The sequence below is a fragment of the Carcharodon carcharias genome, chromosome 30, assembly GCF_017639515.1.
Source record: "Carcharodon carcharias isolate sCarCar2 chromosome 30, sCarCar2.pri, whole genome shotgun sequence".
NCBI lineage: Eukaryota > Metazoa > Chordata > Chondrichthyes > Lamniformes > Lamnidae > Carcharodon > Carcharodon carcharias.
In genome coordinates, this window is record NC_054496.1 from 35,770,267 (window position 1) to 35,842,355 (window position 72,089).

The 72,089-nt window shown below is 47.2% G+C and overlaps 1 non-coding gene and 2 pseudogenes across 1 annotated transcript; 1 reads left to right on the forward strand and 2 right to left on the reverse strand.

Annotated features, from left to right (window-relative positions):
- Window positions 1–7,445: 7,445 nt before the first annotated feature.
- On the reverse strand, window positions 7,446–7,616 carry LOC121271442 (annotated as a pseudogene).
- An 18,075-nt stretch (window positions 7,617–25,691) lies between these two features.
- On the reverse strand, window positions 25,692–28,187 carry LOC121271252 (annotated as a pseudogene).
- A 17,498-nt stretch (window positions 28,188–45,685) lies between these two features.
- On the forward strand, window positions 45,686–45,768 carry trnal-uaa. The gene has a single exon. It is a non-coding gene; the product is annotated as a tRNA-Leu (tRNA).
- Window positions 45,769–72,089: the final 26,321 nt, after the last annotated feature.

Below are 72,089 nucleotides of genomic sequence, written 5' to 3' on the forward strand. Positions count from 1 at the left end.
ATCTGGGTGTCCTCGCGCATGAATCGCTGAAAGCTAGTATGCAGGTACAGCAGGTTACAAGGAAGGCAAATGGAATTGCTTCTCGCCCTTTTGGCTAAGATCAAGTGTAGTCGTGAAGCGATGGCTATAACCAGTCGAGCCCCATACGATGGGGTACGTAACACCGTTCGGGTGACGGTGAAAGACAGCGAAGGAAGAGCACCCATGGATCGGGCCTTCTTCATCAAGTGGATCCTGTTGAAGGCATGTGGATTTGAAGTGGAGGAGATCTACTCCCTGCAAGACTTCCCCAGCACTGGATGTTTCGACATGAATTTCAAGCGTGTGGCAGCTTGCGTCAAGTTCCTGAAGGTGTTTGAGGAGAAGAGACACCAACCGGAGATGAAGATCCTGAAGGTGGAGTCGCTCTTTGTTCTGCCATTGCAATGGGACCGTGTGGTGACGGTGGATCTCTACAACCCCTAACTTCCCTGTCGCCGACGTGTTCACCTTCCTCGTCAGGTACGTCGACAAGGTTGGGAGCTGCACCGAGGTTATAGACGCCTTCGGGGTTTGGGCGTGCAAACGCCAGGTTAAGGTCATGCTCAAGACCGACGGTAAGGGAGCCATCTTCCACCCTCCTTCCAGCTTCACTTTCGGGGGAAGCCGTGGCTACCTTGCGGCAAAAGGAGAGGGTGGATCCTGTGGGATGGTTCCCCGAGCAGACTGTCAAAAGTCATTTGGCAGAATGTCTCGTCGCCAGAACTTTCCAACAAGCACCAAGACGTAGCTTGGCTGGTGGTGAGAAATGCTCTCCCCGTATGATCCTTCCTGGAGTCTCACCCTCTCTGCACGTTGCCCTCGAGTGTCTGTGGTGGGGGCGAGACCGTTGTTCACCTCCTTGTGGAATGCACCTTTGCAAAGAAGGTCTGCAGAGAGTTGCTGTGGTTTTTGTCGCGGTTCATCCCAAGCAGAATGTGTCTGGGTGCAGTGTGACTATATTTGGTGTATGCGTGTGTGTGTGTGTGTGCTGTCCAGTCTCTTTGCATTTCAGTACTGGCCCCATCATGTATCCAGGATCTGCTCACAGGCATTCTCTCCCTCCCCAATAGGGAGTGAGGTGGAATGCTGCTGTTTTAAGATACCTCTAACCATATTACAGCTCATTTAAGAGTGAATCTCAGATGAGGAGCCTGGCAATACAGAGGAGGTGGAGGTGTAGTGAGATTTGGTAGAGAAGGTAGAGCAGGGTGATCTCAATCAATCAATATACATGTGGAAGCGACATGCACAGGGGTGGGAAGAGAAATGGCATGTACAGGAGTGGGAAAAGAAACTCCATGTACAGTGGAGAAGAGAAACCACATGTACAGGGGTGGGAAGAAAAACCGCATGTACGGGGGGGAAGAGAATCCGCATGTACAGGGGGGGAAGAGAATCCGCATGTACAAGGGGGGAAGAGAAACCGTATGTACAGGGGGGGAAGAGAATCCGCATGTACAAGGGGGGAAGAGAATCCGCATGTACAGGGGGGGAAGAGAATCCGCATGTACAGGGGGGGAAGAGAATCCGCATGTACAGGGGGGAAGAGAATCCGCATGTACAGGGGGGGAAGAGAATCCGCATGTACGGAGGGGTGCGGGGGAGCGGAGGGGGGAACGGAAATCATTTTTCTGGCTACGGTCAAATAGGTAAAACTGGGACCAAGTGGGGGAAATCTCACTGAGCTGGCCTCCTGAAGGGCAAGTACTGCAACCTGTATTTTTGACCAAAACAAGCCCTCAGTCAAGGAAAGCAATTTTGCCCGTGTACAATGGCAAACATCTCTCTCTCTCTCTCTCTCTCTCACAAACTTCAAGATGGTTTTTGTGCCTCGCCCACAGCAGGCAATCCTGAGGCTCCATAATTGAAATTCGCTTGCAGAAGTCAAGAAATGGGCCATTTTTCACAGGAAAGAGCTGCCCAGGCTTCAACATTTTTCTTGCAGAATAAAGAAACCTCTTAGATTGGACATTCTTTCTTCAGGACATTGCGTCAAAGTATTCTTAAAAATACCTGAATTTCCCTCGATTGCAGACGGACACCTCACTTTCATGGGACCCGACATGAGACATGAGACCAATGTTAAACAACGAGCTGACGCACAAGGCGACAACGTAAAAACAGAAATTTGGATGTTAATTGAAGAAACAGGCCCCTAAAGAATGAACTACTTTAAAACAAAACAACGTTAAGCAGGGCGACTTAAAGCATCTGCGATGCTGGACCTTTTTGTTAATAAAGGAACAGTTCAAAAGCAAGGAAATGATGCTAAAGATTCACTGGTTAGATTCCACCTGGAGGATTGTGTTCGATTATGGGCACCACATTTCAGAAAGGACGTACAGATGCCCATCTAGAGCTGCTTGAAGCAATGAATAAAAGACAAGGACTTTTTAAATAGCAATGCTCAAGAGGCCAGAACTGGAGGAGCACAGTAACCTCGGCGGGGAGTGAGATGACGGAGGTTGCACAGGTAGAGAGGAGTGACACCATGGAGGAATTCAAACACAAGGATGGGCATGTTAAAATCTTGGTGCTGCCCAAGTTAGGTCAGTGAGCGCAGGGGCGATGGGTGAAGTGGACTTGATGTGAGACATGGGCACCTGAGGTTCGGAGAAGTGACCCCCACGCTCGTACTTCTATATTTATTGGAGACCATGCCGTTGTTTATAAAGGTAAATGCCACGGTCCCTAGGAGACATTTGCTGTCACAAGGGACATAATTTTGATTTAAGGTGTGACTCAAACACCACACGAGAAAGCCTCATTGGAAGCATCATCCATGATGGAAGATGTGTTGACTAAAATGCCTTCGTCTGAGGCAAACTCTCCAGGTTTCTTGTACATTATAGAGTTGCTTCCATCATTCTCAGTTAGCCTTTTTCCAGTGAGTCCATTGACGAGCCTGGTTTCTTATGTGACTGTGTGATTATTAACTTCCCCACTTCACCCCTGGTCCTGCGTCCAGGTTTGCCTAACCCCATTAGAAAGGAGTGATTTGCATTTCTCTAAAGGACTTTCACAGGACCACAGGACATCCCCAATACATCCAAAATACTTTTAAAGCATAGTCACCTTTGTAAGGTTGGAAACACAGTAGCCAAATTGTGCACAGGAAGCTCCCATAATCAGCCAGATCACTGGGTAGATTGCCTGTTTTTGTGATGTTGGTTGAGGGATACATATTGACAGCGGATGCCCCCACTGCTCTTCTTCAAACACCCCGGGGTCTCTTGCGTTCAACCGAGAGGGCAAAGTGGAGTGGGGTCTTCAGTTGAAGGTCTCATCGGAAGATATTGAGAAATATTCATCTCCTGTCGGTGTCATGAAGCTTTCAGGGGTGCTCCTGCTTATATCATTAATGTGGGCAATGAACCTACTGCAAAGAGTGCGACAGATTGCAAAGTGATAGTTAAAGAAAGGAAGTTTGATTTATTCTGTAGGGAAATTGGCGAAAATATTTCAAACAAAGAGAATGAGGCCAGTCTTCATGTCTAAAACTTACAAAGTGTCTTTTTCAAAGAGATGAAATTCTGAAGGCTATTTCAAACAGAGATTAGACAAAACTTTACTTCCCGTGCAGAGTGCACACGCCTCGGGACAATTCTTTGCGGAAAACAGCCTGTAGCTCGAAGCAAAGCAGCAGATGTTTTGTTTCCTTTTAAGGGGAATATGCAAATAGCAATGGTAGATCTAGTATCAGTGCGGCATTTCCTGTGTAGGTAAAATGAAATAAAAATGATGAATTCAGCTGTTACAGTAAGACAAGGGGTAAAAATGTGCCCAATATCGCCCTCATACTGATGGCCACCTTTGTGTGCGGTTCCATCAAGCTGTGCGTAGATACTCGGTACACAAACACCAAGTGTCACTACGTGCTGAGGTTCTACCTGTCCCCAGTGTTACGAAGGATGGGTCTGGCCACGCTGCCGCGGAACGCTCCAAGTGGTTGGACTGTGCCGTACCACCTGTCCCTCGAGGGAAGATTTATGCAGAGAAACACCTTTGACCAAAGTCCATCAGGCATTGGTCGGCACGTAACGTCTTACAGTCCCTGAGGGAAAAGGAGAGGGTGGATCCTGTGGGATGGTTCCCTGAGCAGACTGACAAAGTCATTTGGCAGAATGCCTTATCGCTAGAACTTTCCAACAAGCACCAAGACGTAGCTTGGCTGGTGGTGAGAAAGCCCCTCCCTGTAAGATCCTTCCTACATGCCTGGAGTCTCAACCCCTCTGCAAGTTGCCCTCGAGGTGGCTGTGGTGGGGAAGAGACCGTTGTTCACCTCTTTGTAGATTGTGTCTTTGCGAAGAAGGTCTGGAGAGAGATGCAGTGGTTTCTGTCGAGGTTCATCCCGAGCAGTTCTGTGACAGGACTCTGTGCTCTACAGGCTGTTCCCAGGGACACACACCGAGACACACATAAACTGCAGCTGGAGGATCATCAACTCGGTGAAAGACGCTCTTTGGTCTGCCCGAAACGTGTTGGTTTTCCAGCCCAAAGAGCTGTCCCCGACCGAGTGTTGCAGACTGGCACATTCCAAGGTCCAGGACTACGTGCTGAGGGACACAGTTAAGTTTGGGACAGCCGCCGCAAATGCGCAATAGGGGAAGGTTGCTGTCTAAGACCTTTCTGCCACTGTGCACTGAGGGACTAGGAACTGTTTAGAGCCCATCAGGCTGTACAACTCAGAATGAATGTCTGCCAATGATTGTAATATTCATTGATTGTACACCTTGTGATTCATGTTGTAAAAGTTGAACCTGATTGTATTTTTGTAATGGTGATTTTGAAATGGTTCGAAATGTTTTTGAAGATTTATGAATAAAGTATATTTTTGCAAAAAAAAAGGTACTCCCAGGACTGCAGGGTTGCTGAAGACGTCGTGCAGCTTGCCATCCTTTACTGTTTCCATCAGGGATCTGGACGTAGCGTCCGATGTGCTGTCGGCCCTGCCGGATCGTCCAGCCGCATCGGTGATGCAGTTGAAGTCGCCGCCCAGGATGACCAGCCTGGAGGTCACCAGCAGCAATGGGAGCTGCTGAAAAACTGCCAGCCGCTCGGCCTTTTGTGCCGGGGCGTACACGTTAATTAACCGGAGTGGAGCATTCTTGTACATTACGTCTGCTACAAGGAGGCGCCCGCCCACCACCTCCTTAACCTCGGAGACGGTGAAGTTGCCTCCCCGCAGCGGAATACCCAGGCCGGAGGAACGAGAGCCCTTTCTTCCTGACCAGATCGATGGCCTGTGGGACCACCATCCTGACCATTGCCTGTAGGAGCTGAGGTGCGGAATCGCACACTCCTGCAGAAACAGCAGGTCAGCTTTGACAAGGTAGTTGAATGTCACAACACATCGCGTAGTAGATTTAATGCTACGCACATTTAAGGATACAATCTTTACACCCATTTTAAAGCATTTATTCTCTTACCAAACCTGTTGTCCCTGAGAGTCCCAGACCTTTGGTCTGCTCCTGCATACCCATAGCGTTCACAAATTGCCTCACTTTGGATGGGCTGAGGAAACTGTCCTGAACCTCCCCATTGGAGATGTTCTGCTCAGGTGGCATCTGGGGGTTTGTGCAGAGAACAGGATTTGAAATGTCCTCTGTTGGAGAAGCTTCTCCAATCCTCTCCCCCTCTGGGGCGTTGCTGCTCCCAGCTTCCCAGAACGGGGCTGCGCTGAGCGCCTCACTGCTCCCAGATTCCTGGGGCTGGGGTGCGCTGGCCTCTTCAGGTTGTGGGCAAAGTTGGGGTGCGCTGATCTCCTTATTGTCTCCAATGTTCTGGAGCTCGGGTGTCTCATCCTCCAACTCCCTAGAGCTTTGCCGCTTCTTCTGTAGGTGCCGCCCTGGCACATCTTGGTCCGAAAAGCAGTTGCCCTTGACATCCGTGTTGGATGTGAGACGCCTCTTGTCACGTGTCTGGGAAGTGGCTTGGTCCCTTCTTAGCCCCTTCTTCCTTTTGGCTCTCTTCACCAGCTGCCACTCTCCCTGCTGATTTTCCGCTGCTTCCTCATCCTCCATTGATTCTCTCTCCTGAGCAGTGGGAGGATCAGGGGGCAGTGCTGTTGATTGGCTGTCTGCTGCCTCAATCTTTTCCTCCACCTTGTTTCTCTCTGTGTCCTCCTTTGTCCCGTTGTTCTCACTGGGGGCCATGGTGGTTGGAGTGTTGCAAGTGTCCTTGGTAGTAGTGACACGAAGCACTTTTTCTGCTTCCCTCTCGTTAGCTTTGGCTGCCTGTGCATAAGTGAGGCAGCGTCTGGGTCAGGTCCTGTAGAGGTGAGCTGCCTCATTACACAAGTTGCAGCACTTAGTCTGTTTGCAGTCCTTTGTCTGGTGCCCTTCCTGTTTGCAGGTCTTGCAGAGGGCGGTGCTGCAGTTGGCCGCCACATGACCAGACTTGCCACATGAGCGACAAAGTTTGGGTTGCCCAGCGGAGACAAGGTAGGCACAGCTTCCTCCAAAAGCGAAGCTGGAAGGAGGGTGGAAAATGGCTCCCTTATCGTCGGTCTTGAGCGTGACCTTAACCTGGCGTTTGCTGTCCAAATCCTGAAGGCGCCTCTAACCTTGGTGCAGCTCCCAACCTTGTCAACGTACCTGGCGAGGAAGTTGAGCACGTCGGCGACAGGGACGTGGGGTTGTAGAGATGAACTGTCACCACACGGTCCTGTTGCAACGGCAGAGCAAAGAGCGGCTCCACCGTCAGGATCCTCATCTCCAGCTGGTGTCTCTTCTCCTCGAACACCTTCAGGAACTTGACGCAGGCAGCAACATTCCTGAAGGTCACTTCGAAATATCCAGTGCTGTGGAAGTCCTACAGGGAGTAGATCTCCTCCAATTCAAATCCACACGACTCCAAAAGGATCCACTTGATGAAGTAGGCACGATCCATGGGTGCTCCTCCTTCACTTTCCTTCACCATCACCCAAACGGTGTTACGGAACCCGTGATTTGGGGCTCCTTTGGTTTTAGCCATCACTTCACTACAACTGATCTAAGACAACAGGCCGAGAAGCGATAACCCAGAAACCCATGCGCCCGTCCTGTCTTCCTCGGCCTCTGGTTTCACTGTCCATTTTGCTGCGTGTGGCCGAACACGGGCTGAAGACCCGACAGCCAGTATTAAGCATCAGGACGTTTCTTGCTTGATGCTGCCTCCCTGACGCAGTGCCTGCAACAGCCTCCAAACCCAACAGGGGGCATCGTCCAGTCCCGGGCTCCACCCTGACATGCAGCACAAGTGTATACCAGCAGCAGCCCTGCAGTTGTGCCAAAATCCAACAGGGGGCATCACGCAGTCTAGCATCAATGAGCCTGTCCTGCCACTCAGCACAAGTTCACTTCAACCAGATCAATGATGGAAAGCAGGACAATGCTCCGAATGACTTTTTCTTCTTTTCAGTTTCCCTTTCACCCTGCAGAGGGCAAAACTGCACCATTCCTGAAGATGCTGCAATACCAGGTCGATGTGTGGAGTGGACGGAGCAAGATCCTGTTCCATCTGCCTGCCCCAAAAATCAATTTAATATATGGGCCCTCAGATATCGGACGTATCAGATATTAAACTGATAAGAACAGATTTTTTTTGAAAAATATACTTTATTCATAAAATATCTGAAAGAATATTACAAACATTTCAAAATCACCCTCACAAAAGTACAATCAGATTCAACTTGTACACATGGATCACAAGGTGCATCAATACAATCAATGAATATTACAATCATTTCCATCTGGTCATTACAGACAATCAGACAAAGGTATTGGATTTATCAACATACATCATGTTGCTCTCTGAGGTGCTTCAATACAATTATAATACAATGAGTATTCAAAGCAGACATTCATTTTGAGCTGTACACCCCGAAGGGTCTAAGCAGTTCCCAGCCCCTCAGTGCCCTATGGCAGAAACGTCTTACACAGTGACCTTTCCCCTTTGCGGCAGCTGCCCCAAGCTTTAGTGCGTCCCTCAGCACGTAGTCCTGGACCTTGGAATGTGCCAGTCTGCAACACTCAGTCAGGTACAACTCTTTGGGCTGGAAGTCCAACAAGTTTCGGGCAGACAAAAGAGCGTCTTTCACCGAGTTGATGATCCTCCAGCTGTAGTTGATGTGTGTCTCAATGTGTGTCCCTGGGAACAACCCATAGAGCACAGAGCCCTGTGTCACAGAACTGCTCGGGATGAACTTTGACAGAAACCACTGCATCTCTCTCCAGACCTTCTTTGCAAAGGCACAATCTACAAGGAGGTGAACAACGGTCTTGTCCCCACCACAGCCACCTCGAGGGCAACGTGCAGAGGGGGTGATACTTCTGGCGTATTGCAGATTCCCTCCCTAAATCCCATTTTGGAGAGCACATCCACCCTGTTTGTCCAGACTCTCCCATGTACTGTCATCAAAGCCCTTTGTAATGGAGGACAGGAAGGACTGGGAGGCCGTGCTGTCTGTGGGCTTCACATCATACAATCTGACATAAAAGGATTTGCTGATCCTCAAAATGTCGGACTGTGATGACTTTACTGAGCCGTCTTCTTCCTTCAGGCTACTGATCACAGAGCTCCCTCTGTGTAGCTTTTGGAAGAAGAAACGTGAGCACGTCTCATCCTGCTCCACGGAGCGGACTCTGGAATGGAAGATCATCTTGAGAGGCCTCCGAGGCAAAGTGCGAGGCTTGCTGTTTCTTCACCTCTTGGAGTTCCTCCTTGACATCGACCCCCATCGACTGCAGCCAGAGCAGGTTCTTCTGGATAAAAGCAAAAAACTGCGGATGCTGGAAATCCAAAACAAAAACAAAAATACCGTTGCAAACCTGAGCAGTTCTGGCAGCATCTGCAGAGAGGGGCACAGTTAATGTTTCAAGTCCGAATGACTCTTCAACAGAGAAGTTCTGTTGAAGGGTCATTCGGACTCGAAACGTTAACTGTGTCCCTCTCCACAGATGCTGCCAGACCTGCTGTGTTTTTCCAGGTATTTTTGTTTTTGTTCAGGTTTTTCTGGAGACGGGAAACTTCCCCCCGCCTCTCTCTCTCTCTCTCTTGCCTTCTAAATGCCTTTGAGGGTGAAAACCTCTTCATGTTACTCACAAAAACATATGAACATATGGATTAGCAACAGGAGTCAGCCCCTCAGCCCTTCAAGCCCACTTCACCACTCAATAAGCTCCCGGCTGATCTGATCGTAACCTCATTTCCACATTACCCCCTACCCTCGATAACCTTTCACCCACTTACTTATCAATAATTAAAAACATTCAATGATTCTGCTTCCATCGCTTGTTGAGGAAGAGAATTCCAAAGTCTCACGACCCTCTGAGAGAAAAGAATTTCCCCTCACCTCTGTCTTAGGTCGGTAGGCTTCTAATGGATATTGGTGGGCAGTTTATCACCAGAACTTGAGACAGAGAGGTCAAGGAAGGGAAGTGTCTGAGATGGACCATGTGAAAATGATGGAGGGGTGGGAATTGGAAGCAAAATTAATACATTTTTCCAGGTCCAGACAAGAGCATGAAGCAGCACGGAAGTAATCATCGATATACCAGAGAAAGAGTTGTGGAAGGGGGCCGGAGTAGGACTGGAACAAGGAATGTTCCTCATACCCCATTAAGAGACAGGCATAGCTGGGGCCCATGTGGGTACCCATAGCCAAACCTTTTATTTGGAGGAAGTGAGAGGAGTTAAAGGAGAATTTGTTCAGCCAGACGGAGGAGAATAATGGTGGATGGGGATTGTTCGGGCCTCTCCCCATCCACAACGACATCCGCCAACAATCGGAGGGACCGGGGCATGTGTTAGAAACTGGAAGGAGTGAGTGTCTATGGTGAAAAGAAAACTGGGCATGTGGGAGCGATGCTCCCTCTCCATTGCGGGCAAGAACCTGGTCATCAGGTGTGAGGCACTCTCGCTGTTGCTGTACATGGCGCAGGTCTGGGCAATTCCACACTGCTGTGTGGTGGCGATCACCCGAGCCATCTTCCGCTTTATCTGGAGGTCGAAAATGGATCGTGTCCGCAGGGACGCGATGTACAAGCCTCTAGATAAAGGGGGGAAAAACGTGCTCAACATCGCCCTCATACTAATGGCCACCTTTGTGTGTGGCTGCATCAAGCGGTGCGTAGTCCCTCAGTACGAAAACACCAAGTGTCACTACGTGCTGAGGTTCTACCTGTCCCCGGTGTTGTGGAGGATGGGTCTGGCCACGCTGCCGTGCAACGCTCCAAGTATTGGACCGTGCCATACCACCTGTCCCTCGTGGAAGAATTTATGCAGAGAAACACCTTTGACCACAAGTCCATCAGGCAGTGGTCGGCACATAACGTCTTAGAGGCACTGAGGGGAAAGGAGAGGGTGAAACTCCCTCTCCCAACACTGATCATGAGTAAACAAACCATTGCTGAGAATTTGGAGTGTTATTTAAAGGGAAATCACCTTTTACTGTTCAATTCCTGCTGGAGATTTGAAGAGGAATTTTGAAACACGTCGGGAGACTCAGAGAATTTGTCAAGATTTCATCAACACTCTCAGCATTTATTCTGGAAATTCTCGGAGGAGTTCACCTAGAAAGAGTAAGTGCAGTGTTCCTCCACCTTATTGGACACCTTATAGGAGTCACCAGGAGGAAGAGAATGATTGGTCATTGACATCTTGCTGTGTCTGCAAGAGGGATGGGAGGAGAACCTGGGCCCCCTCTCACTCAGTCCCGGAGTGATCCTGAAACATGTCACTGTGTGTCAGACAGCACACGCCACACCTTCAGTGGAAGTAGTTGTGTGGATCCCACATACACTGCTCCAGGAGAATTGCTTCAAACCAGTTCTGGAGTGTTCAAGCTGCAGGTGTCAGTTTTAGTCTCTCCCGGCAAGTTCAAACTCTGGGCATCAGAATGGTGAGTGAAAAGTGAAGTTTCAAACAGGCGGGTCTGATTAACACAGCATCCATTCAGCAAAATAACCAGCTGGACTTTGGTTGTGAAAACCAGCCACTTCTGGCTGCTTCTCTGGCAGCTGAAGTGGGACAGGTTCCCTCAGTAACTCTCCACACCAGAAGTGACCACCTGGATTTCCACCTTGATTTCCCTCCCCTGAACCCTCTGTAACTTGGAACATTTTGTGACTGTCAACCTCCCAGATTCTAATGAATGGGGCGGTGAGTGGATGGGGAGGTAAATGGTTCAATGTGAGCTCACAGGGGGTGATTCTGGAGCACAGATTTCCCACATGTTATGGCAATGATGATGAAACTGCAGTTTCTGAGCAGTCAAGGCTACTTTGTCAGAATGTCATGGATGGAAGCAGTAACTGTTCCCACTTCAGGAGTGACCAGAGCTCTTCTCACCTCCTCCTAATGTCTGACTAGCAGCTACATTGATCTCGTGGACTGTCAGTGCCCAGGGGCTTCATCACTTCATGTCCTGCCTCCCTCAGTGTGTTCTCCATGTGGGTTCTGGGCTCCTCCAATTGTCCCCTCATCAGCACCATGAGTGAAGAGACTGTCTCCACTGTCTGCATGTCAGACCAATGTTCATCAATCCTTGATCTTTACCAGCCGAGGCCTCGGAGATCTGGGTCTTGGAATCCTCAGCTGAGGCATCCTGCTTATGTCACCTCGGGGGAGAGGCAGATATCTCCTCAAAGTTGTCCTCAGTTCTTCCTGCTCATTGCTGCTCTGTGTCAGTACCACTGCCTCCCTGAATGGGTTTGAAGATTCACTGTGACTGTGTTATGTTCTTAGACGGGCACGACAGTACCTCAAGCGTTAAAACCTCCTGGTTCTGCTTATTCCCCAACAGGATAATGATTGTGTCCAACACCCCACAACACCCGACTACTCCCCACCCAACTCCCGGGAAGTGGGTCAAACCCCCAACAACCAACTACTACACCCCCCCACCCTCCCCCTCCCCCCACCAACCCGACCACTACACCCCCCACCCTCCCCCTCCCCCCACCGACCCGACTACTACACTCCCCACCCTCCCCCTCCCCCCACCGACCCGTCTACTACACCCCCCACCCTCCACCCACCGACCCGACTACTACACCCCCCACACTCCCCCTCCCCCCCACCGACCTGACTACTACAACCCACCACACACCCCCTCCCCCCACCGACCCGACTACTACAACCCACCACACACCCCCTCCCCCCACCGACCCGACTACTACAACCCACCACACACCCCCTCCCCCCACTGCCCCGACTACTACAACCCACCACACACCCCCTCCCCCCACCGACCCGACTACTACACCCCCAACACTCCCCCTCCCCCTCCCTCCACCCCCACCGACCCCACTACTAAACTTATCTAATAATGATTAACTCTTTACACCAATATCTCTGCCAAGCTGTTGTATTTAGCTGCGTCTGACCAGGTTTCATTGGTGACACCAACTGCTTGTCTGTCTCCAACAACAAACATTTGCTGGTCTCACCAATGAACCGTGTGTGGATCAAGGGGAAAAACAGCAACAATCCGATCGATTCCATTCTTCATTCATCAGATGAAAAGCCTTCGTTCATTAAGTAAGGTTATTGATAAGTCTTTAGTTAATTGATAAATGTATTGTTGTTTTATTTTGCTTTGTTCAATGAAACTTGTTATTATTTGCTAATTCAGTGTCTGAGTCTTTGCCTGATGGTTATATCTCTGCTGAACTAAATCAGTTTAAAGGAGTCATTTGGGATCCAGTAATTAGGCAGCATCCAACTAAATTCAATCAAGTCTAAATTTATTAAAGATCCTTTAAAAACTTAAACCCTCCTCCAGAGAAATTATTTGTTCAGCTGCACAGTGTACATTAACCAGCCAGTCTGACATTACAGGGCATGTTCAGCTGCACAGTGTACATTAACCAGCCAGTCTGACATTACAGGGAATGTACAGCTACACAGTGTACATTAACCAGCCAGTCCGACATTACAGGGAATGTACAGCTACACAGTGTACGTTAACCAGCTAGTCCGACATTACAGGGAATGTACAGCTGCACAGTGTACATTAACCAGCCAGTCTGACATTACAGGGAATGTACAGCTGCACAGTGTACATCAACCAGCCAGTCTGACATTACAGGGAACGTACAGCTGCACGGTGTACATTAACCAGCCAGTCTGACATTACAGGGAATGTACAGCTGCACAGTGTACATTAACCAGCCAGTCCGACATTACAGGGAACGTACAGCTGCACTGTGTACATTAACCAGCCAGTCTGACATTACAGGGAATGTACAGCTGCACAGTGTACATTAACCAGCTGGTCTGACATTACAGGGAATGTTCAGCTGCACAGTGTACAGTAACCAGCCAGTCTGACATTACAGGGAATGTTCAGCAACACTGTGTACATTAACCAGCCAGTCTGACATTACAGGGAATGTTCAGCTGCACTGTGTACATTAACCAGCCAGCCTGACATTACAGGGAATGAACAGCTGCACTGTGTACATTTACCAGCCAGTCTAACATTACAGGGAATGTTCAGCTGCACAGTGTACATTAACCAGCCAGTCTGACATTACAGGGAGTGTTCAGCTGCACCGTGTACATTAACCAGCCAGTCTGATGTTACAGGGAATATTCAGCTTGTTACAAAGAACATGCTCCAGTTCCACATAGTCAAAGACAAACTGTGCACTACATGATTGTGCTGTTGGGTTGGAGCAGTTTCAATGCTTTCTGAAGACTGCTAGCTATAAACACACTAACATTTATTTTCACATATTTACAGATTATGGAGAACATTCTTACAAGCTTCTGACCATACTTGCTTTCCTTTCACTTTAGATTGTCCCAGAGTCTCACATCACATGAGAAAGTCACTTCCTTCTCTGACATCACAGACTATTACAGTTAACCCTTTATGGGACTGAGTCTAACATACTCCATTGTACCACATACACTCCAAGGTGCAAAGACTGAGGACTCCTGAAGAGATGGACAAGACTCCTGAATAAAAGGAATAGGGGCAGAGTATAATATTAATACAAGCTCCCTGCTTACAGCAGCCATTTTGGATGATGATCCCTCAAATGAAACTACAACGAGGTTAAGAAGCACACAATGTCAAGCCAGTGGAAATCATTGGACATTGTTGCACTTTGGGTGGAATTAATACCTTTTCTTTCAAGTCAGCCACGTCCCCCTGCAAATCTCCCACCTTCTGAGACACCTCCTTCTTTGCCTGTAGTTCAGATGGAAAGAGCTGGGCAGCTCCATGTTCTTGTTGCTGTGTGAAAATCATTTAAACTAAAAGTCACGACATTGCTAACACCAGGATTTCTTTGTGCTTCTTGTCTTGAAATGTGTTCTCTGGAACATTTACTCCAGAACAATCTTATGAGAGTGAGATATTTGAAATTACAAAACAAATTCATTCACCAATGACACACTATAAACCTCATTACTCAGCGAACTCAAACAGAGGGGGCTCGGGCTGTGACTTGGTTGGAGTTCCCGAGTCTTGGTGAATATACAAATTAGAATTTCGAAACAAACTGGAGACAAAGTTAATGAGGCAGCTTTTAAACGAAGCTTCGTCCTGATCTGGTTCAGTTCTTCAGTCGTTATGGTGATCGCTGTCTTCAGCCTTCAGTTTTCCTCACTTAACTGATCCAGTCGTTCCTACAGATGGACACATTTCATTATTAAAAGTAACTGTGGATACACAACAGGAAACAGAGCTCTGCTTTAAGGAGGTGTGTAATTCCGAGCAGTCAGGCCCAGCAGGCAGAGAGGCTAATGAGTCAAAACCAGAAACACGAGTCCTGGCACAAGTCAAACAGACTGTCTTTAATTTAACTGAGGACGGTTTGGAGAAAGTTCTCACACATCCAGGTTCTGATGTCAGTAACTGTTGCTGTCACACTAGCTGTTCTCTGTGACTTTGATGAATGGGGTCCGGTGCTGTGAGAGACAGGGCGGGAGATAGATTAGAGGGTTTCAAATAAGGATCAGTGGAGGGGTGACAGCATAGCTGAGAGACAACAATATCTTCCAAGATTGGAGAAAAATCTAGAGATTGGGCAGTAGCTGCAGAGAGAGTGTGAACGGGTTAAGTGTGCATTTCTTAAGGAGTGAGTGTCAATGGCAGTCTGGACAATGATCAAATGGCAAATCCTGGTTATGATGACAAGTGGCTTGTTCTCAAGGTTTCTATGAATGCTGCTCCGGAACTAATACTTAGTGGAAGAGTTTGAGGAGAGAAAGAGAGTGGATGGTCTATACACTGGATCTTGACCTCCGATCCCACTGAGTGACCACCTTCTCCTGACACTGTGACCCTTGCCTCCTCAGTTCACCCTTCACCTCCCTCTCACCTTCTTCTTCTTTACAGCCGCCAGCTGGGTTCGTTTTTTGTGCCAACCTTGGTGTTCGGTCTAAGTTCCACTGATCTGGTAACTGGTTTCTTTTCTCTGTTACCGTCTCCAGCAGCTGAATCTTTCTGTTGTTTCTTAGCAACCGGAACTGGAGACAAGTCTTGGGTCTGGTTTGAGTGGGACGCCTCGGGATGTATGAAAGTGTCTTTGTCTCTGTGGTATAAAATTCCCCTGACTTCTTCCATTGTTCGTCCAATGAGGCAGGACATTGGGTACACCATACTGAGCCAGTAGTGTAGACATTGTTCATCTTCATCACTTACAACACTATTCCTGATGTTCATGTGCTGTCTAGCTTTCTTTTCCATTGCTGACTTATGAACATACGAAATAAGAGCAGATGTAGACCATTCAGCCCCTCGAGTCTGCTCTGCCGTTCAATAACATCAGGGCTGATCTGTTTGTGTTTTGACTTCCACGTTCCCACCTACCTCTGATAATCTTTGATTCTGTTGCCTGACAAGAATCTTTCTTAAAAATATTCAATCACCCCACTTCCACCACTTTCTGAGGCAGGGTTCCAAAGTTCCACAACTCTGCTCATCTCTGTCTGATAAGGGAGACCCCTCATTTTAAAACAGTGACCCCTAGTACTGGACTCAACCACAAGAGGAAACTTCCTTTCTAAGTCCATCTTGTCAAGACCATTCAGGGTCTTATAGACTTCAATGAGGTCACCCCTCACTCCTCTAAACTCCAGTGGAAACAAGCCCAGCCTGTCCAACCTATCCTCATAAGACAATCTGCTCATTTCAGGTAGCAATCTAGTAAACCTTTCAAAGCGCCAGATCGGAGATTAGACTCTGGGAGCTTTCTGATATGGTGGCCAAGTGTGTCTGTATGATGTCATCACCCGCTGCCTAATTTAAAGGCCCATGGCAACAGTTAGCAGCAGCAGATTAATAGTGAAATGTCTGTGAACTGATCGTCCATCTGTGCTAAATGGATGCATGGGTCCATATCCGAAGTTTAGTGTTTAATTTGAGACAATTTCAGAAGAATAAAAATGCAAAGTTTTGAAGCAAACAAGTTGAGAAGGAATGTGAGAGGGAACTTATTTTGCATAATGTCCATTGTGTGTCTGTTATGGAGTAAGAGAATTGTTTTTAATGAAGAGAGAAAATGTTGGAAATGCTCAGTGGGTGTGACAGCGGGTGTGTAGAGAGAAAGAGAGTTGCAGTTTCAGGTGGATAAGTTTTGATGAGGAGTGGGAAAAGTTTGAAATGTGATGGGCTTTAGGCGAGGGGAGGGTGATAAAATGAAGAAAAGGGAAGGTGTGTGATTGAGTGTAAGAGAGGTGAGATGAAATTCCCTGGTCAGGTTGCAGTGCCATGAAATGAGGAATGAGCAGGAGGGAGAATTCCAGCAGGCGGGGGTATATTTTCTCTAAAAGAATGGCACAAAAACACAGCAAAATGGTGGCTGAAATAGCTCAGTTGGGACAGTGTTAGATTGAAGATCTGAAGCTCCCTGGTTCAATCCTATATTTCAGCAGCTCTCATTCTGGGAGCTCTCTGCTGCTCTCACTCCACATATCCCCCGATTCCCTGAGATCCAAAATCTGTTCTTTCTCAGCATTGACTATATTCAATGATGGAGCATCCCCTCCCCCTCTGGGCTAGAGAATTCCACAGATTCACAACTCTCAGTGAAGAAATTTCTCCATATTTCAGTTCTAAATGATGGGCCCCTTATCCTGAGTCAGTGCCCCCATGTTTCAAGATTCCCCAGCCAGGGGGGACAACCGCTCAATATTTACCCTGTCAATCTTCCTCAGTATCTTATATGTTTCAATGAGATCAGTTCACATTCTTCAAAACTTCAATGTTTATACCCTCAATCTGCCCAAACTTTTCTTATAAACAATCCCCTTCACCCCAGGGGTCAACCTAGTGAACCTTCTCTGAATTGGCTCCAATGTAAATGTATTTGTCATTGAGTAAGGTGCCTAAATCTGTCTGCGATGCTGTCGGAGTGGTCTCACCAATGCCCTGTACAACTGTAACAAGACGACCCTACTTTTACACTCTGTCCCCCTTGTAATGAAGCCCAGCATTCAACTTGCCTTCCTTATTCCTGGCTGGACTTGCATGCTAACTTTTGGAGTTTCATGCATGAGGGACACCCAGTACCGTCTGTACTGCAGCATTCTGCAGTCTTTCTGCATTTCAATAATATTCTGCTATTCTCTTCTTCCTGCCTGGATGACGTCACATTTTCCCACATTTTACTCAATCTGTCAAATTTTAGTCCATTCACTTAACCCTATCGATGCCCCTTTGCAGACTGTGTCCTCAAATTGCTTTCCCACCAACCGTTACATTGGAAGCAAATGCTGCAATTTCTTTTATTTCTATTCAAGGATGTCACTGGCAGCGTTTATTGTCCATCCCGAATTGCCCTTGAGAAGGTGGTGGTGAGCTGCACTCGGTCCCTTCATCCAAGTCATTCATATGGATTGTAAGTAGTTGAGAATCAAGCACGGGTCCCTGTGACACTCCTCTAGTGACTGTTTGCCAACTTGAAAATGAGCTAATTCTTCTGACTCTGTTTCCTTTAGATACCCAAACCTCTATCCATGCAAATATATTACTGCCAACATCAGGAACTCTTGCCTTGTATAACAACCTTTTATATGGCATCTTATCAATGTCTTTTGGAAATCCAAATACACTACATCTACTGGTTCCCCTTTATCCACCCTGCTTGTTACTTCCTCACACAACTCACATAAACTTGTCAAACACAATTTCCTTTTCACAAATCTTGACTCTGCCTGTTTGTGTTCTGATTTTCTCAATTTTCTGCTGCAACTTCCTTAATAATGGGGGCTGCAGCATTTTCCCCAATGACAGAAGTTAGACTAACTGGCTGAAGGGTTCCTGATTTCTGTCTCTCTTTCTAGAACAGGAGTGCTACGTTTGCCGTTTTCCAATCCACTGGCACATCTCCAGAACCTGGAGAATTTTGTAAGATGACAGCCCATGCATAAACTCTCTCTGCAGCCACTCCTCATAGGCCCCTAGAATACAGGCCATCAGGTCCAGGGGACTTGTCAGCTTTAAGTCCCATTAGTATTTCCATTACTCTTTCTCTTGTGATAGTGGTTGTTTTACGATCCCTGTAGCCCCTTGACCTTCCACTATTATTGGGATGTTCGTGTCTTCTACCATGAAAACAGATACAAAATTATTTTGTTCATTCATGGGATTCGGGCTCAGTCAGCATTTATGGCCCATCCCTATTACCCCTTGAGAAGGTGGTGGTGAGCTGCCTTCTTGAACCGCTGCAGTCCATGTGGTGTAGGTACATCCATAGTGCTGTTAGGGAGGGAGTTCCAGGATTTTGACCCAGCGACAGTGAAGGAACGGCGATATATTTCTAAGTCAGGATAGTGAGTGGCTTGGAGGGGAACTTCCATTTGGTGTTGTTCCCATGTATCTGCTGCCCTTGTCCTTCTAAATGGTAGTGGTTGTGGGTTTGGAAGGTGCTGTTGAAGAAGCCTTGGTGAGTTCCTGCAGTGCATCTTGTCAGAGAGTCAGTGAGCAGGTTAGTACTTGTTCAAAGTGTCTGCAATTACCTTGTTTGCCAGTATTACTTCTCCTGTCTCATTCTTTAAGCAACCAACATTTACTTTAGCTTAATTCATCTCGGCAAGTGGAGAGTATTCTGACACTCCTGACCTGTGCCTTGTAGATGGTGAACAAGCTTTGGGGAGTCAGGAGGTGAGTTACTTGCCACAGAGTTGTGTGTCTTTGAATTACTCTTGTAGCTACAGTATTTATATGGCTAGTCCAGTTCAGTTCCTGGTCAATGCTAACCCCAGCATGTTGATAGTGGGGGATTCAGCGATGGTAATGCCATTGAATGCCATAGGGAGATAGTTAGATTCTCTTATATTGGAGATTGTCATTGCCTGGCACGAATGTCACTTGCTACTTAGCAGTGCAAGCCTAGATATTGCCCAGATCTTGCTGCATATGGACACAGATGGCTTCTGTATCTCAGGAGCGCAAATGGTGAACATTGTTCAGTCAACAGTGAAGTTCCTCACTTGGGATCTTCTGATGGAGGAAAGGTCATTGAGGAAGCAGCTGAAGATGGTTGGGGTTTGGACACCACCCTGAGGGACTCCTGCAGTCATGCCCTGGACTGAAATGATTAGCCTCCAACAACCACAAGCATCTTCCTTTGTGCTCGGTACGTCGCCAACCAGTAGATTTTTTCCCCTGATTCCCATAGACTTCAGTTTTGCAGGGCTCCTTGCTCTCACAGTCGGTCAAACAGTGCCTTGATGTCAAGGGCAGTCACCCTCACTGTCCCTTTTGAGTTCAGCTCTTTTGTCCACGTTTGGAGGAATGTTGTATTGAGGCCTGGAGCTGGGTGACCTTAGCGGAACCCAAACTGCATGGTAGTGAGGTTATTGCTGCCGAAGCACTGCTTGATAGCACTGTCAATGACCCCTTCCGTCACTTTACTGATGATCGAGAGTCGACTGATGGGGCAGGAATTGGCTGGGTTGGATTTGTCCTGCTTTTTGTGGGGGCAGGTCACATCTGGGAATTTTCCACTTTGCTGGGTGATGCCAGTGTTGTAGCCACACTGGAACAGCTTGAACAGGGGAACAGCAAGTTCTGGAGCACAAGCCTTCAGTACTATTGCTGGGATATTGTAAGGGCCAGTGCAGATGCAGATCCAGGGCCTTCAGCCATTTCTTGACATCATCTGGAGTGAATCAAATTGGCTGAAGACTGGCATCTGTGGTGCTGGAGACCTCAGGAGGAAACTGAGATGGATCACCCACTTGGCATTTCTGGCTGAAGATTGATGCTAATGCTTCAGCCTTGTCTTTTTGCACTGATGTGCTGGGCTCCCCCATCATTGTGCATGGGGGATATTTGAGGAGTCCCCTTCTCCAGTGAATTGTTTAATTGTCTACAACCATCCACAACTGGATGTGGCAAGGCTGCAGAACTTTGGTCTGATCTGTTGTTTGTAGCTCTGTCTGTTGCTGCTGCTTCCATTGTTTGGCATTCAAGTCATCCTGTGATGTCACTTCACCAGGTTGACACCTCATTTTTAGGTTTGTCTCGCACTGCTCCTGGCATGCCCTCCTGCACTATTTATTGAACCAGGGTTGGTACCCCAGCTTGATGGTAATGGTAGAGTGGAGGATATGCTGGGCCACAAGATTACTGATTGTGGCTGAATACGATTGTGCTGCTGCTGATGGCCCACAGTGCCTCATAGATGCCCAGTTTAGAGTTGCTAGATTGTTCTAAATCCATACACTTTAGTACGGTGGTTATGCCACACAAGACGATGGAAGGTATCCTCAATGTGAAGGGACTTTGCCTCCACAATACCATGCAATAGATTCTCGTACCAACACTGTCATGGACAGAGGCATCTGCAACATGTAGATTGGTGAAGACAAGGTCAGATAGGTTTCTCCCTCACCACCTGCTGCAGACCCAGTCTCTCAGTTATGTCCTTGAGGACTCAGCAGCTGTGATGCTACTGAGCCTCTCTTGGTGATGAACATTTAAGCCCCCCACCCAGAGTACATCTGTGCCCTTCTCACCTTCAGTGCTCCTTCCATGTGATGCTTATCATGGAGGAGCAGTATTGATTCATCAGCTGAAGTGGGGGCAGTAGGTGGCAATCAGCAGGAGGTTTCCTTGTCCATGTTTGACTTGATGCCATGAGACTTCCTGGAGTCCAGAGTCAATGTTGAGAACTCCCAGAGAAACTCCCTCCCTCCTGTACACCACTGGGCTGCCACCTGTGGTGGGCCTGCCCTGCCAGTGGAACAGGACATCCTCAAGGATGGTAACTGTGTACCATCTACAACATGCACTGTGCTAACTCAAGGCTCCTTTGACAGCAACTTCCAAACCCACAATATCTACAATCTAGAAGGGCAGCAGCTACATGGGAACACTACCACCTGCAAGTTCTCCTCCAAACCCCACACACCATCTTGATGTGGAACTATAACCACCATTCCTTCATTGTCACTGGGTTAAAAATCTTGGAATTGTCTCCTCAATAGCACTTGTACCTTGAAACCACATGGAGCGCAGCAGCTCACCACCACTTTCTCAAGGGTCATTACTGCTGGCTTTGGCAGCAATACCAACATCCTATGAATAAATAAAAATGCACCGTCACCTTGGATCCCCCAGTGCCCAATGAAACCATGGGTCTCTCACGAGAGAGAGACCATTCTCCCTGCTCCAACCCACATCTCTGCTGAAATTCAGACTTGAACGCCCAGGGAGAACAACTGGGTTAGTGATCACCACCAGAGCTGGCCGGACCACATGAAGCAGTGTCCTGCTGTCCTGTGCCGAAATTCATCACTATTCCAGGATCATGCTGCAATGTTAGGAACCCTCCATCTTCTCTATTTCAAACCATCTTTCCCATCACCAACAAGAGCAAACAGCTCATGGACTTGGTGACAAATTTCAGATCAGCTGCCTCTGCCACTTCCCCTCGCCCATCAGGACAAACTTCCTCTCTGGCTCCTCCCTCCCCTAAACTCATCTTTCCCCATCTCCCCTCAGGCCCACTCCAACCTCATCTTGTCCCTGACACCAAACCTCATGCTCCCTTAACCTTATTCCCACTAATCTGTTGACCACCCATTTTCTCTTTCTGGTCTGACATTAGCTAATGTTAATACTTTCCTCTCCTCAGGTACTCTGGAAAACCAGTGGGAAGCACTAAAAAGCAAGATCCTAATTGGACAAAGTAGACATGTCCCCCTACAAAAATAAGAGTGGTATTGCCAAATCTTGACCCCCACCCCCCCGCTTGTCTAGAGGAATACAGGGGAAGATCAAACATAAAAGAAGCATATGATAGGCACAAAGAACTAAGCACTGCAGATAGCCTAGATGAATATAGGAAGTGCATGGACGAAGTAAAAAAGGAAATAAGGAAGTCAAAGAGAGGGCATGAGAAAAGATTAGCAAGTTAAAGATAACCCAAAGATGTTTTACAAATACATTAATGCTAAAAAGGTTAGTTAAGGAAAAAGTGGGACCTCAGATGAAAATGGAAACTTGTGTAGATGCAGAGGCTGTGGGAAGGATTTTTAATGAATATTTTGTCTCTGTGTTTACAAAGGAAAGGGAGAATGTAGATATAGTAGTCCAGGAGGAACGCTGCGAATTATTGGATGGGTTAGTCATAAAGAGAGAGGAAGTACTCGAAGGGTTGAAATCCTCAAAAGTTGATAAGTCACTAGGGCCAGATGGATTGTTTCCAAGGTTGCTGAAGGAAGTCAGGGAGGAGATAACAGATGCTCTGAGGATGATTTTCCAATCTTCACTCGATACAGCGGACTGGGGAAATGCAAACATAGTTCCATTGTTTAAAAAGGGATCAAAGGAAATGCCAAACAATTATAGGCCGGTTACTCTTACATCAGTGGTGAGCAAATTAGTAGAATCAATCCTGAGAGATAGGATTAAATGTCATGTGGAAAGGCATGGACTAGTCAGGGATGGTCAGCATGGATTTGTTAAAGGAAGGTCTTGCCTCAAATTTGATTGAATTCTTTGAGGAAGTGACAAGGGTTGATGAAGGTAGTGCGGTGGATGTTGTGTACATGGATTTTAGCAAGGCATTTGACAAGGTCCCACATGGCAGATTGGTCAGGAAAGTAAAAGCCCATGGGATTCAGGGTTATGTGGCAAACTGAATAAAAGGTTGGCTTTGTAACAGGAAACAAAGGGTAATGGTTGATGAATGCCCTTGCGAATGGAAAGATGTCTCAAGTGGTACTCCACAGGGCTCGGTGTTGGGACCCTTGCTGTTTGTGTTATATATTAATGATTTGGACGTGAACGTGGGGGGCACGATTGGGATATTTGCAGATGACACAAAGACTGGCTAAGTAGTGGATAGTGCAGTGGATAGCCATAATCTCCAAAACGGTATAGATGGGTTGGTGGAATGGGTGGTAAAGTGGCAGATGGATTTTAACAGAGAAGTGTGAGGTCATACATTTAGGGAGGTCATACAGTTACACAATAAATGGGAATATACTAAGAGGGGTAGATGAAGTGAGAGATCTTGGCGTACAAGTACGCAGGTCCCTGAAGGAAGCAGTTCAAGTAGACAAGGTTGTAAAGCAGGCATTTGGAATGCTCTCCTTCATTGGCAGAGGTATAGAATATAAAAGTAAGGATATAATGTTGGAATTCTATAAAACACTGGTGAGGCCATAACCGGAGTATTGTGCGCAGTTCTGGTCACCATATTACAGGAAGGACGTAATAGCTCTGGAGAGAGAGTGCACAGGAGGTTTACAAGAATGTTGCCAGGGTTAGAAAAGTGTAGCTACAAGGAGAGATTGGATAGGTTGGGGTTATTTTCCTTAGAACAAAGAAGGCTGAGAGGTGACTTGATTGAGGTGTATAAAATTGAGAGGAATAGCTAGAGTGGACAGGATAAAATTGTTTCCCTTGGTGGAGAATTCTAGAATCAGGGGACATAGAATCAAGATAAGTGACAGAAGGTGTAGGGGGGACATGAGGAAGAACTTTTTTTTTACGCAGAGTGTAGTGGGAATTCACTGCCCAATTGGTGGTAGAGGCAGAAACTCTAAACTCTTAAGAAGGACTTGGATCTGCATCTTAAGTGCTGTAAGCTGCAGGGCTATGGGCCAGGTGCAGGAAGGTGGGATTAGAAAGGGCACCTGGGTGTCCTCAGGCTGGCATGGACAAGGTGGGCCAAATGGCCTCCTTCTGTGCTGTAACTTCATGGTACTCTCTCCCCCACCCTCCTTCAATTCCACTCTCAATGGCCCTGCTTCAATTTCAGTTCAGGTTCCTTGTTCTCAATTCCCGACAGGAGAAATTATTCCCCAAACCCACCCTCCAAATCCTCCCAACAGTTTAAACACCTCAGATCAGCCTCAACCTTCTACCAAGGAGTTAAACTGCTCCTCACCCCAGTCTTTATTCTGGCCAATCAGCATCCAGACTCACCAGAACAAAATGGCTTCTTTGCTGTTTGATGTCCAAACCTCAGAAATCCAGATGTGTGTGTTCCCAGACTTCTGATAACTGAAGCATCACATCAGAGAGAGGCCAACATCCCATTAACCCCAATTACTCTTTTTTTTTAATGAGTATCAGACTCAAATTTGTTCCTTCAACATTCAGATAACAGCATGATTTTTCTTGTTTTTGTTCAAGGTGGATGACCTCACTCTCCTTCAGAGAATTTACCATCGTTTGGTCACTCACTCAAATCTCTCAACCCCTTTTGCTCCTGTCTGCGTGACTAATGTCACCTGCAAACTTGGCCAAGTAGACAGTTGGATATCCAAGTCAAAGGAAGTTCAGGCACCAGATCAGATCCCTGGGAACCAGCACGTTAATTCCTGACAGACAATGTTCTCCGTGTCCCCAATCACTTCATTTTCCCTCCATGTCTGTGAAAGATGGAATCCCCTTTGAAAGTCCACGTGGACAACACCCTCCTTAGTGAGCTCCAATGAAAATTGAGAGTTTAGTCCCATCAACTTAAAGCCATGCTGTCTCTCAGATCACCTTCAGTTTGAGCTGCAGATTCACTATTCCCCACAATAGACAGGCCTGTGTAATCTGGTTGACCAGTCAATTAAACAATTTGATCAGAAGTGAAACATTCTTTTGACAAATGATTATCAAATTAGCACCCTGTTTGCAGTGTGGGAGCAGTGGTATTGTCACTGGGCTAGTATTCCAGAGACCCAGGGTAATGTTCTGGGGATTTGTTCAAATCCCACTACAGCAGATGGTGAAATCTGAATTCAATAAAACAATCTGGAATTAAAAGTCTAATTACTGTGAAATCATTACCGAATGTTGTTTAAAACCCATCTGGTTCACTAATGTCCTTTATGGAAGGAAATCTGCCTCCCTTAGTGAAGGAAACACTGAGGGGAAAATGGAAACCAGCAGTCGGCCAACTCACCACCTGGAGACCTCTCCTGCATCCTTCGCTCAGCCTCATTCAGAGACTCTGTTGCAAGCTTGGTCACATCAGTACCCAGAATGAGCAGGGGTCCAAGTGAGGTCTCACCCTCCCACTTCAATCCAGCTTCACTCTCTGCAACATCAAACACTCCAGTTAGAGAGGGGAAAGAGGGAACATCCAACATCTAGAGGATCAATGTCCTACCAGCTTCAGGTACAAGATCTCTCCTTCCTCTGGAACCAAACCACAACTCCCTTGTGGCAGCTCAGTTACCCACATGGCAACAGGCACAAATGTCAATGCTCGATTCCTTCAATGGGGTCCAGCTAAACAAGAAAGCAGCTCATCAACCAGGTTGTGCATCACATCCCCACACAACACATCCCTGATGGAGAGAGGGGGAACTGACACATTCTGCACCTTCTGGAAAGTACAGCTTTGTTCCTGGAATCCCTCTGATCCACTGGAGCAACTTTCAGGTGACAGGTGATGAAAATCTGAGGGATACATTCAACACAAGTCATGATTCAGTGACTCCCTCCCAACATGGAGACCCCAACGATCAGCTTCCTCTTACCAAGGAACAGTCATCTCCAAGGAAATGGAACGCATCCAGGTCAAACTGGAGCTTGTCCAGCTCCCGCTCGTCTCTTGGCAACACAAAGGTTGAAAAGGAGTCCTCAGCTTTGCTGTCCAGGAGGCAACTGAAGAAAGATTAAAAAGGGACAGGAAGTGAATCAAGTGAAGCCATTGAGATGGGACCAGCTGGAGAAAGCAGAGAGCTCCTTACCCATTGTGGTCAATGATGCTGTATCTTGGGGTGGAGTCCTTGTCTGGGCTCAATGTAGCTACACAGTGGTCAATGTAGAGCTTCAGGGGCATGTGGTTGGTCATTGAAACAGAGGCCTCAATGTGAATGAGCTCACCCAGGTAGTAGACAGTTAAAGCGCGCTCTGTAAGCCAGTCACCTGAAGTACTAAGAGGACAAGGGTTAGAGACAGTGGCTGTAACTCCCAGTGAGTGACTACAGGAAATCATTCCCCCTTCACCCATCACATACCATTCATTAGGCGCAGAGAGAATGACAGATGCCCTTCTCCAGACTTGGTGGAGCTGAATGGGATCCAGGTGGGCTTGATGGGGTCACTGGTCACATTGCCCTTCCTGGAAAGGCAGGGGAGTCATTTCAGGACAACTTCAGAGACCACCAGCAGCTGTAGATCTTATTGACAAAGAGATTAAAGATTCTCACCTAAAATAACGACACTCAATGGGAACGACAGCTCAATTCGTTCTCACAATGACAGATCCATGATACTCTGGGGTATGGTTCAGATGGGTGGTGTAGATGAGGAAATCTCCAGTCATCTGAAAGAATCAGGTTAAGGAATGAAGAACTGATCTGAAATGAGAATGTTCTCCACAGGGGTTAACAATGAAGTCATCCCATCCCCTGAAAACAATTCTGAGGGGGATTGACAGGGTCAGTGTGAAGAGGCGCTTCACCCCAGCCAGAGGAGAGTTGAATATTATGGGTAGGCATCTCAGGTCAGGGGGTCACTTAAGATTAATGTGACAGGGAATTACTTCATTCAGCAGGTGGTGAATCTTTGGGATTCTATCCCAGAGAGCTGTGAATGCTCAGGAACCAAGTACATTTGAGACAGATGGATTTATTTTGGGGAATGAAGGGAATGTTATGATGTGGCAGATGATGCTAGTCAGGTGGATCAAATCCACAAGGGAAACTTGATCATGCGCTCAGTTTTGCGATTAGTATTTTATTTTGAGATCAGTGCCCAGAATTCAGGAACAACAAGACTGCTGCAAATTTAGGAGGTTTAGATAAAAATGTAAACATTTAAAGAAAAGATTAAGCACATACATTAGGTCTACAAATTAGTATAATAACTCGCAAAATCTTCTGATTAATCTGGCTCCCAGTGACACCTGCTTTAAGGCAACAGTTAAAAACCAGAATGGAACAGACCCAGGCAAAGCAACACCACCTGGACTGGAGAATTAAATACGAGTTAACACATCCTTGGTTACTTTAGACAGGAACTTGATGCAGAAGCTTTTTGCATTTGTGAAAGATCTTAGGATGCCTTGACCACTGATTCAGCCACATCCCCTTTACAGGCAAATTCCATTGTTCCCATATCTTGTTGCAACTTCACTTTTCATAATATAAAAGTTTATTACTAATTTATAAGTAACCTTATGAAAATGTTAACACTTCAGCTTAGTTTCTGAAAGCTGGGTGTAACATCCCACCATCTCTTGGAAATTCACACTGTCTGAATTTATATGAAAAAGCAAATTTTCATTGCATCTCATTCTAAACCTTGTTCAATTAAACTGGACTGAAATCTCCAGTTGGTTTGGACTGAATGAGGGGAATAGAGCTGAAAATCCTCAAAACAACAAAAGCAAAAGCTTGGAGGATCCAAAGAGAAGGTTCAAGACCAATGGGGCTGTTGTCATAGGTTGGAGAGACTCAGGAACCAGTTAAAGCAAAGTACAATACTAAGTAGAAAGCTAATTTGTAGTTTTATAAAGCAGGAGACAGCTATCTCCTCAATATCATTGACATCTTTCCCAGTGTTGGAATGAAGAATGGGGAACAATCTACAGCCCAAGCTTAGAGCAAGAGCTGAGGATTCCCATTACCTGCAACCTGCTGCCACACTCATGGAGTCCATAGTCAAAGAGGACAGTGTGGTTCTGAGAGTAGATCCTGGTTGGCCGACAACCTGCTGTCCCCAGGGTCAGGTCAGCAGCTTTGATCAGGTGCCTGGTTCCAAATAAATCCAGCTGGACCCTGAGCAGCAGCTTGTCCTCTCCACACTGCACCATCACAGTCTGCAGTGGAGACACACTTCCACCCTCAGACACACGGAAATGGGAACCAAAGGGAGGCCCAGGAGGAGAGACTGTCTGAGGCACACGGGCGGCTTTGACTCTGCTCCATGGAAACCTCTGGCCTAGAAACTGTTGCCAAGTGTCAGAGCCACAAACAGCTCCAACTAACACCAGCACTGGGAACAAAGCCCTCACTACAAAATCCCCCATGATACCAAACAACTCAACCATCCCTTCAGCCACCGAGCAGCACCTTTTATACACACAAGCTGCACTCACCTGACACCAATGAGACCAGAAGCAGCAACATTGAACCAATTAACCGGCCACAATCTCCACAATCTCCATCAATGACAAAACTCATGGATTTATTACCAGGAAGGCCAATTTTATTTGGACCAATAAGAGTTGGTCTGGTGGGGAAAGATGTCGATGAACAAAAGGGAAGGTGTGTGATAGGGTGGAGGGCAGGAGAGATTAAAGGATAAAAGGTTTCATGGTACAAAAGCCAAAGGCAGTGGTAATGGGTAAAGAAACAAAAGATGTGTCCGGATGAGGTGTGAATGGCAGCCTAGCAACCATCTGAATGTAACGTAGAATCGTAGAATGTTTACAGCACAGAATGAGGCCACTCGGCCCATCGTGTCTGCCCCAGCTGAAGAATGAACCCTGATCCCACTTTCCAGTACTTGGTCCTTAGCCCTGCAGGTTCCAGCAGTTGAGGTGCTTATCCAGACACCTTTTCAATGAGTTGAGGGTTCCGGCCTCTACTCCCCTTACAGGCACTGAATTCCAGACCCACACAATCATCTGGATCAGAAAAGGTTTTACTCATCTCCCCTCTAATATTTCTATCAATCACCTAAAATCTATATCCCCTCATCAATGAGCTCTCTGCTGAAGTATATAGGCCCTTCCCATCCAGTCTATCCAGGCCCTTCACAATTTTGTACATCTCAATCAAATCTCCCCTCAGCCTCCTCTGTTCCAAGGAGGACAGCCCCAGCCTCTCCAATCGTTCCTCATATTTGCAATTTTCCAGCCCTGGCAACACCCTGGTAAATCTCCTCTGTTCCCTCTCGAATGCAATTACATCCTTTCTGTAACGAGGTGACCAGAACAGCACACAGTACTCAAGTCGTGGCCTAACTAATGTTTTATATAGTTCCAGCATAACCTCCCTGTTCTTATATTCTACACCTCGGCTAAGAAATGAAAGGATTCCATCTGCCTTCTTAACCACCTTCTCAACCTGTCCTGCTACCTTCTGGGATCTGTGGACAGTCACTCTTAGACTCCTCACTTCCTCTACACTTCTCAGTCTCCCCCCATTTATTGTGTAATCCTTTGCCTTGTTTGACCTCCACAAATGCATCACCTCACACTTCTCTGGGTTGAATTCCATTTGCCACTTTTCTGCCCACTTGACCAGTCCATTGATGTCTTCCTGCAGTCCACAGCAACTCTCCTCTCGCTATCAACCAATTTTCTGCTGTCTGCAAACTTCTTGATCATTCTACATTTATGCCCAAATCATTAATATAGAACACAAAAAGCAGGGGGACCAGTACTGAGCCCTGTGGAACCCCACTGGAAAAAGCCTTCCAGTCACAAAAACATCCATCCTTTGTTTCCTGTCACTGAGTCAATTTTGTATCCTGCTTGCTACATTCCCCTGGATCCTATGGGTTTTTATTTTTTTAAGCAGTCTGCCATGTTGAACCTTGTTGAAAGCCTTGTTATAATCAATGTGTATCACATCAACTACACCACCCTCATCAATGCTACTTGTTACTTCCTCAGAAACTTCAGTCTGATTAGTCAGATATGACCTGTGTACTATAGGCCCCCAAACTCAGGGAGAGATAGAGGATCAAATACGTAGTTAAATTTCAGAGAAGTGTAAGAATAATAACGTTAGGGGATTTTAGCTACCCAAATATTAACTGGGATAGTGTTAGCATGTGAGGAAGGGAGGGAGCAAAATTATAAAGTTGCATCCAGGAGAACTTTTTTTGACGGTGCGTAGAAAGCCCAGCAAGGGACGGGGCAGTTCTGGACCTAATGTTCTGAAATGAGCCCAGGCACATGGAAGGCATATCAGTAGGGGAGCATTTTGGAGATAGTGACCATAACTCAGTTAGATTTAGGATAGTTATGGAAAATGATAAGGTTGGACCAGGAATAAAAGTTCTAAACTGGGGAAATTTTACTAAGATGTGATGCGATTTGGCACAAGTGGACTGGGAGCAGCTACTTGCAGATAAAACTGTGTCAGAGCAGTGGAGTGCCTTCAAAGAGGAAATAACGAGAGCACAGGGCAAATATGTTTCCATAAGACAACGGGTGGGGAGAACCAATCCTGGAGAACCCTGGATGTCAAGGGGCATAAAGGTTAGTATGAAGAAAACAAGAGAAGCTTATGGCAGATTCCGAGGGCTCAATATAGCTGAGTCCTTACAGGAGTGTAAAAAGTGTAGAGGGGAACTTAAAAAGGAAATTAGGAAAGCTAAGAGAGTGCATGAGAAAGCATTGGTGGGTGCAATAAAGGAAAACCCAATGGGGTCATTTAAATATACATAGAGGAAGAGAATAACTAGGGAAAGAGTAGGGCCAATTCGGGATAATAGAGGTAATCCGTGTGGGGACCCGGAAGACATGGGTACAGTCCTCAATGAATCCTTTACGTCAGTCTTCACAATGGAAAAGGACGACGCAGATCCAGATATCAGGGTGGAGGACTGTGTAATATTAGAGGAAATTAGCATAGAGAGAGAGGGGGCACTTGCAGGTCTAGCGGCCTTAAAAATGGATAAATCCACAGGCCCGGATGAGATGTATCCCAGGCTGTTGAGGGAGCCAAGGGAAGAGATTTCAGGGGCACTGGCAATAATTTTCAAATCCTCTCTGGCCACAGGTGCGGTGCCAGAGGACTGGAGGACTGCTAACATTGTCCGATTATTAAGAAAGGGAGGAAGGGATAGACCAGGAAATTACAGGCCAGTCAGTCTAACCTCAGTGGCAGGGAAGTTACGAGAAAGAATTCTAAGGGGCAGAATATATCTGGCCTTGGAGAGACAAGGATTAATCGGGAACAGTCAGCATGGGTTTGTTAAGGGAAGGTCGTGTTTGAAAAATTAGTCCAAATTTTTTGAGGAGGTAACCAGGAGTGTTGATGAGAGTAATGCATTTGACTTTAGCAAGGCTTTTGAAAAGATCCCCATGGCAGACTGGGCATAAAAGTAAGAGCCCATGGGATCTAAGGCAAAGTGGCATGTTGGATCCAAAATTGGCTGAGAGGCAGGAAGCAGAGGGTGATGATACAGGGATGTTTCTATGACTGCAAGTCTATTTCTAGTGGGGTTCCGCAGAGCTTGGTGCTGGGGCCCTTGCTTTTTGTGGTGTATATAAATTATTTAGATTTAAATGTAGGGGGTATGATCAAGAAGTTTGCAGATAAGACGAAAATTGGTAGAGTGGTAAATAGTGAGGAGGATAGCCGTAAACTGCAGGAGGATATCAATGGACTGGTCAGGTGGGCAGAGCAGTGGCAAATGGAATTCAACCCGGAAAAATGTGAGGTAATGCACTTGGCGATGGCTAACAAGGCAAGGGAATACGCTATGAATGGTAGGACCCAGAAAAGCACTAAATATCAGAGGGACCTTGGTGAGCATATCCATAGATCCCTGAAGGTAGAAGGGCAGGTAGATAAGGTGGTTAAGAAGGCATGTGGGATACTTGCCTTTATTAGCCAAAGCATAGAATACAAGAGCAGGGAGGTTATGCTGGAACTGTATAAAATGCTGGTTAGGACACAGCTGGAGTAGTGTGCAGTTCTGGTCACCACATTATAGGAAGGATGTGAATGTGCTGGAGAGGGTGCAGAGGAGATTTACCAGGATGCTGCCTGGGCTGGTGTGTCTGAGCCATGAGGAAAGATTGGATAGGCTGGGGTTGTTTTCCTTGGAGCAATGAAGGTTGAGAGGGGACCTGATAGAGGTGTATGAGATTATGATGAACATGGATAGGGTGGATAGGAAGGCACTTTTTCCACTAGTAGAGGGGTCAATAATCAGGGGGCATAGATTTAAGGTAAGAGGTAGAAGGCTAAGAGGGCTGTTGAGGAAAAAGTTTTTCACACAGACAGTGGTGGGAGCCTAGAACTCACTGCCTGAAAGGGTGGTTGAGTCAGAAACTCTTGTAACATTTAAGAAGTATTCAGATATTCACTTGCGTTGCCCTAGTCTCCAGGGCTATGTGCCAAGCGCTGGAAAATGGGATTAGTGTACTCAGATCTTTATTGACTGGAATGCACAGAGCCTGGGGTACATTTAATCCGGCCCTGGTGATTTATCCACTTCTGGCGATGTTAATCCCCTTAATACTTCCTCTCTTCCTACGTTTATCACATCAAATACATCACACTCCTCCTCCTGAACTACAATGTCTGCAGTCTCCCCCTCTTTTGTTAAGACAGATGCAAAGTAAATATTCAGACCCATACCCACATCCTCCACCTCCACAACAGGTTACCTTTTCGGTGTTTTATGAGCTCCACTCTTTCCTTTGTTATCCTCTTACTCTAAATGTATTGATCAATCATCTTTGTCTTGATTTTGCTTGCCAATATTTCTTCATACCCTCTCTTTCCTTTCCTAATTTCCTTTTTGATTTCACCCCTCCACTTCCTCTACTTCTCTCCACTTTCTGTAATATTCAGTTCTCAGTGTCTGACATAAGCTTTCCTTTTCTGCCTTCTCTTTCCCTGAAAGCTCCTTGATATCCAGAGGGCTCTAGATTTGGCTGTCCCACCCATTTCTTTGTTGGAACATGTTTACTCTGAACCCCTTGAATCTCCCCGTTGTTTGCCTCTCACTGCCCTGACACTGATTTACCTTCAAGTAGCTGTTTCCAGTCCACTTTTTTCTAAATCACTCCTCAGCTTATAAAATTGGCCATGACCCAATTTAGAAGTTTAACTCCTGTTCTATCTCTGTCCTTTTCCACAATGATGTTAAAATTAACTGAACTATGATCACTCCTACCAAAATGCTCCCCACTGTGACTCCTTCTACCTGATTTATTTTTTAAAGGTTAGTCCAGAACTGTGCCCTCTCCTCTTGGACTTGCTACATACTGGCCAAAAAAGTTCTCCTGAATGCATCTCGAGAATTCTGTTCCCTCCATTCCTCTCACACTTAAACTATCCCAGTTAATATTGGGGTAGATAAAACCCCCTACAATTACTGCCGTACTGTTTTTGCACTGCTGAAAGTTTTGCCTCTATATTTTCTCTCCTATCTTCCTCTGACTGTTTGGAGTTCTATAGTACATTCCCAGCAGTGTGACTGCCTCTTTTTTGATCCTAAAATCAATCAATCTGGCCTCAGTTGATGATCCATCTAATATATCAATCCTTCTCACAGATGTAATTGCTTCTCTAACAGAAATGGCCACCCCAGCTCCCTTTTTATCTCTGTCTCTATCTTGTATGAAAACCCTGTAACATTGGTGTTATTACACTTCGCTCGATCTAACTGAACTTAGCGGACACACAGACGGAGCTGGCTATATGTTTGAGCCTCACACTGGACGGTTTGTGTTTTATTTCTCACACTGGGTGACAGCGCTGTTATACAAAAAATAGGCACAGCACATTGCTGAAAGATTGTTCTGATTTAAAAATGTATGAAATTAAAGCCGAGTGTGGATATTAAGGATTTGACTCAGTCTATGAAAGGATTAAAAACTGAAACTCAGCTAAAAGAACAGCTAAAAATCATTTGGCAAAGAGCAGAGAGAGAGAGACATTAATTTCACACACACATATAGACATGGGGGCCTTGAGAAAGACTATTCCAGACAGGGAGCTGAAGCTGAGAACATTGCTGCTGCAATGGACAGATAAACATGTTTTGATTTGCAAGAACTCTCATTCAAACAAAGAACCTCAGAAATATAACAGGCAATAGTCACGTAATTCAAAGTAAAAAGATTTTCTATAAATTAGAAACTTAGATAAACAAGCCAGTCAGATTTTGCGGGACCATCAGAAAGATGAGACTTGATATTGTTTGCACTCAACCTGAGACAAAGGCAGCAGAAAACTACACTTTATACTTCTGACTGAGTACAAAAACCAGTTGTTAATTGTTTGAATATATTACTTTTATTTTCCAAGTGGATTTGAGGATTGCATTTACTTTTAATTGCATTTGAACTTTGTAGTCATAGATAGATGAATGATTTTATCTTGAAAAAAACAAAAGACTGCGGATGCTGGAAATCCAAAACAAAAACAGAATTACCTGGAAAAACTCAGCAGGTCTGACAGCATTGGCGGAGAAGAAAAGAGTTGATGTTTCGAGTCCTCATGACCCTTCCACAGAATTGAGTGAATATAAGGAGAGGGGTGAAATATAAGCTGGTTTAAGGTGGTGGTGGGGGTGGGGGTGGTGGGGGGGGTGTGGTGGTAAGGTGGCGGATGGTTGGTGGGGTGGGGGGGGGGAGAGAAGTGGGGATGTGGGGTGGTGTTGTGGTTGTAGGGTCAAGCAAGCAGTGATAGGAGCAGATAATCAAAAGATGTCACAGATGAACAAAAGAACACAGAGGTGTTGCAGGTGGTGATATTATCTAAACGAATGTGCTAATTAAGAATGGATGGTAGGGCACTCAAGGTACAGCTCTAGTGGGAGTGGGTTGGAAAGACTAGCAGGGCATAAAAGATTTAAAAATAATGGAAATAGGTGGGAAAAGAAAAATCTATATAAATTATTGCAAAAAAAAAGGGGGTGGGGCTGGAGGGGGGAGTTCAATATCTAAAGTTGTTGAATTCAATATTCAGTCCAGAAGGCTGTAAAGAGCCTTGTCGGAAGATGAGGTGCTGTTCCTCCAGTTTGCGTTGGGCTTCACTGGAACAATGCAGCAAGCCAAGGACAGACGTGTGGGCAAGACAGCAGGTTGGAGTGTTAAACTGGCAAGTGACAGGGAGGTTTGGGTCATTCCTGCGGACAGACCGCAGGTATTCTGCAAAGCGGTCGCTCAGTTTACGTTTGGTCTCTCCAATGTACAGGAGACCGCATTGGGAGCAACAAATGCAGTAGAATAAGTTGGGGGAAATGCAAGTGAAATGCTGCTTCACTTGAAAGGAGTGTTTGGGCCCTTGGACGGTGAGGAGAGAGGAAGTGAAGGGGCAGGTGTTGCATCTTTTGCGTAGGCATGGGGAGGTGCCATAGGTGGGGGTTGAGGAGTAGGGGGTGATGGAGGAGTGGACCAGGGTGTCCCGGAGGGAATGATCCCTACGGAATGCCGCCGGGGGTGTGAAGGGAAGATGTGTTTGGTGGTGGCATCATGCTGGAGTTGGCGGAAATGGCGGAGGATGATCCTTTGAATGCGGAGGCTGGTGGGGTGATAAGTGAGGACTAGGGGGACTCTATCATGTTTCTGGGAGGGAAGAGAAGGTGTGAGGGCGGATGCGCGGGAGATGGGCCGGACACGGTTGAGGGCCCTGTCAACGACCGTGGGTGGAAAACCTTGGTTAAGGAAGAAAGAGGACATGTCAGAGGAACTGTTTTTGAAGGTAGCATCATCAGAACAGATGCGACAGAGGCGAAGGAACTGAGAGAATGGGATGGAGTCCTTACAGGAAGCGGGGTGTGAGGAGCTGTAGCCGAGGTAGCTGTGGGAGTTGGTAGGCTTGTAATGGATATTGGTGGACAGTCTATCACCAGAGATTGAGACAGAGAGGTCAAGGAAGGGAAGGGAAGTGTCAGAGATGGACCATGTGAAAATGATGGAGGGGTGGAGATTGGAAGCAAAATTAATAAATTTTTCCAAGTCCCAACGAGAGCATGAAGCAGCACGGATGTAATCATCAATGTACCGGAGAAAGAGTTGTGGAAGGGGGCTGGAGTAGGACTGGAACAAGGAATGTTCCACATACCCCATAAAGAGACAGGCATATCTGGGGCCCTTGCGGGTACCCATAGCCACACCTTTTATTTGGAGGAAGTGAGAGGAGTTGAAGGAGAAATTGTTCAGCGTGAGAACAAGTTCAGCCAGACGGAGGAGAGTAGTGGTGGATGGGGATTGTTTGGGCCTCTGTTCGAGGCAAAAGCTAAGGGCCCTCAGACCATCCTGGTGGGGGATGGAGGTGTAGAGGGATTGGACGTCCATGGTGAAGAGGAAGCGGTTGGGGCCACGGAACTGGAAATTGTTGATGTGACATAAGGTGTCAGAGGAATCACGGATGTAGGTGGGAAGGGACTGGACAAGGGGAGAGAGAAGGCAGTCAAGATAACGAGAAATGAGTTCCATGGGGCAGGAGCAAGCTGACACGATCGGTCTACCGGGACAGTTCTGTTTGTGGATTTTGGGTAGGAGGTAGAAGCGGGCCGTCCGAGATTGGGTGACTATCAGGTTGGAAGCTGTTGGAGGAATATCTCCAGAGGAGATGAGGTCAGTGACAGTCCTGGAAACAATGGCTTGATGTTCAGTGGTGGGTCATCTCCAGGGAGAGGTAGGAGGGAGTGTCTGCGAGTTGACGCTCAGCCTCCACGAGGTAGAGGTCAGTGCGCCAGACAACAACAGCACCACCCTTGTCAGCGGGTTTGATGACAATGTTGGGGTTGGACCTTAGAGAACGGAGTGCAGTAAGTTGAGAGAGAGACAGATTAGAATGGGTGAGAGGAGCAGAGAAATTGAGATGACTAATGTCACGCCGACAGTTCTCAATGAAAAGATCAAGAGAAGGTAAGAATCCAGAGGGAGGGGTCCAGGTGGAGGGAGAATATTGGAGGTGGGTAAAAGGATCCCTTGAACGGGAAGAGGACTCCTGCCCAGAGAAGTGAGCCCGGAGACGAAGACGGCGGAAGAAGAGTTCAGCATCATGCCGAGCCCGAAATTCATTGAGATGAGGGCGTAAGGTATGAAACTAAGTCCTTTGCTGAGCACTGAACGTTCAGCGTCGGAGAGGGGAAGCTCAGGGGGTATAGTGAATACACGGCCGCGGCTGGGATTGGAAGATGGGGTGGGGACGGAGGGACAGGCAGGGGTGGAGGGTCCTAGATGGGTGTTGGTGTCAATGAGTTGTTGGAGCTTGCGTTCCTTAGCACTTGAGAGAAAGAGAAAAAGTTTCTTGTTGAGGCGTCAGATGAGACGAAGAATAAAATGAAACTGGGGGCACGCGCAGCTTTGAAAAAGGGTGCGGCGGTGCTGCTGGGGGGAGAGGTCGAGTGTGTTCATATGGCGGCGCATGGCACTGACTGTGGATCTCAGAATGTGACAGGAACAGCAGTCCGAGAAACGTTTTATGTCCCGGAGATACCTGTAATCCTGGGTGGGTTCGAAACAAGAGGGATGGAATTTCAGTTGAAATCCACGTGGGGTAAGTTGGAGATGGAGACAATCACTGAGAAAGGAGATATGGCTGTGAAAGTGGGTTTTAGTAAACACCTTGTCAAACACCAGGAGAGAAATGGAAAGCAATGAAGGTGAACAGGGCAAAAGAGAGATACGGAAATCTTGTCGCAGAGAGGAGCAAAACTTCTTCAAGGTAGGCATTTCTTGAAGAGGAGTGACAGTCAATTAAACACAGAGATAAACAGAGATAAAGATTTTATCTTGCACTTCACTCTGCAATATTCAAAAAATTATTAGAATATAATCCAATTTTTGAGCTATTTCTAAGGCATTATTAAGTAACCATTTAAAAAGTTGTAGATTCACTCTGTAAAGTTCAGGTAGCCTAATTCTTCTAGAATTCTAAAATAGTGAATTCTAAGCCCTGGGAGTGCCAAAGCTTTTTAAGAGAGTAATTTCTACTATAATTTACATGTAAAGGTGTATTATATTGTCTCTGGATTAGTCATCCAGAGACCCAGCCTAATGCGTTGGGGAGAAGGGTTCAAATCCCACCACGGCAGCTGGTGGAATTTGAATTCAGTTAATAAATCTGAAATATAAAGCTAGCCTCAGTAATGCTGAACGTGAAACTATCATCGATTGTTGTAAAAACCCATCTGGTTCACTAATGTCCTTTAGGAAAGGAAATCTGTCCTTACCCAGTCTGGCCTACATGTGACTCTGGACTCCCAGCAATGTGGTTGACTCTTAACTGCACTGTGAAATGACCTAGCAAGGTCAGTTCAAGGGCAATTAGGGATAGGCAACAATGTGCTGAGATATCTTTGTTTAGTCTAAATACTCCTGGGACAGAGCACATTTTATCTTAAGACCAGATCCATATCTAGCATTACTGACTTAAGCTCTGATAATGGTTTAAATTCTCTATTAGTTCAGAATATGTTTGTCTGAATAAATGTATCTTCCTGGAGGGTAAAGCTAGCAGATTCCGAACATGGAAATCCAAATTGTCAGGAAACAGAACTTAATTCTGGGAACTATAATTACCGGAACATTCCCAACATCCAATTCTGTCCTGATATAAAATCTGAAGTCTCAAGAGGCTGTGACCTTCACATGATTGGAAAACACGTCATTTGCAGCTGGAATCAGACACATTGCCATTGTACCACGAGCTCTATAGCAAAGAGTGGAAGCTGGATCCACATGAGGGTGACGGGTACAGACTGTCACCGGGGCTCTCGGAGTGTGACAGACAGACCCAGCAGCAGTCAGAACACATCAACAACAGCTCAGGATCCCGCTCTCTAATCCAGACACTGCCGGTGGAGAGCTGCCGGTCCGGACCTTAGCCGTGTCTGGGAGCTGCCTGTCTCTCTCTCGTTTTACTGTCTGGGACCCATCCAGGTACAGCTCACACACAGGCTCAGGAATCCCACTCCTAACAGATTCACTTCTCTAAACCTGGTTTAACATGAGAACACAATAGGAGCAGGAGTAGACCATACGGCCCCTTGAGTCTGCTCTAACATTCAATAGGATCATGGCTGATCTTGTGCCTCAACTTCACTTTCCCACCCACTCCACATATCCCTTGATTCCCCAAGGGATCCAAAATCTGTTCCTTCTCAGCCTTAAGTATATTCAACGATGGAGCACCCACTACCTTCTGGGGTAGAGAATTCCAAAGGTTCACAAACCCTCTGAGTGAAGAAATTTCTCCACATCTCAGTTCTAAATAATCGGACCCTTATCCTGAGTCTGTGCCCCTGACTTTCAAGATTCCCCAGCCAGGGGAAACAACCTCTCAGTGTCAATCCTGTCAAGCTCCTTCAGAATCTTATACGTTTCAATGAGATCACCTCTCATTCTTCTGAACTCTGGGGAATATCGCCCAATTTTACTCAGCCTCTCATCACAGGGACCAATCTATTGAACATTTGCTGTTCCACCTCCAATACAAGAAAATCCTTCCTTAAATATGGAGACCTAAACTGTGCACAGTGTTCCAGGTGTTGTCTCACCAAAGTGTTGTGCAATTGTAACAAGACCTCCTTATTCTTGTGCCCCAAGTTCTTTGCAATAAAAGCCAGCCTGTCACTTGCCTTCCCAATTGCTTGCTGTACCGGCATGCTAACTTTCTATGTGCTTGATACAAGTACACACAAGTCTCACTGCACAACAACATGTCAAAGTTTCATGCCTTTTAAAAATTATTCTACTTTTCTATTCTCGTTGCTAAAGTCAATACCCTACAGCTACACAGCATCTGACAACTTGTTCCCCATTCACTGAACCTGTCAGTTACTCTTTGCAGCCTCTTTGTGTGCTCCTCACTACTTACATTCCCACCTAGTTTTGTATCATCAGCAAACTTGGATACATTAATACAGTATTATTATTATTCTACATTATTGATCTCTTTGTCTAAATCATTAACAGGGATTGTAAATAGTTGAGGCCCCAGCTCTGATCCTTGCAGCAATCCACTAGTTAGCGGCTGAGAAAGCGAAAATGTCCCGTTTATCCCTACTCTCTGCTACTTCTCCATTGTCCAATCATCCACCCATGCTAAATGGAAACATGGATCCATGTCAGAAGTTTAATGGATAATTTGAGACAATTTCAGAAGTGTAAAAATGCAATTTTAGAAGCAAACAAGCTCTAACAAAATGGCCCAGGGAACTTGTTTTCAATAACATCCATTGCGTCCATGATACCGGACTGGAGTAACAGAGAATTCCTCTGAATACATTCAGAAATCCTTGGAAATACTCATCAGCTCTGACAGCATCTGTACAGAGAGAAATCGAGTTAACATTTCAGGCATCAGAACTGGACAAGTTTGAAAAGTCATCGACTTAAAGCAACAGGAGGGAGAGAAAAAGGACAATAGGGAAGCTCTGTGATTGCGTGTAAAACTGGGAGAGATTAAATGACAGAAGAGTTAGTCGTGTGGAGTCAAAGGGAGTGGAAATGGGACAAGTAAAGAAACAAAAGATGTGCCTCGAGCAGTTGTGCTGCGTTCCGAATGTGAGAACAAGAGTAAGAGCGAAACATGAAAAGAAATGGAGACAGTTTGGAGACAGAGATTCCAGTCTGTAATTGCTGAATTCAGTGTTGAGCCTGGAAGGCTGTAAAGTATCGAATTGAAAGATGAGGTCGGAATCTTCCGAGGAATGTCAATCACTGTCGGATTGCCACCCCGCTCCTACTTTCCTCCAGCACACCGGAGCGCCGCGTTTCTGACCAGGTCTTCCCATCCCGGCTTCTCCAGAAATGCGGAGTGAGCCTGAAATGGAACTGCTTCTTCATAGCGTCGGATCATTGGGGGAGGACAGGCCACGCCCCCTTTTCACAACACCAGCTGCTGGATTTTTTTTATTCATTCACAGGATGTGGGCTTCACTGGCTGGGCCAGCATTTATTGCCCATCCCGAGTTGCCCTTTAGAGGGTGGTGGTGAGCTGTCTTCTTGAACCGCTGCAGTCCACGTGGTGTAGGTACACACACAGCGCTGTTAGGAAGGGAGATCCAGGATTTTTACCAGTAAGTAAAGAGTTTAAATGTCCCAAAGCTTCTTTGGAAAGCTACAGAGAGAAGGTAAGTGAGTAAGGGGGGTGGCTGGGCAAGGGGTTAGGGTGTGTGAGGTAAATGGGTAAGGAGATGGGGTGTCAGGTGGGTAAGGTGGAAGCTGGGTAGGTTGGCATGTGGGTAAGCGGGTAGCTGGGGCAAAGGCTAGTCAGGTTGAGTCGGGGGAATGGGGTGTGCTGGGTGAGTCGGATGGAGCAGCTAGTCAGGTCGAGTTGGGGGTGTCGGGAGGTCAATGGTGAGTCAGGGGTGAGGGGGTAGTTGGGGGTCTAGTGGGAGTCGAGTGTGGGGACATTGTGAGTGATTGGTCGGTCAGCTGTGCAGTTACCCAGGAGTTAGACTTGGTTTTCGTCGGTCTAACATTTCCTGGGTATCTATTCAGGTAAGTACACGGGAACTGTCTGAAGTTGGAGACTTTTGCGGAGGGTCCCAGGGAGCAGGTGAATTGCCATCAGATGTTCAGACTTCCCTGGCAGTTCCCGTGGAGTCAGTGTGTTGGGACTTCTGATAATGTCCCATGGTGCATCTTCCGGGGTACATCCATCCGGACTCCGACTATCCTGAGAAAATCCCAAGATATTCTATAAGCATATCAATGGGAAAAGGATAACCAGGGAAAGAGTAGGGCCCATATGTGACCAACGGGGCATTCTATGGGTGGAGCCAGAGGACATCGCTAGAGTGTTGAATGAATAATTCACATCCGTCTTCACCCAAGAGAATGAGGATGAAGGTATGGAACTCGGGGAGAGAGACTGCGAGGTTCTTAAGCAAACTGATATGGGAGTGACAAGGTATTAGAGGTGTTGGCAGGCTTAAAAGTGGACAAATCTCCAGGTCCTGATGATTTGTGTCCCAGACTGCTGAGGGAGGCAAGGAAGGAGATCGTGGGGTCTCTGACACAAATTTTTAATTCCTCTCTGGCCACAGGGGAGGTGCCAGAGGACTGGAGAACAGCTAATGTGGATCCGCTATTTAAGAAGGGCTGTAGAGGTAAGCCAAGGAACTACAGGCCAGTGAGTCTCACGTCAGTGGTAGGGAAGCTATTGGAGAAAGTTCTGAAGGAGAGTATCTATCTCCAGTTGGAGAGGCAAGGTTTGATCAGGGATAGTCAGCATGGCTTTGTCAGATTGAGGTCATGCCTAACAAATTTGATTGAATTATTTGAGGAGGTGACCAGGTGTGTAGATGAGGGTAGTGCCGTTGATGTAGTTTATATGGATTTCAGCAAAGCCTTTGGCAAGGTCCCAAGTGGGAGACTTATAAAAAAGGCAAATGCACATGGGATACAGGGTAATTTGATAAGGTGGATTCAAAATTGGCTTAGTTGTAGGAGGCAGAGTGTGATGACAGGAGGATGCTTTAGTGACTGGAAGCTAGTATCCAGTGGCATACCACAGGGATCTGTGCTCACCCTATTATTTGTCACCTATATAAACGATATAGATGACTTTGTGGGGGTGGGGGGCAGTGGGGGGGGTGGGGGGTGTTGGCGGCGGTAGTATTAGTAAGTTTGTGGATGACACAAAGATTGGCTGGGTGGTTAACAGTGAAGTTGAGTGTCTTGGGCTACAGGAAGTTATAGGCGGGATGGTCAAATGGGCAGATAAGTGGCAGATGGAATTAAACTCTGAAAAGTGTGAGGTGATACACTTTGGAAGGAGTAATTTGACAAGCAAGTATTCAATGAACGGCATGACACTAGAAAGTTCTGAGGATAAAGGGACCTTGGCGTGTGTGTCCATAAATCTCTGAAGGCAGAGGGACATGTTAGTGGGGTGGTGAAAAGGCATATGGGACACTTGCCTTTATCAGTCGAGACGTAGATTACAAAAGTAGGGGGGTCATGTTGGAGTTGTATAGAACCTTGGTGAGGCCACAGCTGGAGTATTGTGTGCAGTTCTGATCGCCACATTATAGGAAGGATGTGATTGCACTGGAGGGGGCACAGAGGAGATTCACCAGGATGTTGCCTGGGATGAAACATTTAAATTATGAAGAGAGGTTGGATAGACTTGGGTTGTTTTTGTTGGAGCAGAGAAGACTGAGGGGCGACCTGATCGAGGTGTACAAGATCATGAGGGGCATGGACAGGGTGGATAGGGAGCAGCTGTTCCCCTTAATTGAAGGGTCAGTCACAAGGGGGCATAAGTTTAAGGTGAGGGGCAGGAGGTTTAGGGGGGATATGAGGAAAAACGTTATTACCCAGAGGGTGGTGTCAGTCTGGATTGCGCTGCCTGGGAGGGTGGTGGAGGCGGGTTGTCTCACATCCTTTAAAAAGTACATGGATTAACATTTGGCAGGTCATAACATTCAAGGCTATGGGCCAAGTGCTGGTAAATGGGATGAGGTAGGTAGGTCAGGTGTTTTTCATGTGTCGGTTCAGACTCGATGGGCCGAATGGCCTCTTCTGCACTGTGATTGTGTGAGATCTGGAGAACGCCTGTGAAATCAGCCTAAAAACTGAACACAACAAGCAACCAACTTACAGATAGAATCCACAACCCGAAGATTCAAACTCCAATACCCTCCGGACTGACCGAGCCAATCCTGAAGCACTGGCTCTTCCCTGCCTGTTATTGGATGGAGACAGCTGTTGGCTCTGTCCCACGGAGAGGAGTTTGTTCCACAGACCATGAACCAGCTTCCCCTCAATTCCCAGCTTGATCTGTAAATCCACCCACTGAAGCCTCAAAGTGTGATATATTCCCCTCACTGATCAATAATTCAACTTCAATCGTTCGCTCTTTTTACATTCCAAACGTTGATGCCCATTTTCATCAACATTTAATTCTCTCTCCCTCCTTATTTCATTTGTGCTTTTCATCTAAGACATTTCATCCCAATTATTGATGAGAGGGAGGAAATGAACAGAAGAGATTTACTAGAATGATACCAGGGGTGAGGGACTTCAGTTTTGTGGGGAGACAGGAGAAGCTGGGGTTGTTCTCCTTGGAGCAGAGAAGAGGCAATTTGACAGAGGCGTTCAAAATCCTGAACTGTTTTGATCGGGTCAATAGGGAGAAACTGTTTCCAATGGCAGACGGGTCGATAACCAGAGGACACAGATTTAAGGTGATTGACAACAGAAGCAGAGGTGACATGAGGAAACATTTTTTACACAGTGAGTTCCTGTGATCTGGAATGTTCTGTCTGATTGGCTGCTGGAAGCAGATTCAATAGTAACTTTCAAAAGAGATTTGGATCAATGCTGGAATAGAAAATGTCCAGGGCTTTAGGGTAAAAGCAGGAATTAGGACTGATTGTACAGTTTCACCAAAAAGGCAGCACAGACACGATGGGTCAAATGGCCTCCTGCTTTCTTGCATCATTCTCTAATTGTACAGACAGAATGTTGGTCCAATTCCCTCTGAGCTGGGAGAGGATCAAACACAGATACCTAATATAAACACCACACCCCAACCAACTGAACAAGCCTGTCCTTTACTCTCTCTTTCTCACAGCCTCTGCTCCTCACTTTTTCTGTCTTTCCAGCCTGTTCTGTTCCTCTGACCTTCATTCCTGACATTCTGTTGACCACGGCCGACTCACTGTCGCTCTCACTCCCACCATCTCTCCGCCCCTTCACCCATGTCCAAACCTCTCGGTTGAACAGCCTCCCATTTCTGCTCATCCACTCCATTAATATAAGAGGAAAACATTCTCCACCAGACATTACCAGACAGTCAACGTTCCATTAAGACAAGGTTAATATCCAATTCATTCCCTTTAAACACAGGGAGAACAGGTCTCCCTGTTCAGGCTCGGGGTCAGATGTGGTTTCACTCCCATTCGTCTGAGAGACATGGGAGTTGAAAATCACTCCTTGGATTCTCTCTAATTAAAATGGAGAAGAAACCAAATTAAAACTCTCAAAACCAGGGAGTGAACAATGGTTCTTCAATCTGACACAGTCCCAATGGAGTTATTTCCACCTCACTGTGAGCTAATCTTCTTACAAGGAATAGAATTCCCGGGGAAATTTCCCCACCGGCTCGTTCCTCACTTCAGGGGAATGGGACCCAACCAGATCTCTGAGCTCAGATTATGTTAATGTTCCGCTGATGATATCTTAATATTATCTGGTGTTGGAGCCACTTTTAATCAGGTTCATGAACAAATTCTTCCATCATCCCTTCTCCCACATTGCATCTCTCGCTCTCATTCATTCTTTATTCCTTACAATCCAGAAAGGGTTCGGAATCAGAGCTCACCCCAAATCCTCTGTACACAGACCCCCTTCTGTAACCCTGTTTGATCCAAGAGACCACTCTATAAATTACAACCCTTTATAAACACTGAACGCTGTCTCACAGTGCTGGACATGGAGTTAAATACACTGCAGTGTTTATAGATTGTTTTCCAGTTCACAGTCTGTTCCAATTCATTAGCTTCGGAAGGACGAGCAATCAGAATGAGAAACTGTACAAGGTCAATTGGCATCTGAATCACATTCAATTTCATTTGATTCAATGCTCCATATATACCAGGATTGCCAAGTGGTTAAGGTGTTGGACTTAAGATCCAATGGACATGTGTCTGCGTGGGTTCAAACCCCACTCCTGGTAGTTGTGTTTTTCAGGTGTTACTTGTCATCTTGCTGCTCAATTTAACAGAAGAAATAGGAGCACATGGTCCCTCGCGGCTTCTCTGTCATTCAATTAGATCATAACTCATCAAATCCTGGACTCAACTCCACTTACTATCCTGTTCCCCACAACCCTTAATGCTCCTGTCATTTAAGATTCAGTCTAACTCAGCCTTGAGTATATTCAATGAGCCAGTCTCCACTGCTCTCTGGGGTAGAGAATTCCAAAGATTCACAATCCTCTGAGAGAAGAAATTCCCCCTCATCTCTGTTTGAAATGGGTAATCCCTTCACACCATCATCCATTCTGTTGTTTAGTCACTCCTTCCTGTGGTAGAAGGGTCTAGCACATACAGGGTTAAAGTGGGACTGAGCCCAGTACCACCCACACAATGATGTAAGAAGGCACATGACTCAGACCGAGGGTCAGTGTGGTGTTGAACAGAGATGTATTAAGACCTGGACATGGAGTTAGCTCCTTGCCTGTACCCTTTACTGTGTATATGTATATCATTACAAATAGTTAATAAAGACTTGCTGTTAATATTCAGAAGACTATGAAGATTTCTTGAACAGATGGTGACCAACACCATCCCAACAAGGTGGCAGCTCAGGATCAAAAACCCTCAAGTTAACTAAAACGCGGAAAGACTAAGACCTGAATTTTACTCTCGGGATGCGCCTGAAGTCAGCATAGCCAAAGCGGATGTAAAACCAGCTCCCGGATATAAAACCCACTCTTACGCTTGGTGGCCAATTAAGGCCGTTGCAGTGTGAAACGGGATCGCCGGATGCTTTTTCTTTGTGGGGGGAGGGGTGCGGGCGGTGGGTGGTGGCGGCGGGAACTCGTCAGGCACCAGGTCCAATGGGGACCAGGCGGACTATTGGAAAACGGAAGAGGCAGCTCCCTGAAGGCTGCCAGGAGGCAGTTGGGTCACTGCCTGAAGACTCTAGTCCCTCGGCAGTGATGTTTTCATCGTGCCCTCCTGCCTTGGCCTCCCTGCTGGCCCTACACCAACTGAGCCCATGCCCACCTGGCCTCCTCTCCCTCCTGCCCCTCCTTTCCCCTTCAGGGGAGGTTCCACCAGTGGAATACACTGTCCCCATTAGATGGGATGCAGAGGAGCAGTGCCTTTAACATGAAGGAGCAACTGTGCTGTAATACTCAGGGGGACCTTCCAAGGAAGATGAGGACCTGCGATGCTGAAATGTGGGCTTGACAATCAAACGAGATGCCAGGAAACTCTGGGGCAATTCTGGACTCACACAGCAAAGGACTGGCAATGACCAGAGAAAGTGCTGCTGCTCCGGGGGCTTTTTATCCTGCCCGAGGATGAGGAAATGATAAAAATTTGATTTCTGCCCGCTGGTTTTGCCCAGTGCGACGAGTGAAAAACTGCACGGACAACGTAAAATCGCAGTCAATTGGCCCTTTAATTTTTGGCAGGCGCTGCTCTGACTCCCCAGTGTGCCCACTGATTTCTACCCACTGGTTTTGCTCGTGGAAATTAAATTCCTCAGCCTCTCGGGAACGCTGCGACTGTCCGATTCGGAAAGCAGCAAGCCTGCATTGAATTTGAACACCTCACTACTTGCAACAGTAATTGGCTGAACAAAATAAGTCCGCAGATAGCTGACCCATGCAGCCATTGTTAAAAATTTTCCTTTGAGAAACACGCTGCCACCATGTTGCATAGCCCACCAAACCCGGCAAGCGTGGGAAACTCTTTGTATGACAGTGAACAGTGAAGCCATCTTGGAAGCCTGTAAGCTCTTAAAGCTGTACCCACACTTTCAACATCTTTAACATGGATCACAATTCAACACTTCCAACTCCACTTGGACTAACCCAAGGCCCAGGCCAGTCACAGAATTAGGGGATTTGGAGAAATTTTTTTTTAAGCTGCAGCATCGCTTCTGGCTTAAATAAAAAGTCAGAGGAAGAGCAAGTATCACACTTCTTTAGTCTACAGGGCCAATTGTAGATGACATCATCTTAAGACAGAACATTAATGAGTCATTTGCCAAATTTGATGAGGTTTTAAAATCCTTTGATGTTTATTTCCACTTGCGATGCAAAAAAAATTGCAGAGAGCTAAATTCAACAAGAGAGTGGGACAGCCTGGGGAGCCTGTCGATTCTTCCATCAATGATCTCGACAGGATGGCAGACGGGTGTGAATATGGAGATTGGGAGTCTGAACTCATCAGAGACAGAATCGTGGTGGGTGTTGCAGACGATTCACTCTGACCTCCAACAATCTAAAGCTGATCTAACCCTGGACAAGGCAATCTGGATAGTTAGACTGTCTGAGCCACACGAGAAACACAGGACAACCCTAAGGGGAGAGAATACAACATGGGGCAGAAACAACCCTCAGTCCAGCTTATCAAAGTCACAAAGACACCAGGACAATCCAAATCAGGGAAAGCAATCCTATACTTACCTGGCAGGGGAGAGACCATGATCACGGTTGCTTCTGCATGTGTGTAAGGGTTGTTTTTGTGGGTATCATTTCTTTTACAGGGTGGTTTCAGCAAAGGCTCTGGCCTTTTTGCTCTTTGGTGTTGGAGGCTCTTCTGTGGCTGTTTGTTCTCTTTGAAGGGGTTTCAGTGCCGAACTGAACTTAAAGAGGTGATGGCTGCAACCAGTCACGCCCCAAACCAGGGGGTAGGTAACACCATTAGGGTGGCGGTGACAGACAGCGAAGGAGGTGCACCCATGGATTGGGCCTTCTTCTTTAAGCAAATCCTTTTGGAGTCATGTGGATTTGAAGCTCTAGAGATCTACTCCCTGCAGGATTTCCCCAGCACTGGATATTTCGACGTGACCTTCAGGTATGTTGCTGCCTGCGTCGAGTTCCTGAAGGTGTTTGAGGAGAAGAGACACCAGCCCGAGATGAGGATCCTGACGGTGGAGCCACTCTTTGCTCTGCCGTTGCAACGGGACCGTGTGGTGACGGTGGATCTCTACAACCCCTACATCCCTGTCGCCGACGTGCTCACCTTCCTCGCCAGGTACGTCGACAAGGTTGGGAGCTGCACCAAGGTTAGAGATGCCTTCGGGATTTGGACATGCAAACGCCAGGTTAAGGTCACGCTCAAGACCGACGGTAAGGGAGCCATCTTCCACCCTCCTTCCAGCTTCGCTTTCGGGGGAAGCTGTGGCTACCTTGTTTATGCTGGGCAACCCAAACTTTGTCGCTCATGCGGCAAGTCTGGTCATGTGGTGGCCAACTGCAGCACCGCCCTCTGCAAGACCTGCAAACAGGAAGGGCACCAGACAAAGGACTGCAAACAGACTAAGTGCTGCAACCTGTGTGGCGAGGCAGCTCACCTCTACAGGACCTGCCCCAAACACTGCCTCACTTATGCACAGGCAGCCAAAGCCAACGAAAGGGAAGCAGAAGAAATACTTCGTGTCACTACTACCAAGGACACTTGCAACACTCCAACCACCATGGCCGCCAGTGAGAACAACGGGACAAAGGAGGACACAGAGAGAAACAAGGTGGAGGAAAAAATTGAGGCAGCAGACAGCCAATCAACAGCACTGCCCCCTGATCCTCCCACTGCTCAGGAGAGCGAATCAATGGAGGAGGAGGAAGCAGCAGAAAATCAGCAGGGGGAGTGGCAGCTGGTGAAGAGAGCCAAAAGGAAGAAGGGGCTAAGAAGGGACCAAGCCACTTCCCAGACAAGTGACAAGAGGCGTCTCTCATCCGAAACAGATGACAAGGACAGCTGCTCTTCAGACGAAGATGTGCCAAGGCGGCACCTACAGAAGAAGCGGCAAAGCTCTAGGGAGTTGGAGGACGAGACACCCGAGTTCCAGAACATTGGAGACAATAAGGAGACCAGCGAAGCCCAACTTTGCCCACAACCCAAAGAGGCCAGCGCACCTCAGCCCTGGGAATCTGGGAGCAGTGAGGCGCTCAGCGCACCCCAGCTCCGGAAGCCAGGAACAGCAATGCCCCAGAGGGGGAGAGGATTGGAGAGACTTCTCCAACTGAGAACAATTCAAATGTCGTCCCTTGCAAGAACCCCCAGATGCCACCTGAGTGGAACATCTCCAATGGGGAGGTTCAGGACAGTTTCCTCAGCCCATCCAAAGTGAGGCAATTTCTGAACACCATGCAGGAGCAGACTAAAGGTCTGGGACTCTCAGAGCCTAAATGCTTTAAAATGGGTGTAAAGATTGTATCCGTAAATGTGCATCGCATTAAATCTACTACGCGATGTGTTGTGACCTTGGATTACCTTGCCAAGGTCAAAGCTGGCCTGTTGTTTCTGCAGGAGTATGCGATACCGCACCTCAGCTCCTACAGGCAATGGTCACGATGGTGGTCCCATGGGCCATCGATCTGGTTGGGAGGAAACGACTCTAGTTCCTCCAGCCTGGGCATTCTGCTGCGGGGAGGCAACTTCACCGTCTCCGAGGTTAAGGAGGTGGTGGGCGGGCGCCTCCTTGAAGCAGACGTAATGTACAAGAATGCTCCACTCCGGTTAATTAACGTGTACGCCCCGGCACAAAAGGCCGAGCGGCTGGCAGTTTTTCAGCAGCTCCCATTGCTGCTGGTGACCTCCAGGCCGGTCATTCTGGGCGGCAACTTCAACTGCATCATCGACGCGGCTGGACGATCTGGCAGGGCCAACAGCACATCGGACGCTACGTCCAGATCCCTGATGGAAACAGTAAAGGACACTAAGCTGCACGACGTCTTCAGCAACCCTGCAGACGGAGTGCAGCGTAGATACACCGTTCCAGGATAGACTTCCTCTTTGTGTCCCGTGCATTCGCAGTCAGATCCACCGACGTCAAGCCGGTGTTGTTCTCTGACCACTGCCTCCTACTGTATGAGTGCCACTTAGAGGAAGACCAGAGCATTGGCCGGGGTATATGGAAGCTAAACGTCCAACTGCTGACCCCAGAGAACATTGAGGAGCTCAAGAGGGATTACAAAGGTTGGAGAACCGTGAAACCCCTCTTTGAGTCCCTGACACACTGGTGGGAAGTGATCAAGGGAAACATCAAGAGGTTTTTCATCCTCAAAGGCACCCAGAAAACTAGAAAGGAACAGAGGGAAATGTCCCGACTCCAGAAAAACATGCAGAATCTGCTCCGGCTGCAGTCGATGGGGGTCGATGTCAAGGAGGAACTCCAAGAGGTGAAGAGGCAGCAAGCCTCACTCTTTGCCTCAGAGGCCTCCAAGATCATCTTCCGTTCCAGAGTCCGCTCCGTGGAGCAGGATGAGACGTGCTCACGTTTCTTCTTTCAAAAGGTACACAGAGAGAGCTCTGTGATCAGTAGCCTGAAGGAAGAAAACGGCTCAGTAAAGTCATCGCAGTCCGACATTTTGAGGATCAGCAAATCCTTTTATGCCGGATTGTATGACGTGAAGCCTGGGACACGATCACTGTCCAGGAAAAAGGGGGAAGAGTGCATCACCTCTTAAACCGGTTCAGTAACAGTCAGGGGAGTGAAAGGGACATCCGGAGACTCTGGATATTTATACAGAACAGACAGTCGGTCGGAATTTGGGAAGGGAAGGAAGAAGGCAACATCATTAATTCAACAATTTACTGACACATATCTCTCTGTCTCCCTTTTGCTCCCTCGATCTGTTTCTGTCGCTTTCTGTTTTTCTCTCTGTCTCTGTCGGTCTCACACCCACTGTCTCACTTCCTTTCTCAAAATCTTTGTCTCTCTCTCTGTCTTTTACTTTGAATCTGTCTACAGAGCACTATAGCTCTCTCTGTCCCTGACAACCTCTTTCTCTATCCCTCTTTGCCTCCATGTCTGTCTCTCTCCCTCTAAATCTGTCTCTATCCCTCATTTCCTCCAGGTGTCTCTCTCTCTCTCTTTCTGTCTCTGTCCCTCTTTGCCCCCATGTCTCTCTCTCTCTTTGTCTCTCTCAATCTGCCTCTATCCCTCATTTCCTCCATGTCTCTCTCTCTGTCTCACTCAATCTGTCTCTATCCCTCATTTCCTCCATGTCGCTTTCTCTCTCTCAATCGGTCTCTGTCCCTCTTTGCCTTCATCTCTCTCTCTCTCTCTATTTCTCTACCTGGGCTGAATTTCTCTCTGTGTTCGGAGACATGTTTCAGTGCGTGAATGGCCACACTGCTTATTTTCAGAGGAAATCTGATTTTCCTCTGCATTCCCGAGCCCATGTCATTTTCCTCAGGTTTTTTTGTGGGTCAGGAATGCCGAGTGTGGAAAATACCACCCTCGCTCCCCAGCCCGGCTGAGGTCAGTTTCCCCATTTTAAATAGGGGTAAAAATCGGATTTCCGCCCACACACCATTTCCATTCAGAGGGTGCGGGGGTTTTGGAAACACATTAAAAACACATTAGGTTTGAGAGTTTGTGAAGAAAATGGAAAGCCTGCTGAGGAGTCTGGAACATTCTGAAAGGGAAGTATAAAGTCTTTGACACTTTTATATATCCCTATTAGATGCTGCATTGTAATTTAGATGTGTTTTGGATGCAGTGATTCATCATAAGGATCTGTCATTTAAAGGTAAGTTGAGCTTTACATTGACCAGCCTTGTGAATTTGTTCACATTTATCATGGTGTTTTTCCAATGGAGAAAGTACCATAATCCAGTGAAACGTGTTACAAAATGTCCTGTCAGCCTACGCTGTCATCTTTTCTACTGTGATTTAAATGGCTCTGGCTGATAAAAGAAAACATTGGTTTACACACATGAAAATAAAAACTACCCTTGAGAAAAATTTCACCACCTGCCCCCTTACTTCACAGAGAGCAGTCAATTGTTTGGACAGCTGTGGCCATTATCAATGCTTGACTGAGTTTCACTCACACACCCCACAGTGTTGGGCATGGCATGAAATAGTTCAAGTGTTTATAAAAACCGATAGAACACAACATGTGTATTACATTCCCCATCGCTTTCTCAACACTAATGGATTGTGAAGGGAGGGATGGGTCAGAAATCCCACTGATCCGCATTGTATATCAAGTACAGATGAACTGAAATAAAGTTCAGTCTTTAACAGCGAGGTGCTATTGGGAGATAACAAGGGGAGACTGTCTGATCCTGTTGAATTTCATTTTGATAAAACATTTCTTCAACTCTCTGCGGAGGAATTCCAAGTTGGAGATTGCCTGTGAGATGTCAAATGGCCTCCTGCTTCCTTGCATCATTCTATAATTGTACGGACAGGATGTTAGTCCAATTCCCTCTGAGCTGGGAGAGGATCAAACCCAGATAACGTTTATTATAAACACCACACCCCAACCAACTGAACAAGCCTGTCCTTTACTCTCTCTTTCTCACAGCCTCTCCTCCTCACTTTTTCTATGTTTCCAGCCTGTTCTGTTCCTCTGACCTTCATTCCTGACCTTCTATTGACCACGGCTGACTCACTGTCCCTCTCACTCACACCGTCTCTCCACCCCTTCACCCACTTCCAAACGCCTTGGTTGAATAGCCCCTCACAGAGCTCAGTTGGGAGGGGGTTAGACTGAAAATCGAAAGGTCCCGAGCTCATTCCGGACTTTTCTCCTTTCCTTTGTGTCACCATTTGGGTTCGATTCTCGAGCTGCCTGAATTACTCTGAAATGATTTCCCCAGCGCTGAAGATTGGACTGGAATAGAGAGACATTAAGGGTGGGAATTATTTCCATTTTCTCTATTTAACTGAGTCTCTATCTCCTTCTGTCCTTTTCTCTGGTTTTTCCCTCTCTCGGGGTGGGATGAATATTTGATTTGCTGCATTTGTCCTGAATGGAAACCTTTTCCCCATCTCGGACGGTCAGACACACTGGGCGGAATTTAATACGCGAAGCCTGGCTCTCGTTGGTGGGAGTGGGAGTGAGCGCCAATTCCGTTTGCGTGTCGAGAGCCGGCGTGGACACCAAACCAATTAAAATGTAAAGAGCCAGCGGTGGGCATGTGGGGCAGGTGTGATCACATGGTGGGCACGTGGGGCAGGTGTGATCACACGGTGGGCACGTGGGGCAGGTGTGACCACACGGTGGGCACGTGGGGCTGGTGTGATCACACGGTGGGCACGTGGGGCAGGTCTGATCACACGGTGGGCACGTGGGGCAGGTGTGATCACACGGTGGGCACATGGGGCTGGTGTGATCACATGGTGGGCACGTGGGGCAGGTGTGATCGTGCGGTGGGCACCTGGGGCAGGGGTGACCACACGGTGGGCACATGGAGCAGGTGTGACCACACGGTGGGCATGTAGGGCAGGTGTGATCACACGGTGGGCACATGGGGCAGGTGTGATCACACGGTGGGCACGTGGGGGAGGTGTGATCACACGGTGGGCACGTGGGGCAGGTGTGATCACATGGTGGGCATGTGGGGCAGGTGTGATCACACGGTGGGCACGTGGGGGAGGTATGATCACACGGTGGGCACGTGGGGCAGGTGTGATCATGCGGTGGGCATGTGGGGCAGGTGTGATTGTGCTGTGGGGGTGGGCAGGAAATGCCCGAACACTGTCAGGTGATTAATTTGCAGGATGGGGCAGGTAAGACCACTGGACAAACATACCAGCTCCACAGCCGGGAGCAGCTCAACTGGGGGCACAAATTTCAGAAAAGGAATTTATTTTTTCAAGTGAAGAATTCACCCCCTGTTTGGGGCTGTCACACCCCCCCCCAGCATTCAAACCCTCATAGATTCCTTTAATCCCCTTGGAAACCCACCTCCCCCACAGACCAGTCAGCTCCTGGGACCCCCTCACTCCCCTCCCCCACAGCCCAGTCAGCTCCTGGGACCCCCTCACTCCCACCCCTGCTCAGTCATATGTCTGAGATGAGACACAGAGTGGCTCCATGGTTTAGTGATGCCTCCCTGCAGGTTCTCCTCCAGACCGTCCGGGAACAGTGGGAGTTGCTCCGGGTGGAGGGAGGGTTGAGGCTGGCAGAGATGGGTGACCATTCTGAGGTGGCAATGGTTTACAGGTGATGGAGTGTGGCTCAATTCGGTGCCTCATTCCTGCACAAGACGAGTCAAACTCAAGTTGTCTCTGACATTCCTGGCACATCCCTCCATTGCCCTCACATCTTGGAAAGGTGCTGCGACATTCCTGGCCTCTTCCTCAGAATCCTCACCATCCTCCTCACCTGAGTCAGAGAGCAGCTCCTCATGTCTTCACCTGGCAATTCCTCTCCTCCCTGCAATGCCACATTGTGCAATGCACAGCCCTCGACTCACCCTCAGACACCATTAACTAGCCGTCCCTCAAGCTGCACCTGCCCTCCCTTAAGATTCAACTGCCCTCTCTGAGTGTGGATCTTCCCTGTGAGGTACAGCTGCCCCCAGGACCCAATGACATCTGACAGGATGGACCCAAACCAGACATTTGCTTCCCTCCCAAGTTTTCACCCCTACCCACACCACCCAAACCCCCCAGTGTCTTTCTCTTTCTCCTGTTGACACCCCGACTCCACCTGCAATACCCCCCTCTCCACTCTTGCTGCTACTGACAGTCCTTGTCTGTGAATATTCTCCTGTTCCCTTCCTCTTTGCCTCAGAGTTCAGCAAAGAGAACCACTCACCATTCGTCCAAATGGACCAGCTCACCTGGTGCATGCCACCTTTAACCAGCCCTAAATCAGGTGGCACAAGTTTCCCATTCACCGCTGACTTAATCTTGATGGTTGGACTTAATGTGGAAAAGTTGTAATTTAATGAGTATTCATGGGATGCTCATGTAGGGAAAAGAAGTTCCCGTCATCGCATAATGTGAATGCCGACCCACCACTGAAACGTCGCCAACTCAACCCATTAAACTCTTTTTTTTCATTCGTTCATGGGATGTGGGCATCGCTGGCTGGGCCAGCATTTATTGCCCATCCCTAATTGCCCTTGTTCAGAGGGCATTAAGAGTCAGCCATGTTGCTGTGGGTCTGGAGTCACATGTAGGCTGACCAGGTAAGGACAGCAGATTTTCTTCCCTGAAGGACATTAGTGAACCAGATGGGTTTTTACAATAATCGACAATGGTTTTGTTGTCAGCGTCAGACTTTTAATTCCAGATTTTTATTGAATTCAAATTTCACCATCTGCCATGGTGGGATTTGAACCCAGGTTCCCAGATTATTACCCCGGGTCTCAGGGATGACGAGTCCAGTGACAAATCCACGATGTCACCACTTTGCGCCATCAGGAAGATGAGATTTTGCTTCCTGCCTGATTAAGTCACTCCGTCCACCACATTCCCACTCTCGATGGCCCCATTAAATTCTGCCCAATGTAAGAGAGAATGTACAAGGTGACAGGGATAAGGCAGGAGTGTGGGACTATGTAGAAAGCTCTTTCAAATAGCCAGTACAGGCTCGATGGGCCGAATGTCCTCCTTCTGCACTGTAAAGATATTGTGATACTGTGAAACGTTTCAGCTCAATGACCCTTCAACTGAACAATTTTAATCCCGGTGATTCAGTTCTTTTCCTCATTGAATTAATTGAACAATTAGATTTAACGGATAATTCAGCACATTCTTCAACTGCTCTCTGAACTTAGTCTGGGTCATGGCATAAATACAAGTGTTTGTGCAGCAACTCAGGAGCTGCAGCATGAAGCCTAATTCCAGTACAACTGAATGAAAATGTACAGACCTATACTGTAACAACCACATCCGGTACCACACAGAATAAACCATTAACGTCGTCCATAACAGGATGAAATTGGCCGAGATAACAAACAGTAAAATGATGGATTTCCTTCGATTCTCCATCTCTGGGTCTCTGGGACTCTCCCCACTGCTGTCAGCCCGGAGTCTCCTGCGGGCTCTGCTGCTCACTAAAATGTGTCTGACAGTGAAAACATTGAGCAGCAAAATCAGAACAAATGGGATAAACAGAGTTATAATCTGATGGAGGAACTCGATTGATACCCAGACTGTAGAAAACCGAACAGACTCTGGTACGAAACAAAAGAAGGGGGAGTTGAAGAGCAAATACCGACCTGTGTATATAAAATACCAGATAATATTCTTTACACAGCTCAGAACAGTCACTGTTCCCAGAACCATAGCTGCCATTTTACTGGTGCAATGTTTACTTTTCAGCTTCTGGCCACAAATGGCCACGAAGCGATCAAAGGTGAAAGTGACGGTGAACCAGACAGAACAGTCAGTGGCTGCATGAAGCAGGATGCCATGGATATTACATATCGGCATGAACTTCAGGAAAAGAAACTGTTCCCAATAAACAATTGGAATGTGTCTCAATATCTGGTCGAGGATAATTACCAGTAGATCTGCTGCTGCCATGGCCACCAGGTAGCAGGTCACACATTCAGAGAGACCACATTTTCCCTTAGACAGGATCACAATCGTCACTGAGTTAGCTGTGAGGAAGGGGAATAAATAGGAAAATTATTCTTCAGGGTGGGAACAAAGCTTTCAGATTGATTCAGGAAATTGAGATTTTCAGAAGCACTTTTGTGTCCAGGGATCTATTGCAATGATTCTACCTGAAAGAACAAACAAGGAATTTTATGATGTGGTGAAGGCAGGAGAGATTAAATGGCAAAAGCAATAACACTAAATTTAATAAACTAAATGTTGATCATGATCCTCCCCTTCCTCCTTTCCCTTTCAAGACACTTCACAGGAGCAATATAAAACAAAATATGACACTGAGGCACATAAGGAGCTATTAGGTTAAATGACTAAAAGCTTAGTCAAAGTGGTAGGTATTATGGAGTGTCTTTCGGGGAACAAGGTGAGATTGAGAGGTGGAGAGGTGGAGGGAGGGAATTCCAGAGCTTGATGGCCAGGCAGCCAACAATAATGGAGTGATTAAAGTGGTGATTCCATAATCAAAGGGAGAACGAGAAAACCGATGGGGCAGACGAACATTCCTCCTCTCAGCCTGAGTGAGGCGATGGTTCTCCATATCTTGGGACCAGCTGTGACAGAGCCTGGAGCATCCAGTGTCAGCGCGAGCATTTAGGGTGATGTTATGTTTCTGCCTTGACGCCTTCTTAACTCCCAGCTGCCCCTCATCCTGCTGTCTGGAATCATGTCCAAGCTGCAGATGGTGGAACAATGGACCTTGTGCTTTCCATCCCACCCAATGCCTCTCCCCAACATCCCTTTAAGGCAGCTAAACATGGTTTATCGAATTAAGAGCTGGAAACAGAGACTTACCAGGGACACCAAAAAGAGCAAGGATGGGGTAGTAACCTGCTTGAATAACCAGAAGTAGCCCATAAACTCGCCATGATAATGTCATCCAATCAGAATTATTAGAAAGCCAGCCAAGCCCATCGGTTAAACTCCGATCCATTGTTCTCAGATTCTGATCCATTGTTGTAACATTCCAATCCATTGTTCTCAGATTCTGATCCATTGTTGTAACATTCCAATCGATTGTTCTCAGATTCCGATCCCTCCTCTCCCTCTCTCTGGAGCCGCTGATCCCTGTCAGTGCCGGTGGTGATGTTCCCGCTGACATTATGGGATAACACATTGAATGGATTCCCTTATTAACAAAAGAGGGAACCCTCCAGTGACACAATTAGGATCCATGGAGAGTGACATTAATTACAGTCACTGAACAAACAAGTTCAGTTAACCCCTTCCAATCCAACAATTTTTATACCACAATAAAGTAGAACATTTACCCGGTCTGGATGGGATGTGTGAGGGTCACTGAGGGAAGGAATGGTGGAAATAGTGGACACACTGACCATAACCTTTCAATCCTCCTTTGATATGGGGGTGATGCCAGAGAACTGGAGGGTTGTTAATGTTCCATCCGGTTTAAAAAAGAAGACATGGATAAACCAGCCAGTCTCACATCAGTGAAACACTGGGGGAAACTTCTAACTTCTAAAATCTGCAACAACTTAAAATGTGGCTTGGAAAACATGAGTTAATAAATGAGCAGCAGCACAGGTATATTCATGGGAAATCGTGTCTGACCAACTTGGAGTTCTTTGAGGAAGTAATGGAGAGGCTTGATGTCTGGTTCATGTTATGTATATGGACTAAAATCTGCAACAACTTAAAATGTGACTTGGAAAACATGGGCTGAATTTTCCGTTCGGCGGGTGGGCGGAGCTGAAGCAATTATGGGCAGCGCTGCCATTTTTCACGGGGCGGCGGCCAATTAAGGCCCACCCAGCGCATTTCACACTCTCGTAGAGAGCGGGACTTTTAAAATTGCTGCGGGCGTGTCCAGACCGCTGGTTCCAATGGGGAACCGGCAGTCTGTATAAAATAACACCAGGCAGCCTCCTTTAGGCTGATCACCACGGCCAGCTCCAGGTTGTACTGCAGGGGGTTTGCACAGCAGGATGTGGTAGAGGGAAGGCCAGAGGAGGAGGGCAGGCTGCAGGGTGTGGGCCAGGAGCAGGGCAGGCTTCAGGGTAGGCCAGCAGGGGGCAAATGTTTAGTGTCGTTACTGCATTGGGCATTTGGCGTGAGCTGGGTGGTCAAGCAGATAGTGACCATGCTTACATCAGGCTTAGTGGTTGATGAGAAGATGGGTTCTCCCTGCACCATGTTCCTGTTCTGATACCTCAACGGGTCTGCCCAGCAAGCGCCCTGTAATCATCCTTACTTTCCACGGTCCTACCATTTCTCCTGTATTCCTGTACCTTGTTTGTCCTGCCCAAGTGCATAACCTCACACTTATCCACATAACATTCCATGTGGCATTCCTTAGGCTATCTGACCAGCCTGTCTGTATGCGCCTGTAATGTTTGGGCCTCCTCCTGACTATTTACCAGCCCACCAATGTTTGTCTCCTTTGGTTCTTGAAGGTGGAACGCATTATGAGCCTGGGGGGAAAGGGATGAATTGTGTTACTGACTGAACGCTAACTGATCCACTGTCCTTGTTAATTTCAGCATCATCAGAGCATGGCCGCAATGAGGACGTCCAGATGCCCCCTTCCACAATGAGGGGTATCAATTGTCACGAGCGTCACACCATTTCAGTGAGGCAGGCACCAGCGTAGTGACTACCACATCAGTGGGGAATGTAACATCGGCTAGTGTCCCGGAGCACAGTGGAAAGGGCACTTCACAATCGCTGGAGGAGATGGCACAGACAGAGAGCACCGATGGCGCCAGCAGCCGGAGGACTGCAGGGGACTAGGCCCATGCTGAGTCCGGCAGTGATGATGTGCCTCTGGAGATGTCCGCCATTCAGCAGCTGCAGGACAAGCGGCTGGGTGTGCGGGAGCATCTGGGAGAGTTGCGTGAGAGTGTGCTTCACTTGATCTCTGTGGTGGAGGAATCCAGGCAGAGTGTCAGTGATGGCATGAACCTCATGGCAGAGCGTCAGGCTTCCTCCATGGAGAGATTGGCGACTCTCATGGAGAGCGGCTTCCAACAAATTGATCAGCTTCTGATGGGGTTACGCTCGGACCTGCAAGTCCTCACAGCGCTACTGGCCACAGGTGCTCATTGGCAATGTGGAAGATGTTCTGGGCACCAATTGTCCCAGTGCGGCACCCATCCATCTGTGGTGAGCAGGGAGGTCCAAAATGAACTCATGTCAGCACAGCAGCTGCCTGTTGTCTGTGTGGTCTCCTCTCAGGGTGCTCCGGATGAGGGCAGCAGCTCTGCCCCTCTGCCAGTGACCGGTGCATCTGTTGAGGCTGCGACAACTGGGGAGGTGCCAGCTGTGGAACTGGCCACTCCCTCCCAAGCTGTGCCAGCACAGGCTCCACGGGCCAGAGGACGTCCACCAAGGTCATCGAGGCCAACAGGACAGCAGAGTCAGCAGGCTGCCTCACAAGCCACTCCGAGCGATGGGGGCAGCACCAAGACGTAGCACCCACAAACATAAGCATAAGGCACATTAGGCCCACCACGGGTTTGTCACTGGTGCTTTTGTGTTGGCCCGAGATTAGGGAATTTCTATTTTTCAATGTTGGAGCAACATTTTGTTTTGATTTTTGTGGCACCATCTGATGGATGGAAATAAAGTCCACATGTGTTACCATGGCTGAGGGTGGCTGCTTTGTGCTGCATTTGTATGTTTCACAGACATATCATGAGTATTTGAGTGGACATTGATGTTTATGCAGGAAGCCCTTAGTTGCAGCTGATGAGGTGGAAGATGTAGCACCTAAGTGCCGCTGATGGATGCGCCAGGCAATTCTGGTCCTGCAGATCCATTTGTGCAGAGCTAGCTGAAGGTTCATTGGATTAAAGTCTCCCGGGTGTCCCTGCCTCCTTGGTGTAGTAGCGGGTTGGCGTGCTGCCCCTCATCATTGCCCTGTGCTTCCTCATCCTCTGAGGCACTGCTGGATTCATCGTGTACAGCCACATCCACTGTGTCAAGGTCGTCATCGTCCACTGTGTCCCCCCTTTCCATTGCAAGATTGTGGACAGTGCAGCATGTAACCACTATCACCAAGACACGATCTGGAGGGGTACTGGAGTGTGCCCCCTGAGTGGTCCAGGCATCAGAAGTGCATCTTGAGAAGACCGATGACTCTCTCCACCACAGCCCTTGTGGAGGCATGGCTCCTATTGTAGCGCTGCTCAGCTTCTGTTCTTGGATAGCGGAGAGGCGTCATGACTCAGCTTCTGAGGGGATAGCCCTTGTCACCAACCAGCCATCCATCCAGCCTACTCGAAGCACTAAAGAGACCCGGCACCTGGGTGTGTCTGAGGGTGTAAGCATTGTGGAGCTGCCTGGGTACATTGCACAGACTTTCAGAATCTGCATCCTGTGATCACACACTATCTGCACGTTCATGGAGTGGAAGCCCTTCCTGTTGACAAAGGCTCACCTGCTGGGGCCTTGATGGCCACATGTGTACAGTCTATAGCACCCTGGATGCGGGGGAAGCCAGCAATGGCCGCGAAACCTATGGCTCACTGTGTCTGACTTGCTTGGTCACAGCGGAAGTGGATGAAGGTCAATGCCCATCTGAACAGAGTGCCTGTAACCTGCTTGACATAAGTGTGGACAGCTGATTGGGAGACACCACAAAGATCACCCACCGAGCCCTGGAAGGAGCCAGAGGCATAGAAGTGGAGGGCAACTGTGACCTTCAGAACTGCTGGCATGGGGTGTCTACCCACACAGTTAGGGGAGATCTCAGGGCCCAGCATCTGACAGATGCTGTTCACTGTTTCCCTTGACAGTCGGAGCCTCCGTCGGCACTGCACCTCAGTCATATTGAGGTATCTGCTTTGCCGCCTGTATATCCTGGCAGCAGGATAGTGGCATCTTCTGCGGCCCCTTCCACCTTGGACAACCTCTTGGCCCTGCGCCCCTTGTGCCTGTGCCTGGCCTCCCAAAGGTGGCTCCCCTGGAGGCTGATTGTCCACTCCTGGCCTCCTCCTCATTCTATCCCTCCCTTCCTCCTCAGAGGAGCTGCCTCCAGTGGAGATGTCAGAATCCATACCCAGGCTAAATGGAGGCCGCTGGAAAGCTGGAGGCCCGATAAAGGTTCCTGACCAAAGAGTGCTGAGCTGAAGCTTCAAAGTACAGAGAAAGCTGCTGGAATTGGTTCTGAGCTGCTACAGATCACACAGGCAAGTTTAAAAATCTTGCTGCAATAAATGCTTCACATAAAACATTGACAACCCCACTGAGCCCACATATCCCACCCATGGATGAGCTTCATTAAAAAGTCACTTACCTGCCTGCCCGTTGTGACCGTGCGCTGAGCCGAAGATCACATGGGCACCTCAAAATCGGCATCGATTGCCAAGTTAAGGGCCTTAACAAGCCCTTTAATTAATGGCAGACGAGCGCCGCACTTCATCGCGCGCCCGCCCAGCTGAATATCGCGATGGCGCATGGTGACATCGGCACTCTCACCCGGCGTCACCACGCGCCATTTTAAACGCTGATGTGTGGGGTCCGACACACCCGCTCGTCACCCAGGAAATTCTACCCCATGAGTTAATAAATGAACAGCAGCTCAGGTACGTTCATGGGAAATCGTGTCTGACCAACATGGAGTTCTTTGAGGAAGTAATGGAGAGGGTTGATGAGCTCAGTCTGGTTCATGTTATGTAAATGGACTTTCAATTGTCACATGTTAGGAAAGTGAAACCCATAGATTAAAGGGGCAGTGACATTGTGGATATGACACTGGCTATGGGACAGAAAGCAGACAGAAGTGGGAAATGGTGACAAGATCGGCCGGGTGGTTAACAGTGAGGTTGAGGGTCTTAGGCTACAGGAAGATATAGACAGGATGGTCAAATGGGCAGATAAGTGGCAGATGGAATTTCATCCTGAAAAGTGTGAGGTGATACACTTTGGATGGAGTAATTTGACAAGGAAGTATTCAATGAACGGCATGACACTAGGAAGTTCTGAGGAACAAAGGGACTTTGGTGTGTGTTTCCATAGATCTCTGAAAGCGGAGGGGCATGTTAGTGGGCTGGTGAAAAAGTCATATGGGACACTTGCCTTTATCAATCGAGACATAGATTACAAAATTAGGGAGGTCATTTTGGAATTGTATAGAACCTTGGTGAGGCCACAGCTGGAGTACTGTGTGCAGTTCTGGTCACCACATTATAGGAAGGATGTGATTGCACTGGAGGGGGTACAGAGGAGATTCACCAGGATGTTGCCTGAGATGAAACATTTAAGCTATGAAGAGAGGCTGGATAGACTTGGGTTGCTTTCGTTGTAGCAGAGAAGACTGAGGGGCGACCTGATTGAGGTGTACAAGATTATGAGGGACATGGACAGGGTGGATAGGGAGCAGCTGTTCCCCACAGCTGAAGGGTCAGTCACGAGGGGACACAAGTTCAAGGTGAGGGGCAGGAGGTTTAGGGGGGATGTGAGGAAAAACTTTTTTACCCAGAGGGTGGTGATGGTCTGGAATGTGCTGCCTGGGAGGGTGGTGGAGGCGGGTTGCCTCACATCCTTTAAAAAGTACCTGGATGGGCACTTTTATGGCCGTGATAGGGCCGAAATTTTCTGCCCATTGAGTTCAATCTTCAGCCTATTTGAGGCACCGTAAGAAGTGGTTTCGGACAACGGAGCCCAATATTCTGGAAAACCGTTCAAGGTGATGTGTGAAAAGTGGGGAGTTGACCATATTACCTCATCACCCAGACTACCCCAGGCCCAATAACATGGCCGAATGGATGGTCTGCACTGTAAAGTCTTTAATTATAAAATGTCAGCAAACTAAACAAGCTTTGCACATCGCAACAGGCACTATTTTAATATTAGTCTGAGCTGTTACAGCTCTTTCTGAAATGCATTTTGCAATTTAAAATGTTTATCCATTAACTGTATAAATACCATACAAATTACTTGGTTTAGTTTAACCTAGTTTATTTTCTAAAATGGTTCCTATTAGCCAGTTGTCCATGTGCAGTGCAACCTGCAGAAACAGCTGCATTGTTTTCAGGAAAACAGATCCAGCTCCACTGCCAATTCTGTTTTGTAGTGATTGAAATCACAACATCTGCCTGTTTCTGAGTGAGATCAGGGAGCCCATAAGCTGGAGGCAGAGGGCAGTGTCTGGCAGCAGAAAGTCCACCAGCTGACACAACCAGGAAGGGGCAACATGAAGAATTCGGCCTCTTATTGAAAATGCTGCTCCAATCCACACTCCATAATCAAATAATCTGCTGTGTTTCACCATTAAAAATAAACCAACGAGCTCCTACAGAGGGAATGTGTCCAAGTTTAAAACTTAAACATGTACTTGATTCCCTGTTAATTTGATGGGATTGTTTCACTTGGAAGCGTCTCTTGTGATACAGACAGATTTGCTTTGTACAGGCAGTTTAGAACATTAACATCTCATAAAGTCCACCATTCACAAAAATACACAATCATGGTAAGCACTTACCCAATTTCTCAATGTGCACTTTGAGCAGATGTGACTCCTCACTGGGAATGTTCATCAGTAAAATATGATTGTATATGTGAACAGAACTGCAGTGACTACACATTGAGCAGGGTGATGCCGCACAGACTGTTTCACCACTCCTCCAATCACCTTCCACATGATCCATCCACCTGATAAACTCCATCTGATCTTTGAGTCTGATCATTGATGGATAAGAAATGCTGCAAGGAGCATCTCAATCCACAACCCTTGGTGTATTACAGCCTTATCTGAAGGTCTGGAGAAGGAAACTGCCTTCCACTGCCGGACATGCATGGGCACACCCTGGCTCCTGATGGTGTCAATGAGAGCTGGATTTCAGAATGCAGTCTTCAGTGCCAATGGTAAGGACCGCGTTCATTCTGTTAACATTCTCACTGAGGGTGCAAAAACAGACCCAAACATTCTTTGCAATAGATATGTGTGTTTACAACTTGTGTACGTGTGATATTAATGAAGTGATTGAGGACAAGTTGCCTCAGAGGAGGTGGAGGAGGCTGCTCACCTCTCGTGCTGTAGGGCATCGAGGAGTGTGGTGACCTGTTACATCGAGCACGGACCCGTTACCCATTGGGGACCCATTCAGACTGCGGCCTCTGCATTTCCACAGGGGCAGCCATTGTCACTGGGACAAGTACCTCACATGAGTGCTCTGGTGGAGGGGCTGGGAGTTAGGAGATGAGGGTCTGAGATGCTCTCAGAACCTTCCCCTTCCTCACGAACCTCCACAGCCCTAGGTTGTCCTTCAGGTGGGTTAGGTGGAGCTGACTGTTGGGGTGCAGCAGTCACCCATTCCAGCAACCATTGTGCCACCAGTGTGAACATCCTGAGGAGGTCTGTAATAAAGTAGACAGAGGGGTTTATATGGAGAAAATCAAAAATACTGCTGAGGCTGGAAATCTGAAATGAAAACAGAAAGTGCTGGAAAGGTCCTGGTGTATATGGGTGTTAGAGATATGGAATTCCAGAGTGAACATATTAAGGTGCCAAACGAAAGATTATTGGCAATAATAAGAGCAGATGGAATTGGAGGGAAGCTTTAGATGTGATTTGGAAATTGGTTGTGAGGTAGGAAACAGAGAGTGGGGATACAGTGTCTGGTCTCAGATTGACAGGATGTGACAAGGGATGTTTTACAGGAATCTGCACTGTGGCTCAACATTCACCATTTTTATAGTGAGTTGGATCAGGATAGAGTTGTGTGTTCAGCTTGTACATGACATTGAATTAGGAGAATAGGAATTAGTGCAGATGGAAGCGAGGAGTGGTAAAGAGACATTGAAAGATGAAGTAAGAGAGCAAAACCTTGGCAGATGGAGTTTGATGTGGATGAGAGTGAGGTCATCCATTTTGGAATTGAAAAAATAAATTCCAAAATGTTCTAAATGGTTAGAAACCAGGAACTGGAGAGGAACAAAGTGGTTTGAGAGTCCAAGGACACAAATCATTAAAAGCTGGTGGTCAGGTAAAGGTAGCAATAAAAAAACGATGAATGGAATGTTGACCCTTACCTCAAGGAAGCTGGATTGTAAAAGGAATGAATTTCTGCTTCAGTTGTATTGAACCATGGTCAAACCCCATCTGGATATTATATTCAGTTCTGGACACCCATCTCAGGAAGTCCCGGAACAAAAACAGAATTACCTAGAAAAACTCAGCATGCCTAGCAGCATCGGCGGAGAAGAAAAGAATTTAAATTTCGAGTCCTCATGACCCTTCAACAGAACTGAGTGAATATTAGGAGAGGGTTGAAATATAAGCTGGTTCAAGGTGGGGGGTGGGGGGAGAGAAGTGGGCGGTGGGTGTGGTTGTAGGGACAAGCAAGCAGTGATAGGAGCAGATAATCAAAAGATGTCACAGACAAAGGAACAAAAAGGTGTTGAAGGTGGTGATATCTAAACGAATGTGCTGTTTAAGAATGGATGGCAGGGCACTCAAGATACAGATCTAGTGGGGGTGGAGTGGAAAGACTAGCAGGGCATGAAAGATTTAAAATTAATGGAAATAGGTGGGAAAAGAAAAATCTATATGCATTACTGGAAAAAACAAAAGGAAGGGGGTAGAAACGGAAAGGGGGTGGGGATGGAGGAGGGAGTTCAAGATCTAAAGTTGTTGAATTCAATATTCAGTCCGGAAGGCTGTAAAGTGCCTAGTCGGAAGATGAGGTGCTGTTCCTCCAGTTTGCGTTGGGCTTCACTGGAACAATGCAGCAGGCCAAGGACAGACATGTGGGCAAGAGAGCAGGGTGGAATGTTAAAATGGAGAGTGACAGGGAGGTTTGGGTCTTTCTTGCAGACAGACTGCAGGTGTTCTGCAAAGCAGTCGCCCAGGTTACGTCCAATGTAGAGGAGACCACATTGGGAGCAACGAATGCAGCAGACTAAGTTGGGGGAAATGCAAGTGAAATGCTGCTTTACTTGAAAGGAGTGGTTAGGTCCTTGGAGAGAGGAAGTGAAGGGGCAGGTGTTGCATCTTTTGCCTGGGCATGGGCAGGTGTCATAGGTAGGGTTTGAGGAGTAGGGGGTGATGGAGGAATGGACCAGGGTGTCCCGGAGGGAATGATCCCTACGGAATGCCGCTGTGGGGATGGTGAAGGGAAGATGTGTTTGGTGGTGGCATCATGCTGGGAATGAAGAATGAGGGAACATGTTGAACTCAGTCATTTCGGAGGGAAATCAGGAAACACCTTTTCACACAAAGAAACCTGGAATTTACCCCCAAAAGGCTGTGGATGCTGGGACAACTGCAGATAACAAGACTGAGATTGAGAGATTTTTGGTGAGGAATGATTTCAAGGGATCTGGAGCTAAGGTGGGTAAATGGCGGTGAGGGACCAATCAGCTGTGATCTAACTGAATGGTGGGAGGGAAAACCACCTCCTCTTGTTCCAATGTTCCTAATCTTTATCATTCCCTCCTCAGAAAGGGGAAGCATTGCAGCAGAACGATGGTTTAACTTTGTTTTTCTATTATTCAGCACTCATCAATTGACATGAAATATGTCTCCATCACCTTGATCGCCAGAGGTTTTGTGGATAAGGACAGACATTAAAAACAGAATGAGGAAAATGTTAAAAACTTCAAGTGGAAAAGGCTTCAGACAGCGATTTCCTTTACCTCCAATTTAGTATATGGTATTCACTGCTCCCGATGTGCTCTCCACTACATTGGGGAGTTCAAATGCAGACTGGGTGACCGCTTTGCGGACACTTCCGTTCAGTCCACAAGTATCACCCTCAGCTTCCTGTTGCTGGTCATTTCAATTCTCCACCTTGCTCCCACTCTGAACTTTCTGTCCTTGGCCTGCTACAGTTTTCTAATGAAGCTCAACACAAGCTCGAGGAACAGCACGTCATCTTTTGACTGGACACTCAACAGCCTTCTGGACTCAGTACTGAGGCCAACACTTTTAGATCAGACCCTCTGTCTTCATTTTGTTTTTTTTGCTGGTTTGTTTGGGTCTCGTTTCTTTCTTTATTCCTTCATGTTACATTCAGACGGTTGCTATGCAGCCATTCACACCTCATCTGGACATATCTTCTGTTTCTTTCCTTTCCCCATTACCACTACCTTTGGCTTTTGTATTATGAAACCTTTTATCCTTTAATCTCTCCTGCCCTCCTCCCTATCACACACCTTCCCTTCTGTTCTTCCACACCTCTCCCCGACCACTTGCTCAAACCCTATTACATTTCTAAACTTCCTGGGATTTATTACAAGTTGCTGTTGTTCTTGTTGTAGCAATGTGAGACTCTCCATTTCCCAAACACCATGTATCAGTCTGAACGCCAGGGTCCCTGGGTCAGTGTGGGCAGTGCCCACCACTTATCCTCATGGATCAATGAACAAAACCACGTGAGATGATTGGATTAATGGTGCCTTCAACATGAGAACTTGTGGAGCTGAATTCAGTCAGGTGACACCACAGCAACTCAGAGTGACTCCTATTGGTCCAAATAAAATAGGCCCTCCTGGTAATAAATCCACTTTTACACTCTGTCCCCCTTGTAATGAAGCCCAGCATTCAACTTGCTTTCCTAATTCCTGCCTGGACTTGCATGCTAACTTTTGGAGTTTCATGTATGAGGGACAGCCAGTTCCCTCCATACTGCAGCATTCTGCAGTCTCTCTGCATTTCAATAATATTCTGCTATTCTGTTCTTCCTGCCAAAGTGGATAACCTCACGTTTCCCCACATTTTTATCCATCTCTGAAATCTTTGCCGACTCCCTTAACCCATCGATATTCCTTTGAAGAGATTTTCCGGCCCCATGTGGCAGTGGCCATCACAGGGGATGCGGCAGGTCAGCCAAAGTTCCAGTAACTTTTGGCAGGACCGGAAGATCCTGGTGACAGTTGGTGCTGGAAAATCCCGACCTGTGTCCCCTCGCAATTAACTTTCCCACCTATCCTTGTATTGGATGCAAATTTGTCAATAATACACTCGGTCCCTTCATCCAAGTCGCTCATATGGATTGTAAGTAGTTGAGAATCCAGCACGGGTTCCTGTGACACTCCTCTAGTGACCATTTGCCAACTTGAAAATGAGCTAATTCTCCTGACTCTGTTTCCTTTAGTTACCCAAACCTTTATCCATGCAAATATATTACTGCCAACATCAGGAACTCTTGCCTTGGATAATAACCTTTTATATGGCACCTTATCCAATATCTTTTGGAAATCCAAATACACCACATCTATTGGTTCCCCTTTATCCACCCTGCTTGTTACATCCTCAAACAGCCCACATAAACTTGTCAAACACAATTTTCTTTTCACAAAACTAATCTGCCTGTTTGTATTCTGATTTTCTCAATTTTCTGCTCCTGCTTCCTTAATAATGGGTTTCAGTGTTGAGGGGAGGCGATGGTGTCATGGAATTGTCACTGGCGAGTAACCCAGAGACCCAGGGTAATGCACTGGGGACCAGGGTTTGAATCCTGCTATGGTCGGTGGTGGAATTCGAATTCAATGAAAAATGTGGAATGAAAAGTCCAACAATGACAATGGTACCATTGTCAATTGTTGTCAAAAATCCGTCAAATCTGCCATCCTTACCTGGTCTGGCCGACATGTGACTCCAGACCACAATGTGGTTGACTCTTCCATGTCACTCAGTTGTATCAAACTACTACAAAGCATCAAAAAAAGGAATGAAACTGGAAGGATCAGCCAGCATTCCCCTAGGCACTGGAAATGACAACAGCAAACCCAGCCTTGTCAACACTGCAATGTTCTCCTAACTAACATCTGGGGGCTAGTGCCAAAAGCAATGCAATCATACCTCACAGATCAGATCCCTGACACCACCATCATCATCCCAGCAGAGGTGGCGGCACAGTGGTATCCTGTCGGGAGGGAGCCTCAACTCTGGACCCCATGACGTCTCATGGTATCAGGGCAAACATAAAGGAAACCTTCTTCTGATTACCACGTTCCCTCCTCCCTCAGGTGGTGAATCACTGCTCCTCCATGTTGAACACCAAATGGATGGAGCACTGAGGGTGGCAAGGGCACAGAATGTTCCCTGGGTGGGGGACTTCAATGTCCATCACCAAGAGTGGCTCAGTAGCACCACCACTGTCTGAATCCTAAATGACATAGCTGCTAGACTGGGTCCGCGGCAGTTGTTGAGGGAACCAATAAAGGGAGAAAAAATACTTGACCTCATCCTCACCAACCTGCCTGTCACAGATGCATCTGTCCATGACATTATTGGTAGGAGTGACCACTGCACAGTCATTGTGGAGACCAAGTCCTGCCTTCACATTGAGGATACCCTCCATTGTGTTGTTTGGCGCTACCACTGTGCTAAATGGGATAGATTTCAAACAGATATAACAACTCAAGATTGCATCCCTGAGGCTCTGTGGGCCATCAGGAGCAGCGAAATTGTACTCAAACACAATCCATAACCTCATGGCCCTGCATATCCCCCACTCTACCATTACTATCAAGCCAGGGGATCAGCCCTGGTTCAATGAAGAGTGCAGGAGAGCATGCCAGGAGCAGCACCAGGCATACCTAAAAATGAGGTGTCAACTTGGTGAAATTGTAACATAGTGATACTTGCATAAGCAGCAAGTGATGGACAGAGCTAAGCGATCCCACACCAGTGGATCAGATGTAAGCTCTGCAGTCCTGCAACATATGGTCGTAGACAATTAAACAACTCACTGGAGGAGGCGGCTCCACAAATATCCCCATCCTCAATGATGGGAGAGCCCAGCACATCAGTGCAAAAGATAAGGCTGAAGCATTTGCAACAATCTTAGCCAGAAGTGCTGAGTGGGTGATCCATCTCAGCCTCCTCCGGAGGTCCCCAGCATTACAGATGCTCATCTCCAGCCAATTCAATTCACTCCACGTAATATCAAGAATCAGATGAAGGCACCGGATACTGCAAAGGGTATGGGCCCTGACAATATTTTGGCAATAGTACTGAAGACTTGTGCTCCAGACCTTGCCGTGCTCCTAGCCAAGCCGTTCCAGTGCAGCTAAACACTGGCATCTACCCGGCTATGTGGAAAATTGGCCGTGTATGTCCTGTACACAAAAAGCAGGACAATCCAACCCAGCCAATTACCGCCCCATCAGTCTACTCTCGATCACCAGTAAAGCAATGGAAGGAGTCATCAACAGCTATCAAGCAGCACGTGCTTAGCAATAACCTGCTCACTGATGCCCAGTATGGATTTTGCCAGGGACTCTCAACTCCTGACTTCATTACATCTCCAGAACCTGTGGAATTTTGTAAGATGACAGCCCATGCATAAACTCTCTATGCAGCCATTTCTTATCGGACCCTAGAATACAGGCCATCAGGTCCAGGGGACTTGTCAGCTTTAAGTCCCATTAGTATTCCCATTACGCTTTCTCTCATGAGAGTGGTTGTTTTAAGACCCTTCCTCCCTGTAGCCCCTTGACCTTCCACTATTATTGGGATGTTGATCGTGTCTTCTACCATGAAAACTGATTCATAATACTTTGTGCATTCATGAGGTTTGGGCATCACTGGCTCAGCCAGCGTTTATGGCCTGTCCCTCTTTGCCCTTGAGAAGGTGGTGGTGAGCTGCCTTCTTGAACCACTGCAGTCCCTGTGGTGTAGGTATACCCACACTGCTGTTAGGGAGGGAGTTCCAGGATTTGGACCCAGTGACAGTGAAGGAACGGATATATTTCCAAGTCAGGTGGTGAGTGGCTTGGAGGGGATCTTCCAGGTGGTGGTGTTCCCATTTATTGCTGCCCTTGTCCTTCTAGATGGAAGTAGTCGTGGATTTTGAAGGTGCTGTTATAGGAGCCTTGGTGAGTTCCTGCAGTGCATCTTGTGCACTGTGCATTGGTGATGGAGGGAGTGAATGATTGTGGATGGGGTGCCAGTCAAGCGGGTTGCTTTGCTCTGGGGGGTGTCAAGCTTCTTAAGTGTTGTTGGAGCTGTACTTGTCTAGGCAAGGGGAGATTATTCCATCA